This window comes from Trachypithecus francoisi, unplaced genomic scaffold, assembly GCF_009764315.1.
Source record: "Trachypithecus francoisi isolate TF-2019V2 unplaced genomic scaffold, Tfra_2.0 Lachesis_group17, whole genome shotgun sequence".
Classification (NCBI taxonomy): Eukaryota; Metazoa; Chordata; class Mammalia; order Primates; family Cercopithecidae; genus Trachypithecus; species Trachypithecus francoisi.
This window is the reverse complement of record NW_022681462.1, coordinates 85,940,448-86,012,536: the sequence shown is the minus strand read 5'-3', so window position 1 is coordinate 86,012,536 and position 72,089 is coordinate 85,940,448. Positions and strand designations below refer to the sequence as shown.

The following is a 72,089-nucleotide window of genomic DNA, read 5'->3' as shown; positions in this document are numbered from 1 at the left end:
GAAGAGGGCAAGGGCTGATAGAACTTCTGATTGTCTTATTTTCATTAGCTAATTAATTAAATAAGTATTTTTGAATGCCTACTATGTGGCAAGCCCTCTGCTGAGATCTATTTTTAAAACTTTACAATTATTTACTTTTTTGAATCTCAGTTGCCTTATCTTTAAAAATATATAGGAAAAAAAGTCCAACTTCCTTCCAGGTAGAGTCCTCTTAGGAGCAGGGGATTTGTCGCTGAAGTTATGTCCCAGATACACTAGTTGGCAGTTCTTTGTGGTCGTGTTGCTTTCCCTTTCTGTAAGAAGCCTTGCTCACTAGATTGCTTACATGTCCCTGTCCCCAAAGACCAGCAGACTGAAGTGGCTTCGGTTGTTTGGACGGAAGTGAGTACTGCAAATGAGGTTGGTTTCATATAAAAGTGAAAGAGCTGTTGGAATGCCCACCTTGTATGTTGCAGCTTAGCTTGAGAAAAGTGGCCCGACTCCTTCAGTGAGGATGAAGGACTTGAAGGTTGCCAAAGCATGTTGCGAGATTACCAACAGCATGCATTCACTTTTTGGGTAGAAACCTGGAGTTACTAGAAGTCTAATTGTCCCCTGCTTACCGATGTCAAGGCTTATGTCCTAAAGATATGTTTAGTGGGAATCTATGACAGGTGCTCATACTAAGTTAGAGTGGGTGAATCTTGGGGGCTGAGGGAGAGACCCAGTGGAGGCATGATTGGCTATGTTTCTTCTTGTTTGCCTGAATCTGTCATTGTGCCAGGTGGATGTAGAATGTAGTACAGAAAACATGTTTGGAAGAAATATCAGGAAGCTGTTTCCTGCTCAGAAAATCAGCGTGTGTGAATATCCTCCCACATCGTCGTACTGACCATGATCCACTCAGGTGCTGCTGTGGGCAGGAGGTTTTTCTTTCCTGGATGAGGGCATAATAAAGGCCAGGGGTTCCCCATATTTCTGTCAATTATTTCTGGCTTCTCCACTTGATACTTTGATCAACTAACCAGGTAATACGCACCTTGCAGGGGAGAAGAAGGAAAAGAGATCTATCAGGGGAGAAACTATTTCTGGAGGGATGCAGCCCTCTGTGTCTTGCTTTCTCTGTTCCAAAAATATTCCTTCTCCACCCTTGCTTTGCCTTGTTTGGAGCACACTGGGCACAGGGTGGGTGATTTCCCCCATTAAACACCTCTGAGAGTCAATCGTCATCTTCAGTGAGACATGAATAAAGAGGGCAAAGAAGCGAAGACTGTTTTCACGGTAGCTGCTCCTGAGTTGTGCCCAGCTCATGATGTTCAGGGTGGCCTCAGGCATGGGGCTCCAAGTGGCTGGACTGAAGGTTATCAGTGCTGATACTGAGCGTGAGTGGGTGGAAACTAGGCACAGTCTTCCAAGGCAGTGCAGTTTGTATGCCTACACAGGCATGCATTTCCCTGGCCAAAGTTTCAGCGAATTTGTATACAAATTGGTTTTAGAAAGATTATTCTTGTTGGAAAGGTATGGGCTATCTGAAAGGTGACACTCCCATGGCTGCAAAGTGCTAGAGTCAGAACAGGAAGATATCAAAACTGTAGATATGGGTAGAGATGGAATGGGATTAAGCAGTTAGCTAGGTTTAGAGAGAAAAAGTCAGAGAGAGATGGCGAGGCCTTGTCTGATTTAATAGAATCAGATTTGCCATCCTTGGCTTGTGAGGATGCTCCTTTCTCTTAGATGCAGTCCTATAATTTGGGAATATTGTGGGCTGGTAAACAGAAGTACCAGAGAAATGGCCCCAGGGTCCAAACAGCAGTTTATATACACGTGTGGGTCAGTGGAGAAGAAGATTCTTTTGCTTTTCCAGTCAATTAGAACCTTTTCCAGAGGAGACTAAAGTCACAAGCATGACTGTGATCACTGCTTTTCTCTTTTTCTGCTTTTTCCTGAGCAGGGAGGTGCAGGACAATCCGGTGAAAATGAACTAGAAAAAATGATGGGGTCACTCGTGATCTAAATTGGCCTTTGAGGAAAACAATCTGCTCATGGTGAGGCTAGACAAAGGCTGCAGACAAGCTGCGAAAACAGCTTTGGATGTGAATCTGGCTTGCAATTTGGGGGCTGCTCTGGAGGGACTGATTTTGGAATAAAGATTTAGGATAAATTAGAAGAAAGCACTCTGATTAAGACTGGAAGTAAAAACCAGGTTAAACAATGAATATAGAACCGTCCAAGATAGAGAGTGACACCAAGCACATCTTGAACTTTTATTTAATTAAAAATGTGCTTTTAAAGAACTATTTACTCCAGCTTTTCAGATTTAAACCTTGCTGTTTAAAAAGTGGCCTTTTCTTGTGGGAAATTGCAAGCAGATACGCAGGTAGACAGAATCTTTTACTGAACACTTTTGTTCTCATCACCCAGTCTCGATGGTGATTTACCTAAGACAAACCTGCCCCATCCACACACCAATGCCCTCTGCACACTTCCTTCCTTTCCTATTATTTTGTAGGAAATCCCATAAATCAAGTAATTTCACCTATAAATATTTTAGTGTGTTTTTCCAAAAGATAAAGTATTGCTCCTTTAATAAACAAGATAAACCTCTTGCTCATCCATCCCAGCCTGTGGGGAGGGGGATCGTTTGACAAGTGAGGTCATACTTCAGGTGATGCTGGCTTCCCTTGGGGACCTAGATCCACCAGCCTCTTGGGTTCCCAGTCTACAGATGTAAACTACAAACAGAATAAAAAATGATGCAATGTGTAATAGCTTCTGCGTTGCGAGGGCCACTCCTAAGTGAGCACAGGACAGTCAGCCATCTAGGCTGTATTAACTGGGTCATTTAGCTCCAAGCAGACTTAAGTTACTAAATGCAGAGGAGGCAAAGAGAAACGAAGAGGCTTAGTATAGTCAGGGGAAAAGAGATGGGCTTTCATTTAAAGCACACTTCCATTGTCTGTAATAGGGCAGGATGGGCCTAATTAGAAGTGAAACAACATAAATGTAAGCAGCACAAGCAGGCAGATCTGCTTCCTGCTTAGGAACCACTTGCAGGTTGAACAGAGCAAGGATGGAAGTTTGATGTGAGGCTGGAGAGCATCCTGAGTCCCTGATCTTTGCCTCCTCTCCCATGCTGTCACTGGGGTTCAAGGTCAGCTGTAAGGAGGAAAGAGGCAGGGGTGTGACAGTCTTCAGACTTGTATTCCCAGGACAGCGTGACTTGCACTAACAAGTGCTTGTTCATGCTTCTTTGTTCTAGCATGGGCTCACAACAAGCCTGTGCTGTGACAGTTTTCCTTCCCCACTTTACAGCGAGGAAGCCGGTGCAGCAGCAGGCGAGGAGAGCAGGGGGTCCCAGAGCTGCAGATGTGATCCAGGGATAATCCATTGGCATTGCTCCTTGTAGGTTTCATACTTTCAGAAGCGAGGTTCCCTCTCTGATACTGGAGTCCCAGCTATGAACCACCCTCTGATGTCTCCATCAGGGAGCCCCGTTCCAGACTGAACCCCTCTGTGGCTTCTAAGTAGGGCCAGCTTCACCATGAGTCCATGCCTGGGAAAAGGCGGGTGTTTCAGGTTGCTAGTTATGAGATTCAAATCCCAAGTGGATAGACGAGACCCAAGTGCCTCCATAACTCTGCTTTTCTATGTGAGCTGGGACTTCAGTCCTCTAAGCTCTTATCTAGCAGTAAGAACGTTTGCCATTTCCTAGACCTCCAGGGAATTTTCTATCAGAAAGTTATCCAGAAAGTTATCACAGAGAAGAAAATCACAGGATCAAAGTCCAAAGGCACATGTGTGAGTCCCAGATCTAATACTGGTTAATTTTTGGACCTTCAATAGTCATCTTTAGGAAGGGATAATAGTAGTGGTACTTACAGGATTGTGTGTAAGTCAAATTAGATAATGTAATCTTTAAGAACATTACATATTTTATTGTTTAGATTGTTGTCACTATTATTTAAAAAGTCATTAGATTTAGATATCAAACATGACATGGTCTGCCTGTTTCTCTAGGATGACGTTACTACACCCACTAGCTAAAAAAGGAATATTCTAATCCTGCCATTCATTGGCTGGTATAATTTCAAGGAAGCCTACCACTCCTTCCTCCCTCCATCTCATAAAAAATTTATAAAAAGAAACTTCCTGATAATTGGAATAATAGCAACACCAATGCTAAATTCATTCTAATTTTAATTTCCTGGCCTCAGCTCAATTCTTCTGGAGTAGGCTGTTTGCAGTTTTCCCCCACTGACTTTCTTTTCCCTGAGAACACAGCATATTTACAAGGTACATTTTCCTTTAAAGAGATTTTTCCTAAAATCCAAATGTTATTCATGGATTATTGGTGTCTCCTGAAAGACACTGACCCAAAGAGCAGACACAATTTAAAAATCATTCAGTTATGGTTTCTTCAAAAGTAGGGTTCATCTATTTGTTTATTCAACAACAATTCGCTGAGCATTTACCATGTGCCATGCCTTTTGCTAGGCCTTATGGAAAATGAAAAGGTGAGAAATTCAGATTCTTAGCCTCAAGGAACTTATATCTAGGAAGCAGACAGGAAAACAAGCAGATGGCTAGAAAATGTGTGAGAAGATAAAGGGAGTGGTGGGTTTTGCCTGGAAGGACAGAGACGGCTTCCTGGTATGGTTCACTTCTTACCACTCTACATCCTTCTTCGTGTCCCTGCTTTGCTCACTCCAACAGACCTCACTTCATAGTCTGCTAGCCCAGAGGCCTCTCAACTACAGGTGGATGTGGCCACCTCCTGTCTTGGATGCTATAGCTCTCGTTTACACCTTCCCGAGCACAGAGACTGTGACTTAAAGGCTTCGGGTATCTGTTCTTAGGGATTCCAAAATATTTCCAGGAAGGCCTCTGGGACGGTAGGCAGAGGGAGGCTGGATCTAACCCATTTCACTGACCCCTCCTCTCTCCAGCTGGCAAGGCTTCCTGAGCCAAGGGCTCGGGTTGCTGCTGGTGATGGAGGGATGTTTGAGACTTTCTGAATCCCGGGGCTGTTGTGAACTTGAAAAAGGAAGTGTTAGGACATAGGTCAAATGGGCCAATATACCTGGGTCTTCACTGAGCATCTAACATGTGCTCATCTTTGTACTGGCCAAGCTGAGCACGCTGGAGGTAGGGCAGCAGTGGTGGAGTGGAGGCTCCCAAGGAACCAGAAATGAGCAGAGCAAAATGCTACATGCTTAATCCTGTGCTGAGCCTTGCTGGAGTTTGTGAGTGGGGTGGGGATAGGCTGTGGCCTTCCAGGAGTGCAAGCTGCATAGGGGTAGTGTGTGGGAATATCTGGGTGAGCAGTACAAGTTAAAAATTCTCAGGCCATGTGTGGGCAAGAGCTTGGCAAGGTTAAAGGTGCCCAGAGGAGTAGAGACTCTTCAGTCTGCAGTGGCTAGAGAAGATTTTGGAAAGAGGGCAGGACAGAAGGTTAAGGTTGGGGCTCAAAGCTTCTGAGGGATGTTGAGGCTAAGAGGGGTTACATGATGTCACTTTTGTGTCTCTGGATTCCTCAAGGTTTGGAGTTGGTGCTTTGTAATATTGATTGATCAATGCATTAGTTTTGGGTTGAGTTCAAGATTGGAGAGAATCCCAAAGGTCTCTTTTGTTCATTCTACTGCTTTACTTTCTCATTGTGTTCATGTCCTTGCCCTAAATAGAGATAGTAGACTCTCCCCATGTTTAATTATATTTTATTTTTAAAAATTCTATTGGAAATCATTTTTAATGGCTCTCCATAGCATAAGGTTTATTTAGCTAAGTGTTGGGCATAGTATATTCTGAACAAATGCCTGAAGTGACTACCTTGTATGAATTACTCCCCATCTATAACTCAATCCCTATTTTTTGCGGATCTCTGGACTAGTATATCTAATTGTTTGCTGGACGTTTACCTGTGTGGCCCATTGGCACTTCAAATTTATTGTCCTAAAACTTTTCTTCATCTCTGCCACCACTGCCCCCCACCCCACCACATGCAATCAGCTTAACCCTCCTTCCTCAAAACCAGCATAGCCAAAACACTAGGGCATCTCTGGCTCTTTCTTTCACTTTGCTTACCCTTTACCTAGAGTTGGGGTCTGTTTCAGCTTCTAGCTATGAAATAACTGAATCCTGCCCTTTCTTCCCCTGCATTGCTGGAACTTTGGCGAAGCTTAGCCAGCCTGCTGCTGAGGTTATTCAGTGGAATATAAGTTGATGTGCTGGCCTGAAAGAAAAATCTGACTCGTCAGTCCCTTGCTTCAACCCCTGCCGGTGGATTTGTCCGTAGAATGAAAACCAAGCTTCTAACCCTGGCTCACGAAGTCCTCACCTTCTTGCTCCCATCTGCCTTTCCAGCCTCGCTTCCTCATGCCCCGAGCAAATTCTGGATGGTCTCGAATGTGCCGCCTATGTGTCATGTTGTCTTTGCCTGTGTCCCCAAATATGCTGTCTTACCCTTTCCTCATTTCTACATCTGGAAAATTCGGCCTCTGAGACCTAGCGTTATTTCCTCAGCAAAGCCTTCTCTGACTTCCCCAGCCAGGGTCACCCGCTCACATGGGCTTCCGTGCCACCTTGGATTACCACATTTTATCATCATTATATTTAAATGTGTATTAGGATGATCTGTCAGACTGAGAGGGAAGGGATTACTGTCTTATCCATCACGGACACTTCAGTACCACGCTGAATGCTCTGTAAGTATTTGTTAATGGTTAAAATAGAAAAGAGCTTAGATCTTTAAAAAAAAATCTCTCCTGGTTTAATTATTCTTAAATTCATGTATTTATTCATGCGTTCATTCACTCCCTGTACAAACATTTACTGAGTACCTACTATGTGGGAACTCCCCTCCCTTCCTCTAGGCAACAAAGCCTTGATTAAACAGACATAAAAGAGAAACAGCTGCCAATCCATTCTCCAGGAAGCTCTGCTCCACAGGCCTTCATTTAGGAATCCTGGAGCTTCAGTTTCCTTTCGTCAGCTTTTTTTTCTTAATGGCCAAACTCATGGTGTCAGTGACAATGGATTCTGCATTAGTATTAAAAATTTATTCAATAAATAATGGATTAGAACCTCTGTTTAATAATTATTAATGCACTGCAATTTCAGTTGCCCAAATCTCAAGATGTTTTAAACATAACTAATTGAAAACACAATTAACAGCAACTTGCTGAAATAAATTTGAAAGGCAAAACACCCTTGAAAACCTCAGACTAGGCCGGGTGTGGTGGCTCAAGCCTGTAATCCTAGCACTTTGGGAGGCCGAGGCGGGCGGATCACGAGGTCAGGAGATCGAGACCATCCTGGCTAACATGGTGAAACCCCGTCTCTACTAAAAAAAATACAAAAAACTAGCCGGGTGAGGTCGCGGGTGCCTGTAGTCCCAGCTACTCGGGCGGCTGAGGCAGGAGAATGGCGTAAACCCGGGAGGCGGAGCTTGCAGTGAGCTGAGATTCGGCCACTGCACTCCAGCCTGGGCGACAGAGCGAGACTCCGTCTCAAAAAAAAAAAATTAAAAAAAAAAAAAAAAGAAAACCTCAGACTATCTGAGAAAAAGTTCAAAAGTGGCCCTCTCCCCGCACCACCCCAACAGGAGGAGTTGATGCTGAACCCCAGCAGGGAAGGATGGTGGTCCCTGGCAGGGACCCCGTCCGGGACTTGGAAATTGGCTTAATAGCAGTTTCTCCATGGATACTGAAACTTCAGGTGACCACTTTATCATGCCTGGGGACAGAGGGGATTTGCCTCACCAGTATGCTGTGCTCACATATGTCAGATGGGCCTTTAGAGAGAGGTTGATTTGGTGACCTCATTAGGTGTAAACTCAGCAAAAGACATCCAGACCCTGGGGTCTGGGCACGTGTTGGGGCTGGATGTTGTCTCCAACCTGGTGAATGACAAATCTGTGGCTGGGCTCCCAGCATTGAACTGTGCTCGCTTACAGGTGGTGATGTCCCCATGTTCTTTCTGTAACTAGTTCTGTTTATCCTGACTCAGCAAAAACAGTACTGCTGGGTCTTTGGATCAAGGGCTTACAACAAGTGCCATTTGCATTTCTTGCTTCAACCATAGTCAGCAAAGGGAGAAAATGCATGGAGGGTTTCAGAGGATGGACCCTGGGCTGGTTGTTGGGCTCCAGGACCCTAGAGGGGCCCTGAAGAAAGGCAGTGGGCTTTTTTTTTAAAATCTTTTTACAACTGTCCCTATTCTACTTTTGATTCCAGAAAGGTCTTCCTGCTCACATTTGCTTTTGGGCTTGGGTACACTTACCTCCTTGTTTCCATCAGTCCTTCACAGGTTTTTAAAATTTTTTTCTAGGTATTCAATGAGACATTGTAAGGAAATTAATCCACTACAGAGTCAGCCAGTAGCAGGCACTCAGTACATGGCAATTCTGTTTCCACTGTTAGCCTTGTCTACTGCCTCTGCATGATGAATCCATCCTCAGGATGATCAACCCTGCCCATGGGTGTGCTTTCAATAGGATAATAATACAGTTCTTGGACACATGGATGCTATTCCTGGAGGTAGCTAAGAAGGAAGCTGTGCCACTCTGGGGTTCAGTCTAGATAGCAGCATGGCTGGGCTTGAGATATGGGTCAGGGGGCAATAAGCAATGTGACCAGAGATATAGAATGAGGATATATTGCAAAGTACATGGAGAGCTAGGCTAGTAAGTTTGAGCATCACTTTAAGGGGGATAATGAAGAATTTTCAAGCTAGAAGGTAGCATGGACTTTGGCTTAGATTGTATACTCTAGAGCAGTGGTTCTTAAGCTTTATTGAGCATCAGGATTATTTGGAAGGCAGGCCGAAACATGGGTGCTGAACTCTACCTCTAGAATTTCTGATTTAGTAGTTCTGGGATGGGGCCTGAGAATTTACATTGCTATGATGTGTCCAAGTAATGTTAATGCTGCTGGTTCAAGGACTACACTTTGCTCTTCTGTAGAGGATGTCCTGGGGGTGGGTAGGCCTGGAGGCATGGAGCCCTTTAGGAAATTGGTACAATAATCCAGTTGTGAGATGATGCCAGCTTGATTTAAAGCTGTGACTCTAGAAAGAAGGGGAGATACCACAGAAGAAGGATCAGTAACATTTGATGGTCCAACTGAATGAGTGGGAAATACTGGAGACTCTTCCAGGATTTTTCCCACTGGTAACATGAGAAGAAGCATGATAGTGCTTCTCATAGGGAAGGACATGGAGTAGAGGTATCCTGGTCAGGATGGAGGAAAGTTGTCTGACTGATGGTTCCAAATGATCCCAGGTGCAGGCACAAGAAACCTAGGGTGGGTGGCTGCATTCTAGCTGGGTCTTTTTGGTGCCACAGCAGCCTGCAGAGGGAATATTTCCAGGAAGGTATCATAGGGCTAGCACTGGGGTGAGTTAAGCAGGATGTCTAATGTATAAAATTAAGAGAGACACCCACTGTCAGGGTCATGAAAACTCTGCCTGACTCTGAATATGAGCTCCTCATTAAATTTTACCACCTAGGTGCCTCACTTGACTCACCCTAGTTGCAAGGTTTTGTGATGCTGTTGCTGTTGTTTCAAGTCTAGAAGGAGCCTAGTGAGGTCAGCATGGTGAAAGGAGGGCTGCAGAGCCCAGCATTGGTATTGAAGCCCATCATTGGCATTTCAGTCCTTATTAGAACAAACGATGAGATCATCCTTTAGCCAGAGGCTACCATACTCCTGTACACAACTTGTATTGATCCAAACCTTGTAATGCACAGGGTTGCTAAATGGAGCCGAGCACAGAGATGGCTGGAAAGTCTTGCAGGTCTAGAGCCTTCTGTGGGGAATGTGCATACATGTTCCTAAGGCATTAGCAACACCTGGTATTTCTGTACTGGCTGAGCCAATGGGAAGAGCCAGCTGTTCTTCAGAAGACCAAGGATCAAGTCTTGCAGCTTCTTTCTTGAACATACTTTTAAATATACTGTTTTGGTTGTTTGTTTTTGTTTCTGTTTTTGTTTTAAGAACTTAATCTATGGAGCTCCATCATGCAACCAAAGCAATCCAAGTTTAATCTCTGAGCATTCATCTCTCAAGTTCAGATTTTTCTTCCCGCTTCTCAGCTGGAGCATTCCCTAACTTCTGAATGTCTAAAAATACCCAGCGTGGTTCCCTCTACAAAACACCAGCACCCTGCCAGCTGTTAAATAAACAAACTCAAAAAAAAATGCTGTAGTTGTGAAATAAGATATATTTAATTAAATAAAAAAGGAAAAGCAAGTGCTATTACAAGAACATAAAACTGTAAGGCATAAGATAAAAACTAAATTACTACAAGGCAGCTCGATCCAATCTAATCCTTGAAGATAAAGATGAAACCAGAAAATTGCATGTATTGAGAAATCAACATAAGCCCTGAGCAAATATTAACTAGAGATCTATAAACTGGTTGATAATAAACAGTACTATGAACATTAGGATTAAAGAAGGAAATGGAAGCAGAGCCACATTGGGGTAAGGGGGACTTGAGTTCGTCTCTCCAGTCTGCTTGGAGACAGCATCTATGGGATGATCTTGTTTGAGTGACTTGTCTACTAGCTAATTTCAGTAAATCCAAGAGGAAAAAGTGAATGGTATAAAGGTATCTGGCAAATTTCTATCCATCATCTTTTGAAAGACACAAAGATTGATGTGATCTCATCTTACCAGGCTATAAAATGGAGCCTGTAGATAAAACGTTTGCCTTTTACCACGGGTTTCAAAGTTAGCTATTGGCACGATTTTAACAGTGTGTTTAAGCATGAAGAATGGGCCAATTACATGTTAAGTAGCCTGTTTTTATGGTTCTAATAAAGGTCCATTTAGACGTTCATACTGACAACTCAGTTTTTTGGAAGGGCATTTTTCAAGCTGCCTGCTAAAAGAGGACATTTCACGTTTTTTTTTTTTTTTTTTTTTTAAATAAAAAGGGAAAAGAAAAAAAAAAAAATAAAGCCTCCTATTAGCTGGAGAATGTTGTTTCAGCTTTCAGAAATATGGTTTGTACAGAGGCCGGCCTTCTGATGAGACGGTAGCAGCAGCAGCTGGAAAAATCAAGCTAATTCACAGGTGAAGGTGTTCTCTTTGTCACAGTTTCAGGCTCTGGGATAAAGCTGCTCCATTGAGAGCATTCAAGCATGTCACACCCCACACAGGGAGCTTCTGAATACAGTCTGAATGGGAAAGGGATTCTGCAGAGTGAGAGGGGTGGCTCCCGTGGGCGGAGAATGCAGCCCTCCATCACATCAAGGTCCAGGAACAGCCAGGGCCTCCGAGGGAATGGGAAGACCTTTTGGGGACAGAGTTAATGTTCTTAGGCCCCTGGGGATGTAGGTGACCTGGGGACTCAGAAACATGGCTCGTTCTTTTTTGCCTCTAGTGAGACTCCAACTAAAGTGTTCCTGACAGAAAGAGATACTTACGTGCTCATCGCTCTGGAAAAGAGGCTCCACAACCTCCTGGAGTCAGGAGCCAGGTTTGAGTCTTGCCATTCATTCATTGTGAGTCTTCTTGGGGCCTTACACTCTTGCTGCCAGCTCCTTGAAGATAGGAAGGAGCTTGTCGTAGTTGGCTAGAGCTTCCAAAATGAAGTACCACAGACTGGGCGGCTTAAACAATGGAAATTTATTTGCTCATGGTTCTGGGGGCCGGAAGTCCAAGATCAAGTGCGTCAGGACTGGTTTCTCCTGAGATCTTTCTCCTTGGCTGGTAGGTGGCCGTCTTACTGCTATGTCTTCACATGGTCCTCGCTTTCTGTGTGTCTGTCCTCATCTCCTCTTCTTGTAAGGATACCTGATTCTTACAAGGGTTAGGGCTCACCGTGATGACATCATTTAGTCTTAATCATCTCTTTAAAGGCCCTATCTCCAAACACAGTCCCATTCTGATGTACTTGAGGTTAGAACTTCAGCATATGAATTTTGGGGAGAGGCAATTCAGCCCATAACAGGACTGCATCTTAACCCTGTTTGTATAACTGGGAATGTAAATATACTGCATCTACTTTTTCTGCCTCCAGATATTTGCTCAATACTTGAGGGGCAAAAAGTAAGCCTCATGTTGTCCCCCATTCTGTTTTTTTTTTTTTTTTTTTTTTTTGAGGTGGAGTTTCATGCTTGTTGCCCAGACTGGAGTGCAATGGTGCGATCTTGGCTCACCGCAACCTCCAACTCCCTGGTTCAATCGATTCCCTTGCCTCAGCCTCCTGAGTAGCTGGGATTATAGGTATGTGCCACCACACCCAGTTAATTTTGTATTTTTAGTAGAGATGGGGTTTCTCCATGTTGGTCAGGCTGGTCTTGAACTCCCAACCCCTGGTGATCTGCCTGCCTCGGCCTCTCAAACTGCTGGGATTATAGGTGTGAGCCACTGCACCCAGCCGTCCCCCATTCTGTTTATGGAGAATGGGAGGGAAGGTGTCCTGCATATGAATTTCTGTTGCAAGGTAAGAAAACTTACTTTCAAAGCATCTGCAAGTGTGATTCTCAACCATGCCTGAGCTCCACCTCCAGGGCTTCTCATCTACTTAGCCAACTCATGGTTCAGACATGGATATTTTTTTAAAGCTCCTCAAGTGATTCTAATGTGCAGCCAGGACTGATAAACCACAGTTCTCAGGATTTCTGGGTGCAAAAGGGTGTCCCTCGAGGGCAGGTGACTTATTTGACAAGTCATTTCGGATGCGTTGGTAGATCCCTGGGCGTGGTCTGGAAGCAAGAGAGAAGTCCTCTAGCTGTTTTGTGTGATGATGTACAGAGGATCCTCATGGTGGTCAGGGAAGAATATTTGTAGATTTGGCCCAAGTGTCTCGTAGGAAAGGAGAGTCCCAGTGAAGGGCTTTGTAAAGTGAAGTGATCGTGGGGATCCCTGGGCTGATTCAAGGCACCACTGAGGTTATCCAGACTGAATAAGTCACATCATGCAAAGAGTGAAGTCTCAAGGACTGTCGTTGAGCAGAATGGTTGGATGAAAGGCTGAGCCCATTCTCCAGGGGTAAAGTGGGTAGCATGTTAAAAATGGAAGGACAGAAGAGGGACTCTTTCAGAAGAAGGGGTTGGCTGACCTCAGCTCTAGGAAGCAATGCTAGGAACTGGGGTGTGGTTGTGAGAATAGCTCCTGTGAAGAGCTTATTAGTTTTTTTGAATTTTTGTACAATCGTGTTGTGTCTCATTTGCATTTTACCACCTTTCTATTATCATTCTTCAGAGTTGCACACAAACCTTTTGTAGAGTCTATCCATAATTCCAGCCTTTGTAGAACAAAGGGAAGGGCCAGAGAGGGAGGGTTGTGTGGCCACTCTTGCCCTCCCCTGCCCTGACTGTGGTGGAGGTGGTGGGGGTGGCGTATGGTGCAGGAATTCTTGTGTGTCTGGACGAACTTTAGAAACAAGTGGGGGCTTTAAAAAAATACTACTGTCTGGGCCCAACCTGGACTGGTTACAACTGTCTCCAGGGGTGGGGCCCAAACAGCAAGGGCTGACAGCCTGTGATACAGACGGGTGGTAGTCCTGTAGCTCCAGGGAGGGAAGGCCTAAGACCTAGGACAACTCTGGGAGAAGCATCATTGAGAAAGAGTGGGTGAGACGGGCCTGCCTTACTGCTTTACAGGTACCAGATGAAGGTCAGCCACAATGCATTAGTGAAAGTGAGATCTGGACTACTTTTGTACTCCTATCACCTGGTAAAGAGCTTAGTATGGAGGCCAACATAATTTCTGCAGTGCTTCCCTGGATACTTGTGTTATATACTTCTCAGGAGTATGTTGGAATATCTGCCAAAATGCTGGAAAAGTATGATCAAGCAGAAGTAGTATAACTAGTAATGCATAGAATTGTTTTCTTACGTTTCATCCACATGCAGCCTATTTCAGTTCCCCCTACTGTATTCTCAATAGGGACTGACTGACCACAATCCTTCACATCAGTAAATACTTACTGAATACTATGTGCTCAGCACATGGACTTCTGGGAAGCTACACTTGAGTCATGAGGATAAAGTACGTCCACATGAAAGTATCAATTTTCACCCAAGTCCAAGTGCTTTGGGAACAGTCTGTTGCATACCCAGTGCTGGCACTTAGAGGAGGGATTGCTCCCTCAGGGCTGGAAGGAAGTTGGATCCACAGATAGTTAGAGGCTTGAGCTAGACCTGACAGGATGAGGATGTTATGTGGCTCGGGAAGGGGAAAAGGACTTGTTGGTAGAAGTGAGCACATGGGGGATAGATGTGGTGTATGGGGTGTGGGATAAGGTGGTGGTACATAAAGCCTCACTGCACTGGGGATGATGTAGGTAATGCCATAATGCTGTGTGCTTTAGGGGCATTAGGCAGAAATGGGGGTGACTGGTCGGTGGCTGTGTGGTTATTAGTTGGTTATCTGATCTTGCTCTACTGAATTCCCTACCCTTTCATTTCTACAGTGCTAAGACAATTAAGACAGGGAACCACTGAAAAGCTGCCACATACATACATCACTGAGTTGATAAACACTAAGTTGACATAGATGGGATGGGAGCCATTGAGTAGAAATCAAGGGGCAAGAGTCTGATGGGGGAAGAAGTAGTTGCCTTGTTTTAATGATGAAAGTGGGAAAAGATTAGATGTAGATGATGTCATTCTGGACTCAAAGGCCCCTTAAAGTATTCTTGTCTCTTCCACTGTCTCCTGTTATATGATCACATTCCTAACCTACCTTAAAGAGTCCTATTTTCTTTTCTTTCTTTCTTTTGTTTTAGGAGTCCTATTTTCAAGTCATTAATTGTTTTCTTGCATTTTTAGAGATTTTCAAGTTTCTCTTAATCCCTCGTAAATCCTGTGCATTTCAGAGGTAACCTGGAGAGGCTCAGAGTACCCTAGAGATGTTGATAAATCTCCAAATACTTCATTTGCTGGAGAAGCTTTTTCATCATCCACCCCTGCATTTAATTCATTTAATTCCTGTGTGTATGCGAGTGGTGATGTCCCATGCACAGGAGCCAGGTACTGACAGAACACAAAGTAAATCAAACTCCAGGCCTTACTTCATAGGAGAGAAGTGGGCTATACAGGAATTTCTATGAAGCACGTTTTAAAATCAGATATGTATTTGTAGGAAGAAAAGTAACTCTGGTTTGTGTAGGATGTAATCATACTTAACTGACAAGCTTTTAAAAAATCATCCCTTTATAGGAAAAATAACAATGCACAAAGTTAAATCAACAAGGCTTTGCTAGTCACAATAAAGCACAAAATTTAAGTGAAAAGAAAAACTTTAAAACTGAATGTCTAGGTCAAAATTATGATATGTCAAGGGCGTTTGTAGAAGCTCTTCAGCCTGATTGTTTGCATCCAAGGGAATGTTTTTCTCCTCATTGTTTGAACTTGCCAGTCAACTTCACATCCCCGAGGCCCTGAGGACCTGCAGAGGATACCAGAGGAATCCTTGGATGGGGAGGAGAAGAGCTCAAGGCGCAGGGGCCCAGTTAGTAGAAAAGGACTGGTGGGTTATGAGCTTGTGCTTGTGCAGACTGCACCATTCCTGTCCTGACTCCTTTATCTAGTGAACTGGCAGCCTTGGCATCATTTGGAGCTTTATAAGCATGTCACAGGACATCTATTTTTCTTAGTGAAGATGCCCAAACTGGAGCAGAGGGCAACAGCAAGAGAGGCAGGCACTCCCACACAGCCTCCAAATTTGGGCATGAGGACCAGGCAAAGTTGCTGTGAAAAGTAGCAGTGAATTTCTGTGACGGCAGTGGGATGTGAAGTAGTGAAAGTTTCCAGGGGAAGACAGTGCATCAGGAAATGCTCTGTTGGGCCTTTTGAGGAACACAGGGACGAGGAGCTCTGTGCCTTCCAGAGTCACCTAATAGCAAACACTCAAACCAAAGTTCCTTGCCAGGAGGTTGCGGGGAGAGATGGCCAGCCTTGGTAGCCTAGAGCAGTTTGTCTTCTTGGTGAGGTAGGTATGGGACAAGAAAGGACTCCTCAGGGTGACATGTGGGGTATGGGATAAAAAAGTATGCTGGCTCAGGAGCCTGGCTGCTGACCCCAGAGACAAAGGGAGGTGCTGATACTGGTAGGCAGAAGCCTCAAGGAGCAAGGGGGGTCTGGGCGTGGTGGCTCACACCTTAGTCTCAGCACTTTGGGAGGCCGAGGCAAGAGGATTGCTTGAGCCCAGGATTTCGAGACCAGCCTGGGCAACACGATGAAACCCTGTCCCTAGAAAAAATACAAAAATTAGATGGGTGTGATGGTGTGTGCCTGTAGTCTCAGCTACTTGGGAGGCTGAGGTGGGAAGATTGCTTGAATCCCAGAGGTTGAGGCTGCAGTGAGCCATGATCGCGTCACTGCACTCGGTCCAGGTGACAGAGTGAGATCCTGTCTCAAAACAAAAACAAAGAACAAGGAAGACTCCCCCTGACTTTCTAACTTTTACCCAATGTGCCAAGGTTGGCCCAGGCCTTCTGGTCCCATTGATCCCTGCCTCTCCATTCTAGGGGAGTGGTGTGTGTGTGTGTGTGTGTGTGTGTGTGTGTAGGGTGGGCAGGACCTGGAATAAAAGGGTATATGCAAGCCTCCCCAGAAACTGGCCCACCCTTACCTTTTTCAGTGCAAGGGAGGTCAGCTGGAGAGGTGGGTTGGAGGTCTGAGGAAAGACCTGCTGCCTTGGTATGAGCAATGAGGACAAAAAGACTGGAGTGAGTATAAGGAGGTATCTCACCTTTCCAGGGCTGCACTAACAAAATACCACAAACTGAGTGGTGGCACTACAAAAAAAAAAAAAAAAAAAAAAAAAAAAAAAAAAAAACAGAAGAAATGTCTGGTCTTAGTTCTGGAGGCCAGGAGTCCAAGATGAAGCTGTCCGTGGCCAGGGTGGCTCCCTCTGAGGGCTATGAGGAGGAATCTGTTCCAGGCCTCCCTGACACCCATGGTTTCCGGTGTTTTGCCGCTGGTCTTTGGTGTTCCTTGGCTTGTAGATGCAACCAACCTGCGTCTCCGACTTCATCTGCATGTGGCATTCTCCCTGGTGCATGTCAGCCTCTGTGTCTGAATTCTCCCACTTTGTAAAGACGCTAGTCATAATGGATTAGAGGTTCACCCCCGTGATATCTGAACTTGATCGTTCCAAATTAGGTCACATTCACAGGTACTGGGGGTTAGAACTCCAACATCATTTTGGGGGACACAATTTGCCCCATAATGAGGGACAATGATGCCACTGGATCATAGGTGAATGAGGAAGGGCGTGGGTTTTAGGAACAGGCTGGGGTGTAGCCCTGCAACATGGTTTCGGGGTTTCAGGGTGAATGCTGCTTCACAGAGTTACTGTGAGGGTGACATTTACAGGCCCCTTGATTTTTGAAGAGGATGCATGTACCATTTGTTATAGCAATAATGTGCTACATGTTCTCTCACTGAAGAGAGAAGTTATATCCTTATTCTCTTGTTTTCTCAGCTGTGAAGTGGGTTGAATAAATAGTGCATTAACCTGGCATGCAGTCCTATAGCGTGATGGCTATACAAAAAGGTAGCAATGTATCTACTGACCACAGGGCATGTCTAGATCTAGGCGCTAGGGAGTTAAGATCAACTAGAAATAGAAGACCCAGGGAGTTTCGTTAGGCTGTGAGGATAAGAGAAGTGGACCTGTCTAGATGTGCTCAGGTAGAGAGTAGAGCAGTTGCTGTGTGGGGCAACACTGAGAAAGGACACGTCCTGAATCTTTGCCTTCAGCTGTGTTCCAAAGGATGCTATTTTACAGACACTTCCTGGCCACAGTGCAGGTCACAATCCTGTCCTTGGGTCCCCTTAGCTGTGACCTCTGAGTTCCCTCCCAGAAATGGGAGTCTGTGACTTGCTTCTCGAAGGTTCCAGGACTTCAGCTGCCCCACAGTGAAGGGCCATCTGTATTAGGTTGGTGCGAAAGTAATTTCTACTACTTTGGCAAAAACCGCAATACTTTCACACCAACCTACTATCTTGTGAACCAATTCTGAATTCCTCTCTTTGGTAGCTCTAATGTTCATAAATATATACTCACCTTTGGTCTTCTAACCTAAATAAAGGGAGCCATTCATTCAAGATCAGTGACTGGCCTCTCCCCACTGACCTTGATGGTGGAACCCTGGCAGGTGTTTTGGTCAGCATCACTCTGTGCCTCACAGAGCCTGTGGGTGGTCTGGGTTTGTATGAACACATATGTTACCTTTGGGATTTCTCTCCTGCCCCCCAGTCCTATTCTTGGTTATTCCTATCCTCATCATTGTTCTTAGACTGACTTCTTATGTAAAGACAATAAACCCACACCTTCCACTGCAGCCCAGAAGGGTCAATAGAAGAAGGAATGGCAGGTGATTTTTTTTTTTTCTTCTTCTTCTTACAAGGTTCTGAAGTTGAAAAACATTGCAGCATACTTCAAACTTGAGCAGTGGCTGTGAATGTATTCACTCTTAAATTCATCTGTGAGGTTATTATATGCAGCTTTGATGTTACAGCAAGACTACCTGGGTCGTTTTGTTCCAATTACTCAGTGCAGAGGAGGAGGACTTCCATGCCGCGCAAAGGTGCCCAACTTTGATGTTTTGACGAGGCTGCCCTTCTTGGGGCTGATGCATCAGGAATGACACAGGGCAGCTGGGGCATGTCTGGGTGGCGGGGCTGTCACCTGGGTGCTCTGCACACATAGTGCTCCAGCTACCTGAGCTCTGAGTAGCTGTGGCGGGGGAGAAGCCATAAGTGAGGGCCTATCAAGCACATTTCCCGTCGCATCACAGAGGATTTGGAAATAACCTCATTTTCCTCAATTAGGAAGATGGAGATTGTAATGGCTGTACTTTGCTCTCCTCAGACATCTTTCATCTCCGCATCGCAAAGTGCTCTGAAAGCATGATTAACGAAGCTTCCCAACTCCCCAGCCCGGCAGGCGTCCCACTACCTGCTTCAGTCAAAGCTAAATGGTTGAGGCCAGCTCCCTGCGTGGGCACAGGGTCATAAGAAATCCTGCTGACCCCTGCACAGGGCCAGGACAGTGGCTGGACACTTCACAGGATGGAGGTGGGGAGGGAATGAGAGGCAGCCCAGTGCAGGGGAGATTTCTGGGCTGGGAGGTGGCGGTCTGGGAGCAGCTGTGGCTGTCCCGCTCACCTGTTGCCAAAATGTGGACCTGCCACTACCATACCCACCACTCCCAGCCAGGTCTCAGAGCGGTGTGTGAAAAATTGGAAGTGGATTTTGATGTCTCAGTTTCCTCTCACCTCTGCCATTCTGAGTTGCCTGGTAGCCTTGGAATCCCCAGGCCAGGTGGGGTCTCGTCTCTTGATGGTATCCTAACTCAGAAGCCAGGGTGCTCCTGGTGGCTGTGGGATGCTCATGCCTCCCCTCTCCCAGAAGCTCCCCACGTCACCTGCATCCTCCATCGCTACTGTATTCATGATGCATGGGCTTCCACACCCAAATTCTGCACACAACACCTTGTCAGATGGCCTCTCTGTTCAAATCACTCACTACCAGCTTGGCCTGCCTTCCAAACCTTGCCTTCCATTCTTGCTCTCCTCTGCCTTTCCTCTAAGCAGAAACGCCAGCTCATTGTGGAGTTTTGCCAGACCGGATTGCCCACTTTGGTTCATTTGAGTCAGACCCTTTCCTCCAAAATCCTCCCAGCCTCTTGCAAAATCTTGGATTGTTTGTTTAGGCATGGGCAGCCTCACATACTGTGCTTTCACAGCCTTTGTCACCTGTGGTGGTCCCTCTCCCTGTTCCAATGCACTGTCCTAGGTATGCCATGGGTTGAGAACTAAACTCACTCGTGTTTAAAATGTAGGAACAAGAAGGCTGTGAGGCTTCCTTGTGGCTGCCACTGTCTCTGGGTGGACAGGGAGACCTCTAGCCTAGGTGCTCAGCTGCCTTGCAGCACCATTTTTGTTCTCCACTCTGCTCTGAATGGTTGAGGATGCTTGAGTTCTGGATAGAGGGGATATAACAGAACTGTGCAGAAAGAGTACGCAAAGCATGAGGCTCCAAAAAGGGGGTAGGGGATGGCAGAGGTCCATTTTCTACTTGAAGGGGAATAAAAAATGAAACTAGACCTTTCCTTCTTATTGTTGTTTATTAATATATGCTTCTAAACACTGCATTTTGAAAAAAATTGTGATACTACAAAAAGTATTTTTCTATCAGTATTTGGAAATCCCAAGGGCTTCCCAGATGAGAAAGTGGACGAGGTAGAATCAAGCTTTGGAGGATGGCATATCAGCTGGGGAATTCTTATTCTTACCTAAGAGGTCGTGACCTGCCTTCCTCACATTTCCTCAGCCTCAGAGCAGTGCTCACCCTGGGCTTTTGATTGCTGTGCCAGGAGTGTGCCCCTTGTTTCCCCACTCATGGGTTGCCACGATCAGCCACAAAAGCAGTTCTGGGGAAAAGCTGCATCTTGTAGAGGTTTTCAAGTGTGAAACACAGTAAAACTTGATTCTATCCTTTTTCTGGAACAAACAAAAAGAAAACTGCTGAAGTGGAAAATTCAGAATAGAAAATATAGGAGAGCCATTAGGTTGGAGTTTTAAAATGGAAAAGAATTCCTGCGTACTCCACATGTTTGCATGGGTGGGGGCCACCCATCTGTTGGGTGGTGGTCAATGGACTCCAGTCTTCTGGGCTCTTCTGATGTAGGTGAGATGCTTCATGAGGACCACTATGTGAGTTTCTCTTTTGTTTGGCTTCATCATCAGTCCCAGTTCATCTCTGCATCTCCCCTCTCCCCAGCTCTAAACTCCTCTTGGGCACATCTGCTAATGCCGCTCAGCCTCAGGCTCAGTTCCAGGTTAACCCTTCCAAGTCTACAAGCAGCTTCTGTGCCACTCCTGGGACTCAGTAGGACCCAAAGCCCAGGGAACCAGTAGAACCAGTCATCCTGCTATACTCTCACTGGAGTCTCTGCTACTGGGTCTCCTCTGCTGCCACCAATCTCTGCTACTGGGTCTCCTCTGCTGCCACCAATCTTGGGACAAGCATCCCCAGGGACAGCCCTAAAGGTGTGGGACTTGACTGCATCCTGACTCCTGAGTTCTGCCCTCACAACTGGCCTCCTTCTCTGCTTTAATCAGGCTTAGCAGTCACCCTGCCTGTCCCTTTGATTGGTGACCAGAGTCCTTGCTGGCATCTCTCACCGTTGCTGGACATACATGACCTCCTCTCTGTGAGTGCCCCAGCAGGCTGAGCTGCAGAGAGGGACAGCCATGGCACAAATTGAGGGCAGTGAAGAGTCGACAGATCTCTAGGGAGGAGTTATAAGGGGAGAATTTTGAGGGCAGCACTGTCACACCATCTGGCAGCACACAAAAAAGCCTGGGTGGGAGTAAGAAATGGGAAGGGAGACTAAATAGTCTGCCCAGGCATCACTCAGGGATCACACTGGGATGCCACTGTGATGGGATTCTTTTTGGATGTTAAATTAATAGATGGTAATTTAACAGAGATGGTGAATTTCCTTTGTTATTTCTTTGGTTCCACAGGGCCAATTACAGGACCTAATCTCCCACTAATTATGTTATTCTCAGGGGGTCCTGGAGCCAATACTGGATTGTCCCAAGGGACAACTGTATTTGTTTTACCACTTTAATTTGTACTGCAGGGCACACAGCTTGTGATGATCTATCATTTCCCAAATGCCCTGGGATGCTCCTCTATGCCCTGTTAGTATCACACTGTTAGTGGAAGTGGCCAGGTAGCCACCACAGATGTGTGTTCTGTATCATTGCATAGAGCTGCTGCCAGGAAGTTACTTTCTGGCAAGGGCTACCTTGCATGTAGGTGGGGCCCTGGGCCAAGCTGTTGCTAATAGGAATTGATGAGTGTCATGTCTAGGTCTAGGGAGTTACCAAAGTCCTTTCCTATTTGTTAGCTGATTGGAGAAACCATTGAGGACTTAGAGTGGGCAGAGCCACAATACAGAAGGAGCTTGGGTTCCTGAATGGGCATATGACAGGTGCGTCATAAGAAGCACCTGAATTGGACTGTGGCATGAATAGGAAACAAATCTTCATTGTGGCAAGTGCCTGAGAGTCCACTGAGGTAAATGCCTTAAGTGCACTTAACGCTTGACTGTTACAGTAGTAACTGGTGTTACTGTCGCCACTGCACATTGATTTAAATCATCCAGTGAATTTTTGGTCCTAACCAAGATGAGTGGCCCCATCCTAGTCTGTGTTTCATCTCTGTCCCTTTGTCCCTTCACCGAGGAGCTCAGGAGCTGCTACTGTTGAATGGGAAAGTTTTGAGGAAAGAATGATCTGAAAAGGCAAACAGAATAAGAGGTAGTTTAGGGTAGCTATTGAAGGAATTTCTTCTCTGGGCTCTGTGAGTTTTTTTTTAAAAGTGATTTTTGGGTCTCTGGAATTATGAAAGTAATGGAGTCATGAATATAATTACCTCTATTCTGTAATTACCCGGCAAATATCATATGAATACATAGGGGGTTTGAGTCAGCAAATCTGGCAGCTGCAGAGTTTGATTATGATGATTTAGCTGCTGGGAAATGCCAGAGATTAATTTTAGTCATCAGTGTAGGAACAACAAGGAGAAATGACCCCAAATTAGGAAAGGACGAATGCAGGGCACGTGGGGAGCGCTTTTGTGACTGCAAGTCAATTAGACACAGGAGCTTACCTCTGGGGAGGACCAGTCCTCAGAGCCAGGCCTGCAGGGCAGGGGGTGAACCGGAGATATGCTTGCACATTGCTATTTCCCCCAGGTGACTGCACTTTAAGAACCTCACAGGTGAGATCTCCGAGGGCAGCAGATGTGTTTGTTTCAGCTCTTTGGCTTTCGTAGTGATCGTTCCCTTTCGTTTTTGCCCAGGTACTCCTCTGAGGTGGACTTAGCCCAGTGATTCCCGTTTTACAGATGCTGACATGAATCTTAAAGGAGTGGATCTTTCATGGTGGCACAGTCAGTGGGATTTTCTAGGTTAGAACCTAGGTCTCCTGTACCCTTTCCCTTATTTTGCACTGGCTTTGGTGAGGAACGTATCTCCAATTATAATGTTTGCCCAGTGGAATAGGGTGATTCCATTTATAATTTGGTTTTGGGTTTTGGGAGAGTTTCACAAAAAAAAAACGTGGGTACTTCTTGTGCAAATCATATCCTGTTTTCCCTCAGCAGGATAAGACCCTTTGCAAATTTTAGGTCTCCTAAGAGAGACCAAGGATTCTGTATTAAGTCCATTTTAACACGGCTATAAAGAACTACCTGAGACTGGGTAATTTATGAAGAAAAGAGGTTTAATTGACTCACAGTTCTGTAGGCTTAACTGGAAGCATGACTGGGAGGTCTCAGGAAACTTACAATCATGGCAGAAGATGAAAGGGAAGGAAGCACATCTCACCATAGTGGAGCGGGAGAGGGAGAGGGAAAGGGGGAGAGAGAGACAGAGAGAGAGAAAGGAGAGAAGAGAGGAGAGAGAATGAACTGGGAAGTGCCACCCACTTTAAACCATCAGATCTTGTGAGAACCTACTCGCTATCATGAGACCATCAAGGGGGAAATCTGCCCTTATGGTCCAATCACCCCCAACCAGTCACCTTCTCCAATTTGGCATGAGATTTGGCTTGGGACACAAATGCAAACCATATCAGATCCTTATAATCTCACCTTTGCTGAGAATTTCACTCAAGAGGTTCCCTTGCTGTTTGCTCTAGACAATGGCCACCCACCACCACTGGAGGAGTGAGAGCTATGGTATCTGGGTTGAGGCCATCACTGTCCTGAACATTTTCCATTAGCTAGAATGGTGGACGACTGGGGCTGTTTGGGGCTGGGACTGAAGTGTAGGGGAGGTGGTGTCTTGGAGCACAGAGGAGAAGGCTTACAGATTCCATCCAGGCCTGGACCTGTTCCTTGCATTTGGTTTGAAGGAATCAGAGAAATTTCTTGTTTTTATCAGTGGAATAAACAAGCCTTTCTCTAAGACTTTGACTAAGGCCTGATAAGCTGGTTTCATTAGGGGGCAGGGCATCCCCTCACTTTCTCTGAGGGATCAAGGCTGCTAATGGGAGCATAGGAAGTGTGAATAAGCCAGGGTGGAAGGGCTGGGTTCACAGGACTCCAAGGTGGTAGAGGGTGTGAAACCCTGGCATGTTCATAGCCACAGGTAGTACCAGTGCAGGGGCAAAAGCTGCTCTGGGCAATCACTGTGTCCACAGTTACTCTCTAGGTGGATGGAAGCATCTGTATTAGATGCACTCGCAGACTCCCAGCTACATCTTGCCAGCACCCTCATACCTGTGTCGTAGCTCTACCAAGACCACAGGCAGAGCACAGATCCTTACCCAGGGTTTTGTCAGCAACTGGAAAGTATTCTGTTACTCACAATCTGAATTTAGACCTAAATACTTCTTTTGATTGAATCTCCAACCCATTTTCCAGATGCTGACCTGGACTCTGATAATAGTTCTAAACCAAATCTCAACAGTTTCTAAATGTAACCTAATCCTAAGGTCTATCTAGAAGTCCAGCCCCTAACTGGAACGTAGGCACCACGCTTTATTGTAAATAAGATTCTCATTCTAACCTATAGTCTAATTCTAACACTAACCTTGACTTGACATTAAGTATTACTAAATTTTGCCAATATAGATTCAAACTCTAATGTTGACCTAGCCTTAAAACTAAGCCAACCCAGAAATGAATTTTAAGGTCTGGCTCTTCTGAGCTGGGATCTGGTACCTTGATCTATGATTCTTCCTCTACTTGTCCTTCCACTCCCATGTCTGCTGCTCTGGGCTCCTTAATGTGATGACCCATCTCCCAGGAAGGGTTCTGAGTCTTGAACTTTGAACTTATATGATTGCTTTGTGATTTCTAAGGTGGAAGACCGGTTGATTTGATGATCAGCTAATCTTGGGTAATGTATTAGTTGAGGGGAATAGATTAAGGTGTTACCCCTTAAGAATCTATTTGCGTAAAGAATTCTTAGTTTTGAAATAGTTATCTAATCCCAGGCTCTTGGGGCAGGAGAAGAAAATCTTAAAATCAGTATGTGTGCTGGTGGAAGGCATAGCTTTCTGCTTGAGATCATCATCTATCTATGCCTCACTTTTCTAAATTTTGAAGTAGGAACACTTCGCATTTAAGATTAAACGAGCTAACATATGAAAAGTGCTTAGAACACTCAATAAATGCTCATCATCTTCACCATCATCATCATTGTCTTTATATTTCTTAAACCCTGAATATATCTAAAGTCATTTAAAATTTTCCAAAAATGAAGTAAGTTAAAAATATGAACCCAATTTTTCACCATCAGTTTTCAGCAAAAGCTACCATTGTAAATGTAAACATTTTTGGTAAAAGTAGCCTTCCTGAGGGCCAAGTTAAATAAAATAATGTAGACAACTTTTCTGTTAAGTAGAGAGATCCGTGGAAGATGGTACTAGAAGGTACGCGTGTGCAGCAGAAATCATCTCTTAATAAGTTTCATTCAATGTGACACAGCAAAAGAATTAAAGCTGTGGAGTAAGACAGAAGAGTTTCTTGTAGCCTTGCTCCACTGCTTACCAGTGATGGGCAAAGTCATGTATTCACTCATTCATTGAATCATTTCCTGCACTGAACAGGGTGACCATCGTTCCAGCCCTCATGGAAGCTTTCGATCTAGTGACACAAAAAGATCCTAATCATGCAAACAAAAGCATATGTAATTACAGTTGCAGACAAATTGAGTTGTAAAAATTAGATTTGATGAGAGAGGATAACAACAGGGAAAGAGGTTCCTCACTTAATTGCAGGATTGGGGGTGGGTGTCAAAGAAGCTCTTTCTGGTGCTGGAGGATGAATAGGAGCTATTCAGGGGAAAAATGTGGGAGGAGAGTTTTCTTTGTACAAATAAGGCTCTCAACTGCAGGGGAATTCCACCTTATTTCACAGTGTAGTGTTAGTGGTGACTGTGAACTTGTCACCAATAGGGATCACAGCTGTTTTCATATCATGTTCGCCGAAATTATGATAGTTACTAGAACCATTGCAAGATCTTGTCAGCAAATGCGCTGATAAAGAAGCACATATATTGTTACTACATGGCAAATGTATTTTTAATAGACTGTTTTTAGAACAGTTTTAGGTCCACAGCAAAATTGAGTAGAAGATACAGAGATTTCCCATATACCTCCTGCCCTCTACATATGCATGGCTTCCTCTCCTATCAAAATCCTGCACTAAAGTGGTACCTCACAGATGCAGCTGTATTTTGAAGTATTTTTTTTTATAATCCCATGCATTTTATTTTACACGTTAAAAAACACTCTGAGCAGGGTTCCATAGGTTTCACCAGCCAGCCAAAGAAGTCCAGAGCATGCAAAGGGTTAAGATAGCAGGATGTAGGAAGAGCAACCTGCTGAGTGCTGAAGGAAAGGAAGGATGGCAGCCCCGGGATTGTGGGGTAGCTTCAGCCAGGAAGAAGGTGGCAAGGTGAGGCTGGAGCTGTGGGAAGGGCCGGGTGTTGAAGAGCCTTGAGGGCCACTGCAAAAATGTGATTTTCTTGTATAGACAATGGGAAGCAATGAGAGGGTTTTCAGCAGAGATTGACTTTATAATTTGACTTATCTTAAAAGCTAAAAGCACCACCATCTCTTCATGATTGCATGTGAGGAAAGGAATGGAGGGTTTAGAGATGAAATAGAGACACCTACAACCTGGACTGGCATGATGGTAATAGAAAAGTAAAAAAGAGAATGGAAGTAAGAGAGATATCCTGGAGGTGAAATGGGAAGTTTGTGGTAATGGATTCGATATGGGAGGTGAGAAAAAGAGAAGTGTGAAGGACATTCCCTGGCTTCTTACTGATGTCACCAGTGGATGATGGTGCCATTGTCTGTGATAAAGAAGACAGAGGAGAGGCCAGGGGAAGGGAGTTCTGTTTTAGACATGTCAATTGAGATGCCTGTGAGACATCCAAATGGATGCGTCAAGTAGGCGATTGGATAAATGAGTCTGGAGCTTACATGAGATCTGGGTCGGAGATATGAATTTGGAGATGTCAACGTATAGATGACATTGAAAGTCATGGAGATGAATGAGGTTGCCTTAGGCAAGAGCAAGATGAGAGGAGGATCAGAAGGCTCTGAGGAACTTCTCCACTTACTGAAAGACTAATAATAGGTTATTGTAGTAAGAGTGATAACATAAGGAGCTAGCTCTTATAGAAGGCTCACTGTGTGCTGGGCATTGTGCTAATTGTGCTGCGTGTATCCTTTTATTTTTACCACAACCCTATGAAGTAAACTGAGTCATGAGAGATTAAATATTTGCCCAAGTCACTGTTAGTAGATGGGGGAGCTCAGGGTATGAACTCAGTAATGTGGCTACAAAACTTTTTCCCTTAACCCCTGTGGAGTCTGGAGGGGAGTAGCCAGGGGTGTCAGGAGGTAGAGAGAGAGAGAGAAGCCAGAGGAAACCAGGAGTGTGATGTCAAGAAAATGAAGAGACGAATCTTCAAGATGGAGGGGGTGGTCCACATGGTCAGATATAACATAGAGGTTATATGCAACAGCAGAAAAAGCAATTTTGGTGGAGTGGTAGGAGGAAGTGGAAATCAGTTGGCGTGGCTTGGAGAGAAAATGATCAGAGTATGTAGAGATGGCATGGCCCTTAACTTTTCCCTTGAGGATACAATACTTGCTTTGCAGGGTAGTTAGAAGGGTTGGAGAAAGTGTATATAAAGCACCCAGCATTGCGCCAAGCACACAATAGGCATGCAATAAATGCTTATATTTTAAAAACATGTCTACATAAATCTAGAGGTCATAAAAGCCAGCAGTGTCGTTGACACAGGAGCAAGAATATAAATGCACAACATTTGTTTGACCAGCATATAGGTGTGCAGGCACCGTGACAGGTTCAATGAGAGATTTCAGGATGAATAAGACAAGTTCTAGCCCTGGATGAATTGACAGGCTGGAGCTAGAGGAAAGATTATTTTGCCAGGATCCCTGTTTCTGCCTAAGGAATGAGGGACTCAGGCAGGGGCAATGGCTTTGTCACTAACCTTGGTGGGTTTCAGGCAAAGCTGTCAGTCACACACACCTTCACATTTGGAAGTACTTCTCTCCACAGGGCTAAAAGCAATTTGTAAACAGAACAGAGTCTATCTCATGACTTCCCCCACCTCCAGCCTTCCATCCCACTGTGACTGATGGCTCAGGCTTGTGGGAAGGAGCCAGAGACCCCTGGTGTGACTGATGGCAGCATGGGGAAGCTCCCACAGAAGTGACTTGAAGCCCAGAGTCAGAGAACTGGGTTAAGACATGGGTTGTTCTCAGGGTTCCTCAGAGCTGCTCATTAGATCCTTCCCTAGTGGGACTGCAGTGAAAGCAGGCCTTGCTTATTCCTGGGTCCCTCCCCTGTTTCTGCTCGCTGAAGAAAGGTGAGTCTAGCCCAGCACCATAGTCGGGGGTTTCTACCTTCAGAGAGGCCACTGACATTTCCTTTGCCCGCAAGGCTGTGTGGGTGGTGGCCCAGAGAAAGGCAGAACAGCTTTATCCTCTCCAGGGATAGCCTTCCCCAGGCCCCTTCCACTTTGCTTGGACCTCTGACCTGTGGTCTTGCTTACTATTTCGTTTCTTCCTAGCCTGCCTAATCCTAGTCATCATCCGAGGCTCTGATTAAGTTCTATATCTTCTAGAAAGCCCTCCTTGATATTTTTTATTTGCAATATTTCTTTTTTTAATAAAAATAAATTTATTTTTTAATAAAAATAAATTTATTTAAAAAAAGGGCTTGCAGGCAGAAGACACGGGTGCTTGTGCACCAGGTGACCCTGCCTAGTCCCTAGAGGCACCCACAGTTCTGCCTTGCTCCCCACCATGACCTGCCTGGCCCTTCTCCTCCCCACCAAGTCACCAAGAGGGAGAGGTAGGCAAAATTCACCTACCACAAAATTAATCATTTCTTAACATTTTACTTTAAGTTCTGGATGCATGTGCAGAACGTGGTTTGTTACATCAGTATACATGTGCCATGGTGGTTTGCTGCACCTATCAATCCATCAACTAGGTTTAAGCCCCACGTGCATTAGTTATTTGTCCTAATGCTCTCCCTCCCCTTGCCCCCCACCACCCTACAGGCCCTGGTGTGTGATGTTCCCCTCCCTATGTCCATGTCTTCTTATTGTTCACCTCCCACTTATAAGTGAGAACATGCAGTGTTTGGTTTTCTGTTCTTATGTTAGTTTGCTGAGGATGATGGCTTCCAGCTTCTTCCATGTCCCTGCAAAAGACATGAACTCATTCTTTTTTATGGCTGCATAGTATTCCATGGTATATATGTGGCACATTTTCTTTATCCAGTCTATCATTGATGGGCATTTGGGTTGGTTCCAAGTCTTTGCTATTGTGAATAGTGCTGCAATAAAAATACATGTGCATGTGTCTTTATAGTAGAATGATTTATAATCCTTTGGGTATATACCCAAATTTAATCATTTTAAAGTGAAAAATTTAGTGACACTGTTGTGTAACCACCACCTTCATCCTATTCAAAAACATTTTTATCACTGCCCAGATTAAAACTCCTATCTCCTGAAGTTGCTCCCCACTCTCCCCCTTCCCCCAGCCTCTGGCAACAACAATAAAAAATCTATGTCTGCCAGTACGGATTTACTAATTCCAGATATTTCACAGAAAAAGAATAATGCAATATGTGTCTTTTTGTGCTTGGTTTCTTTCACTTAGCTTGATATTTTCAAGGTTCATCTGCCCTGTTGCATGTATCAGTATTGTACTTCATCGCTTTTTATGTCTGAATAATATTCCATTGTTTGTGTATATCAAAATATGTTTATTCATTCATCTGTTGATGGACATTTGGGCTGTTTCCACCTTTTGGCTATTGTGAATATTGCTTCTATAAACATTGTGTACAAATACATGTTTCAGTACTTTTCCTTCAATTCTGGTAGGTAGGTACCAAGGAGTGGAACTTCTGGGTAGCTTGGTTATTCTATGTTTACCTTTTTAGGAACCATCAAAATGTTTCCCACAGTGACTATACCATTGCGCATAAGCAGCAGCAAACCTTGATCATTTTCTTTCATCATAACTCTTTTACAAAGAAAATTATTGTATTTTTTCCCATGTTATATGCCTTGTGGGATTTCTGTCATTGTTTACACATCATCTTTTAGCTCAACTCTAAGCTCTGCAACCCCTAAGACAATATCTTCTTCATCATTTGTTCATTTATTAATTCATGGACTCCTTTAGTAGTTGGCAGTGTAGTTTAAGAATCCCAGCTCTGGAGTGGAACTACCTGGGCTCAAGAACTAAATCTGCTTTGCTGGGCGTGTGATTTGGGACAAGTTATTTCACCACTTTGTGCTTTAATCTCTTCATCTGTAAAATGAGGATAATGATAGTTGCATTAGTTTCTCATCTCTGTTATAACAAATTACCACAAACTTGGTATTAGTAGCTTAAAATAACACAGATTTATTCTATTCTGAAGACCCATGCACATGTATGTTCATTGCAGCACTATTCACAATAGCAAAGACATGGAACCAACCTAAGTATCCATCAGTGATAGGCTGGATAAAGAAAATGTGGTACATACACACCACAGAATACTATGCAGCCATAAAAAAGAATGAGATCATGTCCTTTGCAGGAACATGCATGGAGCTGGAGGTGTCATCCTTAGCAAACTAACACAGGAACAGAAAACCAAATACCACATGTCTTCATGTATAAGTGGGAGCTAAAATGATGGGAACACATGGACACACAAAGGGGAACAACACAACTGGGGCCTATCGGGAGGTGAAGGGTGGGAGGAAGGAGAGGATCAGGAAAAATAACTAATGAGTACTAGGCTTAATACCCTAGTGATGAAATCATCTGTACAACAAACCCCCATGACACAAACTTACATATATAACAAACCTGCACATGTACCCCTGAACTTAAAATAAAAGTTAAACAAAACCAAACAAAACACAGATTTACTTACAGTTATGGAGGCCAGAAGTCCAAAATGGATCTACTGGGTTAAAAATCTAGTGTGACAAGGCCACACTCCTTCTGGGGGCTCTAGGAAAGAATTTGTTTCCTTACCTTTTCCAGTTTCTAGAGGGTACCTGCCTTCTGTGTCTTATGGTCCTTTTCCATGTTCAAGCCAGCAACCACATCACTACGACCTTTGCTTCTGTCATCCCCTCTCCTTCTCTGACTCTGAATCTCCTGTTTCCCTCTTACAGACTCTCATAAAGACACTGGGTCCACCCATCTAATCCATTACAGCCACCCACCTTAAGGTCATTCATGTAACCACATCCGCAAAGTCCCTTTTGCCGTATAAGGTAACATTTTTAAAGGTTTCAGGGATTAGGCTGTGAACATTTTTTTTGTTAGGGGGCATTATTCTACCTCCCACAATCATATGACTACATAGGATTATTTTGAAGATAAAATGAGATCTCTCACACAAAGCACAGGTACTCAAAAATGTTAAACACTACAGCTGCTGAACCCATGGCTACTTCTTTTTAAATGCTATTAGATTCAGTAAGTCCCCTTTATCTTTCCTAATGCCTTGAATATATAGGCTGCCCTGTAGGAATATAGGGACCTCCAAAGTCTCAGTGCTGTTGCTTCTTAGGAATGAACTGCCTTTTTCTCAATAAGGACAGAGTCACTTATCAAACTTCCCATGTCAGAGTCATCTCGGGTTCTACTTAGTTAGAACTTTCTCTTTGGGGTATAATGAATCTGAACCCTGAAGCTCTGATATATCACAGAGGTCTTGCGTATTTCTTTTGTCTCTGAATTACAGAATCAGAAGTTCTGGGGCCAGCCACGGTGGCTCATAACTGTAATCCCAGCACTTTAGGAGGCTGAGGTGGGCAGATCACTTGAGGTCAGGAGTTTGAGACCAGCCTGGCCAACATGGTGAAACCCTGTCTCTACTAAAAATACAAAAATTAGCCAGACATGGTGGTGAGTGACTGTAATCCCAGCTACTTGTGAGGCTGAGGCAGGAGAATTGCTTGAACCCAGGAGGTGGAGGTTGCAGTGAGCCGGGATTGTGCCACTGCACTCCAGCCTGGGTGACACATTAAGACTCTGTTCCAAAAAAAAAAAAAAAAAAAAAAAACCAAAAAATTTCTGGGTCTTTGGGAAGACATACTGAGGCTCAAGAATGCAAGGCTGAGTAGCAAAGTCAATTTGGAAGTTGTGCTGAACTCTGAAAGTCTCTGGTTGCTGTCCCTAGTGGACTTTTAATCCTGCAGAAGATCCTGGTTACAAGAGAGGTTCTACTAGGCAGAAAAATCTGCCTGGAAGGTGTGTCCCTAGATCCCCCTCATTTTGTCTTGCTTAAGGTGATGGGTGGGAGGATGAAGAGGGAAGGGGGACAAGAGCCTTCAGACGAGCTGACACCCTTGTGTAGTCATTTAGTCACTTTGGGAGACTAGGGAGAAGATAAGATTTTGCTCTCGCTGTTGTCAGGCAGTCTTTCTAGTCGTGTTCACTGTAGCATCCCCAGTTGGGAGATGTGCAGCTGTTTCCAGACCTTGTGGCAAGAGCAGAGATTCCTTCCCTGTGTGTAACATAGAGGCGTGTGAACGGAGGCCAGATTCCTGCATGAGGAGGTGGTGGGTGGGGCTGGGGGACAGATAATCTGGCTCTAGTGAGGAAACTTGATTTAGTTAATTTTCCTTGCTTGGCCTTGGCCAGCCAATCTGAAAAAGGTGGGTGGATTAAAGATTTTGCACAAGTCCTAGCAGCAGCTTATGATTCTATAATTGTATAAAGAGTTACTCCAAAGAATTTTTAAAATAAATTTGTCTCCGATGATTCAGTTTGAGGTCCTATCAACAAAGTGCAGTTCTTAGATTTTGACTCAGTCCATGGAAACGTTTGGATCTTACCCTGCCCACTTGTGTTTACTCATCGGCAACGCTTCGAGAAACAATCAGATCTCTGGAGTTCTGCCCTTTATCCATGCCTCAGTTTTGCCAGGACCAGCTGACCCTTGGGACTTTAGGAGTCTCCAAACATCCTGGGGTGTAGAAGACAGAAGTGTACACTGATGGTCCTGAAATATTTTCCCAGAAACCAAGAAATAAAGGTGTTTTCTTGACCTTTGCGGCTGTGGGAAAAGAGGACCAGAAGTGGAATCCCCTGATGCTGAAGTAGGACTTTTAATCTCTTCCCACCTGGGACCTCCCTTGAGACCACAGAGGATGGGGTGCTGAGGCCAGGAGGCAACCCTGGAGTTTGGGACCTACAAGGAAGTGTCACCACTTTGAACACTTTCTGGGACCCCTGAACTTTGAAGGAAAGTTGAAGAGTTCTAGAATGAAACAGATCTTTTTAATACTTGTAGTTGGAATAATATTATACTGCCAGAAGAAAAATATGAAGCCACATGGACAAGGGGAAGTGGTCTCACGAGTCCCCAGTGTGGGGAGAAGGGAGAAATCAGGACTGTGGCAGGCAGGCAGCAGAGGCCACAGGGGCAGAGGTTCAGAGGCAGAGCAGGCTTGGTGTGTTTGGGTAGCTCCAAGCAGTTCATGGTCTTTGGAATGCAAGGTGAAGGGCAGGGGGCAACCAGCTGTGGCTGCAGGCTAGGCAGGGGCAGGCCAGGAATGACCTTGTGGGTAAAGTAGGGTGTTTGAACTTGACCCTGTGAGGGTGTGGGGTGGGGAGGCTCGAAGGGCACCGGGCAGGGACATGCTGAGGTTCACTGAGAGTTCACCATCCCTGCTCCTTGTCCTTAGGTGCACACTGTCTCTGTCTCCTTGTTTTCATGGCAGCCTCAGGCTCTTCACTCAAGGAGTTGTCACTTCAAGTTGAGAACAAGCAGAGCAACAAATTCTCAAGAGAAATCTGTGCTTTCCCTAAAGTGTTGTTGGCAGACTGGGAGGAAGGGAAATTTGACACAAGATATGTGGGACTTTGGGGACAAACAGTGTATTTTGCACATCACTGCAGGGCATTGGGAGGTCTTGTGGATGCTTAATTACATCCTGCATGGTTTCGTGGAAAATGCTGTGGTCATGCCTTGTTTGTGGCAAGTACATCTCCAGCAATGTCTGATGATGCTATCCTCTTTCCTCAATGTGAATCTTCAACAGAAAGTAAACCCATTGCAATCTGTGTAAGGGCTTCAGAAAAAGCAGATAGAATAAAAGGGAGAAAAGGAGTCCTCTTTCTCCTTTATTTTGGGTACAGGTAGTGGGGCTGTCACCGAATCTGTGGAGGTGGCTGGAGCCCCATGGATCAGAATGGATCCTAATGCAGTGGTTGTGTGGCTGTGAGCAAAGAGCATGGTGTTGGTATCAGGTGCCCTCCATGTCAGTTCATTTGTCCACAGACGAGCTATGTGACCTTGGGCAAGTTTCATTGTCTTTCTGGACATCCGCTTTCCCATCTGAAAAATGAGCCACTGAACTCGACATTCTCTTCTGGCTCCAAGCTTCTTCATATAGTCACTGGGAAGGTTCTTCGCCCAAGTTTGCTTCCCTCCTCCTCTTTTATCTTAAGCAATTTTTGATGGTGTTTATTATTTATAACAGACTTCCAAAGAGGCTTGGAGTCAGGTTACCATAAGATATGTGGTAACAATGGAATCATTAACAAAGCAATTAATGATCAAATGTCATTTGGTAGGTGGTGGTGGTTGTGGTGGTGGTGGGTGTACAAAATATAGCAAACCTTGGATGAAGAGGGCTTTTCCAAGTAAGCACTAAAGAAGAGCTCTGACCTTCCTGGCTGCCAGTGGGGGACGGGTCCCATCAGCTCCTCAGAGGGAGCCCTGTGTAATGGGAGAGCCGGGCATTACTGGCACCTTGGAAAGAGGTACAGAGAGCACTTGAAGACACCACTCATCAACAGTGCTTCCATAAAAATGCAAGATTTCATCATACAGCTTTTGTTTGCTTTCTCTTTTAGCAATTCCTATTTTCCTTGGCAGAAATGAGCAAATGTGTCTCAGAAACTGATGAAGGGTGATGAATTTAAGGTTTGCTTAAAGCATTTTTTAGAAAGTGGGAGAGGGCTCTTTCGGGGATGCCTGTGAGGCCTGAGCCTCCCTTCCAAGGCTCCTATCCCCAGACCCTGGTGAGCACCTGTTCTTCCCCATTGCATGTGGAAGCTGAGCCTTTCCTCTAACCCCTGCTCTCCCACCCACTGCCAAGCAGCCAGAATGGAACCCCCTCCTGTCCCCTAAGCAGCCACCTCACAGAACCCCTCTAGGGATCTGGCACCAGGCTTCTGAGTAGCTCTTCGATCCCACTGACCTAGACACCCTTTTGGGGTGTTTGGGAGTCTACCTTTCTTATTCTAAAGCATGCTAAGAAAATGCCACATGCTGAGTAGATATTCTGCACAGCAACTTGTTGAAACCAGAGAAAATAAAAACTTAGCTTGAAAATGAGCAAGTTTCATGTTATGCAGCTACCTCATCAGAAACACACGTCTGCTGCCTGAACTATGGCAGAGACAGAAAGCCGTCCTTCCAATAACTATGATTCTGACTCTGCATAAATTTGGGAGCTGCTCTGGGAACTGAGGGCTCTGAAACCTACTTTCTTTCCACGGCATGTGCTAGTAGCTCACATTAAGGATAATATAAGATACGTGGGCTCTCAGATGCTAGCAGAATTTAACTCATAGCATGGTAGAGACATTATGTGTGTGCCTGTGTTTAACTTAGGGCTGCGAAAAATGCTAAATTCAGAGCTCAGAGCACTGGCCCCTGCATTCATCCATAATAACATGTGACTTTCGAAAGTTGAAAGCATTCAGCACAACATGATCAGGCTGCACAAAGGATGGAGGCTCAACTGTGAGGCTCATATGACTCCACACTCAGCATAAATCTGGGAGGGTCTGAAGCTATTGGCATCTTATAACTAGGAAAGTTGGAGAACTCAAAACTATTAATATTTTCCTCGCTATTCCTCCTGTCTACTGAAATCTGCCACCCCCCATTGTTAATTTCCTTTTTGTCCACACCAATTCTGACTTTCATTCCTGTCTTGTTTCCTCTTTGAAATTTCCCTTGACTACTCAAACCAGCAGTAATTATAGGATCACAAACTCAGGGAAGCTCAAGGCTGGAAGGGTCTTAAAAGTCACTAAAGCCTGGGCACGGTGGCTCATGCCTGTAATCCCAGCATTTTGGGAGGCTGAGGTGTGTGGATCACCTGAGGTCAGGAGTTTGAGACCAGCCTGGCCAACATGGTGAAACACTGTCTCTATTAAAAATGCAAAAATTAGCTGAGTGTAGTGGTGGGTGCCTTTAGTCCCAGCTACTCGGGAGGCTGAGGTAGGAGAATCACTTGAACCCAGGAGGTGGAGGTTGCAGTGAGCCGAGATTGTACCGTTGCATGCCAGCCCGGGCAACAAAAGCAAAAATCCATCTCAAAAAAAAAAAAAAAAAAAAAAGTCACTCTTTTCCCTATTCTTCAAGGAAGAAATTCTTTAGAACGTATCTCTCACAGTGGGCCTCCAACTTCTGCTTGAATACTGCTAGCGATGGGTAGTTCATGACCTCTTGTGTAGTGTACTGCTTAGGAACTCCTACTCTGGAACCACACACAGTTAGGTTTGCAGTCAGCTGTGCCCCTTACTAATTGGTTTTTCTTTGGCAGATTTGCCACCTCTTTGTGTCTAAGTGTCTTTATCTCAAAAATGGAGTTAATAATAGTCTCTACTTCATAGGACTGTTGGTTTATCCTTGGTTTGGACCAAGGTTGTGTCTTTTAAAGGCTAGGCTTTATAAAATATACTTCTAGAAAAATTTTGTTCTTTCATTTTTAAGGAAGTCAAGGTTGATAGATATCTGAACTGTGGAATAAAGCCAACATGTCTATGTAGACATTTATACAGACACATATTGTACTCAGGACGGTTGATATTTGTGTATAAGTTTGCTTGGGCTGCCCTAACAGAGTACTGCAGCTGGGAGCCTTAAACAAAAGAAATTTATTATCTTGGCAGGATTGGTTCCTCCTGAGGCTGTAAAAGAAGGACTGGTTCAAGGCCTTCCTTCTTGGCTTGTAGATGGCTGTTTTCTCCCTGGCTCCTCACATTTTCCCTCTGTGTCTCTTTCTGTATCCAGAATTTCCTTTCTTAAAAGTACAGCAGTCATACTGGATTAGGGCCCACTCTAATGATCTCATTTTAACCCGATTACCTCTGTAAAAACCCCATTTCCAAATAAAGGCACATTCTGTGGTACTAGGAGTTAGTATTCCAACATATCTTTTTCTAGAGGGGATACAATTCAACCCATAGTATTGGATAATGGACAAGTTACCGGGCTTGGCATCCAGAGGCCTTGGAATGGATCCCAATGCTATTAATGACTGGTTGTGTGACCCTAGCTGAGTCTCCAGATCTGCATTTTTGCAGCTGTGCATTGGACAGATTAAGTTGGATGACAACCCGGGTCCCTTCTAGGACTACAGGTCTAAGGGTTGAGTGGTCCATTTGTTTTGAAAATGAACTGATGGAGATTCAAAGGGACGATTCTCAATGTGGAGCTTGGAGAGTGGGAACACAGATGTTTGTGAGTGGGGGGTCTTGTGCAGTTCAGTTGTCCCCAGACCACACCATCTGCATTGTAAAAATGGACAGTGGCTTTCCACTGTTCTGAAAGAGTCCTTTCTTTCTCTGCCATCCTGTTTACAATTCTGCTGCTTGGTGAATGGCCCTATTTTAGCTACAGTGTGGTATTTTTATGGACTTAAAAGCTCCATAAAGCAATGATTTGGGGTAAGGTAGCTGAGGAATTCAGTGACTTTAAGAACATATTTGTAGTATTTCACAAAAATAAACCAAGTTTTACCTTTTATGGGAATAAACATTTTCAACTGGGAGAGTTGCATTTTTTTCCTCCTCTACTCTAATTCTTAGAATAGTCTTGCAAAAAATGGCACCCAGTAGAGTCCTTTGTGCATTTTTGCCTTTTGACATACTGTTATAGTCATTGCAGGATAGTTTTATTTTTGTTAAATGACAGTTTAAATGTTGATCCATTTCAGCAGAGCACTGAAGCCATCAGCATATAATTGCATTAATATTAATTCTCATCTCAAAGAGAAAGGCATTTTGTAATCATTTGTTATTTAACCCTGACTGCAACCTTCCCAGAAAAGAAGAGGACAAGTTGACAGATCCATGCACACTCTGAGATGAGCTGTTGTGCTGTCTCTCCATTCGGGGCCAGAGTGGGTAGAGGACCCCTCCTATCACAAAGCATAGTCCTGGGCACACATCAAGATTTTCATAAAAGGAAAGGGAGATTAGTGGTTATGGCTGGATTCAGGAATCTAGACTTTAGCCTTATGCAGAGAGAAGTTCAGAGTTGTTGATGTTTGTCAGATGTAACTAGGAGATTCTCTCAAAACAGAGGTACCCTGGGTCATCTCCGATTTTGATGCACTTTCTGATACGGCGATGTGTTTGCTGAAGTTTTCTTTTGGAGAAAGTAACTCCTCTCGGGATTTGGAGTAGGATGTCTGCCAGTGGACGAAAATTTCCCTCACAGTTCCCTGAAGTGATCTAGGAAGGAATGAAGCCCAAGGTCCAAGGGCCCCCAGTTCTTTCTACCTTGGCCAGCAAACTGCTGTTTTGTCACCTCTTGTGATAGGAACAGTATGGCTGGCTGTGAAGTTTCCATTCCTTCTGAAGTGCAGAAGTGATCTACAATAGAAATCTGGGTGTAGCAGAGAGCTTGGAGGAAATAATATTTTTCATCTTTCAGAATCTCACAGCCTGGCCCGGCCCTTGGGATGGTGAAAAATTTAGGCTGGATACTTTGCATCAGTCCTTCGTGTGACCAGACTCCTTTGTGACCATCGGGGAATGGGGTGGTGCCTTCTCTCAGAGCTTCCCTGGATTTAGGCTGAGATAGCTATGTCATGTCATGTCATGTCAGGATTGGTTATTCTTCCAATGTCGTATCTTTAATATCTTTTCTTGTAGAGGACAGGGCAGGGCCCAGGTCTGAATCTCTGCCCCTCCCATCATCTCGTGAAGTCCCCATTCATCAAGCTCATTTATAGCTCTCACGTGTTCACTGAATGAATGTCCGTTTATCTTTGGAAGCAGCCAGCCTGTTGTTAGCTATCAGCGGCTGTCCTCCTCACCTCTATCACTGTCAGTGTCTCTGGCCTGGTTCTTTGGAGGCAGAGTCCCCAGACAGGAGACCTAAAGAGAGAGGATGATGTTTGGGGCTTCGATTCGTCAGAGGCTTGATCCTTAGACAAGCAAAGCTGAATTAACATCTGAGAACCTTCCTCTTGAGGGACCAGTCCTCTGCCTCCAGCTGCCCTCTGGGAAGATGGACAGTGATGCTGTCGGCAACATCCGGTCAGGGGTCAGTGTGGAAGGGCAAGCAAGGCCACTGTCCATCACGCTGAGTCCACTGTGGTCATCCTGCAGGTATTACTGAAGGTCCGATGTGTGCCAAGCATTGTGCCAGGCCTTGAGCAGCATGACTATAAACCCGTGGTGCTTCCTACTTTTGGGAACTCAGCTGCTTGAAAAAGACAAGATACCCACAGGGAAAGCTGACTTATCTAAGACCCAGGGATTAGTGTCTGCCACAATTACTTGCACAGCAAGGCATCCATATCTGTTTTGATGAATAATTAAATGAATGAAGTGCCAAATGGCTACTAGGAAGGAATGTCTAAGAGGAAAAGTGCTGAGATCTGGGAAATTCAAGGGAGAATTTTGTAGATGACTCAGGTAGCCTGGAAGGACCTGCAGTTTTTGACCAGATAGAGAAGAATGGGAGGTCCTGGCAAGAGAGTGGCCCCGAGGCTGGAAGGAACAGAGCAGAACAGAAATGGAACTCTGTGTGTGTGTGTGTGTGTGTGTAGATATAGATATCCATATAGTATGTGTATTTATATATTTAGTTTTTTGCTTCATTTACTCTTTCCAACCTTGTTTGCTACTGCCCCCCACTCTGATTTTCTCTTTGATATTGTGATCTTTTTTTTAAAACAAGCTAGAGAAGTTCTGCATTTTAAAGCCTATCTTGCCTGCCAAGTTGTGCTCCCAAGTCCTCTAAGCTCCACATGCAGCCAGAATAACTTTAGGATGAAGCTCATTAATAATGTGCATGGTAAATCACATCCTCTGCAGGAGGCCTGCAGAGGGGGGCTCTGCCCCTGTCATCAAGCTTTCAGAGATGGCAGCTCACAAATAGGACACCCTGTCCCCACAGCCTGAAGGTACAGGAGCTGTCCACATAGGTGTCCAGTGGGGAAATTTCTTTGGTGAAATTTCTCCATCCAAGGTGGGGGCTCAAGTGCAAAAGCCTGGTCTCTTTAAATATAGTTGCTTCCTGGCCCAGCATCTTTGTTGCATCTTTGTGGATATTCTCAGCTGGGGGAAGGGGATTTCCAACGGCATACCACTTAGTATGAATACGCCCATTAGTTATAATTAAACAGGCCACTGCAATGATTACAAATAAATTTAGCACCAAAAGAATTGTACAGTTATTCAGAGCCATAATAGCGGTCTTCTGATGACAAACCAACTGGCTTTCCAACAGGCTGTAGAGGAGCTCAGGGGAGGGGTTCCTCTCCCTGGTAGATGACCTCAGGGGAGGGGTTCCTCTCCCTGGTAGATGACCTCAGGGGAGGGGTTCCTCTCCCTGGTGGATGACCTCAGGGGAGGGGTTCCTCTCCCTGGTGGACGACCTCACAGTCTCAAAGGGCAATGCTTCCCTGTACAGGTGCAGGCTTGAGTTTATTTCAGGTAACATCCTCAAGGCCTGGGATGCCAGCTGCATCTTCTTACTTTTCCTAACATTTGTGAACCATTTTTTCCTGCTTCATGCTAAATGCACTTGCATCATCCATCTCCAGCTTTCTTCTAGGAGTGAAAGATGCCCATCGTTTAAAGCAGGCTCTCCCTGTGATCCTGCCACCTTTAGCAGCAGATTCCTGCAGGATCCAGAGGAGCCAGAGTCCATGCCAGCACCCTACTCCTAAGCCAGAACCTTCTGGTGGTCTCCCTGTGACAGTCATTGTCAGGTGAAGCCAAACCCCACCTTGTGAGCTTGTGGTTAATAGCTCATGGATATCAGCCTGGCTATTTTATGCTTCAGAATGCTGTGTTATTGTGCCTTTGATTTCCTCTAGACCCCACATAGACAGTGCTTTATTAGCCTTCTTGAAATTGGGACACAACATTTGAGGGGAAGGAAGGAGTGTCGAAACCAAAGCAAAAAACAAATTGAGAGAGGAGTGATGAATGACAAGCAGGTTCTTGAGCAGAACGTAGTGAATCGAAAGGAAAGAGTACTGTTTGTAACAACAAGAGTCATCACAGAGTGAGTGTGACCTCTTCTATGCCAGTTAATGTCCTTGTCCTTTATGTGAGGGCAACATGGCGTGATGGCCAAGAGCACAGACTTCAGTGCTTGATTGCCTGGGTTTGAATCTTGGCTTTCTGCTGATGACTTGAGTGTCCTTAGTCAAATAACTTCTCCAAGCCTTAGTGTTCCCATCTATAAAATGGGACTAATAGTATTATGTATCTCATAGGATTGTTGTGACAATTAAGTGACACAATTTATGTAAAGTGTACAGAACAGAATCTGTATCTTGTGAAGGTTAATTCTTTCTAACATCACTTTGATCATTATTACTCTCACAATTTTACTATAATCATGTACCCATGTGTTAATATTTAAATACTTTTTGAAATATTTTAAAAATTATGAATAGAAGAGATATATTAAAAAGCACAAAAAGCATAAATGAAGAAATCAAGAAATTATCATGAAACAAACACCCGAGTCAAGAAACAGGGCCAGGACCTTGGAAATACTTCCGAGATCCTCTTCCTGCTTCTCCAGAGGTAACTCTTCAAACTATTCTTTATGTTGTCCTGTGTTTGCTCATTGTACATATGGGATCATATAGTCTGTTTACTTTTGTGTGTGTCTGTGCTATGGTTTTAATGTTTGTATCCCTTCCAAAATTCATGTTGGAAGTTAATGCCCATTGTGGCAGTAATAAGATGTGGGGCCTGTAGGGGGTGATTAGTGCCCTTTATAAGGCACTAATCAAGGGGACTAGCTACGCATTTGGCCCTTCTGCCATGTGAAGACATAGCAAGGAGGTGAATCTTAGGAGCAGAGAGCAGCCCTCACCAGACGCCAAATCTGTTGATACCTTGGTCTTGGACTTCCCTGCCTCCAGAACTGTAAGAAATAAATTTCTCTTCTGATAAATTACCCAGTGTCTGGTATTCTGTTGTAGCAGCATTGGTGAACTAACACAGTCTGGCTCCTGTAATTCAGTAATATAGTTGAGAAATCTACCTCTGTTGTTGCATATAGCTGTGGTTCATTTATTTTCATTGCTGTGTGGTATTCCGTTGTGTGTATCAGCACATTGTTTGTTTATTCTACTGTTTATGGACATTATTTGTTTCTAGTTTTGGCTATTAGAAATAATAGTAGTATTAGCATTGTCTCCATATTTATTAAGGCACATTTATGCTGAGCATGTACTTAGGAGTATATTGGCTGGGTTATAATGTGGGTATGTTTAGGTTTAGTAGATAGTGCTAAATAGGTTTTCCAATTATTGTACCAATTTACAGTTCTATTCTATGCAAGTTTTAGGCAAGTATGCAAGCTTCCATTGCCCTCCATCCTTACCAAGACTTAGTTTTATCTTTGTTTTCATGTAGCCATCCAGGGGATGTGATACCTTGTTGTGTTCTTAATTTGCATTCCCCGATTACTACTAAGATTAGTTATATTTTCACAGTGACCATTTGGATACTTTCTTTTGTGAGTGACTGTTCAAGTCTTTTATCTGTTTTTCTTTTTTTAAAAAAATGTTTTTGTTGATTTGCAGAAATTCTTATATATTCTGAATATAAGTCTTTTCTTGGTAACGTGTGTTGCAATGAACTTTCTCACTGTATGTAAACTAAATCTAAACTTTAGATTTATCGTAAGTAATATCTGTGAAGTTATAAGTTTGATGTTTGGTTAATTTTTTGCTAAAGTATCTATTTTAAATAACAGTTTTCCCTGTGCCAACTAAAATTTTCCTGTACCACTGATGGTGTGTTTTCTCATGCTTTGGGAAACACTTCATTATCTCATGTAATCTTCACAGATAACCTATTAGGTAGGTATATTATTCCTTTTTTCCACATTTAGCATTGGAGGCACTGAGAGGTTTGATAACTTACCCAAGGACTCACAGCTGAGATGAGGACACAGGGGTAACTGCCTGCCAAGCTCAGCCTATTCCATCATATGACTGGTCAACAGGCTATTTTATCACTTGCTTTATACCCTAGATCCTTGAGAAACTCTCTGCATCCCCACAGAGCCTTTTATGTCGTGGAGCCCTCAGTGTTTGCAGGGTGGATGGATTGTTGGATAAATGAGTTGGTGAATAGATGAGTGGATAGATGAATGTATGGATTGGTGGATAGATGGATGGGTGGATTGGTGAGTGGAAAGATGAATGGAGGGAGATATGGGTGGATGGATTGATGGATGGATGGATGGAGGGAGGGAGGAAGGGAAGGAGGTGGTGGGAATGAATGACACAGGAAGGTAAGTGTTTTCACAAAGGCTCTTTGCCTGGGGAGGAGCTTGCCCTCAGGTCATGCTCTGCACCATGACCTCACAGCAAGCTTGCCATGACTCTTCTCTTTTCAGTGGCCTTACTGGAGAGAAAGATAAGAAGGGATCTGGGTGAGGAAATGACAATTCCAGTTTGCCATTGCCGGGGAGAGAGGTACCCTCTCATCTTCCTCAGTGTAACAGCTGTTTTAGGACCTCTTGCTTGCAGAGGAAATGAAAAGTAGTGGTCGGCACACTCCAGTGAGTTGTTAAAGCAGCTCTGTGTAAATGTCCAGAGCAGGGCTGAGATGCAGGCTTGCCTTTGGAATGGCTTTCAGATTCCTGGATGAAGACCCCCTTCTCTGCTCCTTCTCTGAGCAGAGAATGGGCAGACTGGAGGGTTAATCCCCACATTCTCCAGACTCACTATGTTTGACCTCACCTCATCCATGCTTTTCTTTGCCTGATAGAACTTGCCCTGTTTCACTCGAACACTGGATAGCTCTGTCTCAAGGGCCAACCTGAGTGTTTCTGTGGAAAGGATGGTAAGTGGAGCTCTGTCCGAAGAGTAACAGTGAGAATCTGCCTAGGGAGACCCCTTTTGGGATTGGGGTGGGGTGGGGTGATTGTGAAGGTCACTGTTCCTGGCTATAAATCTGTTCTTGAACTATTTGTTGAACCTTTGTTGATACTAAGTAAGTGACCACGGGCACCTGTTCTCATGCTGAGTGCTGGTGACTTGCTATTCTGGAGTATTTCTGAGCACTTGTCTAAGAAAGTGCTTGTTGTATTTAATAAATTGCATTGATTTATTGCTTTTAATGATCTGTTGAAGCCCTCTATATTATCAGAAGTGATAGTCTTCTTAGGAAAACATGGAAGGTCTCTTCATTAGCATCCATTTTTCTATGAGGCTGCAGAGGGTGAAATGCCAGGATGCACAGTGTTCATTCCAGTGATATACTGAACACTATCAGGGTGAACAATGGCTTTGGTATAAATCAGGTGGAAGGAAGAATTGAGACCATTTGCCATAGGCTCGCTGGAGTTTTTGTGATGAAATGAGCAAGCTTCTTTCCTTTATTTCCGTGATGACAAACTCCTCTCTTAGTTTTCCACAGGGAGAAGCAGTAGGCTGAAGTGGCTCTTTAGGGAGACGCATACCTCCACAGGCAGAGCACTCTAGATTGTTTTAGCACATTCCACTTAAGAATTGCAGTGTGACAGCAGGTAAATCACTTGCCACTTTTGTGCCCATGCCTCTAGACTGTCAGTTTGTGCCTGACCCTCACCTGTGACATGCTCTGTTTCTCTCTCTGCTTCCTTCCCCAGACCCAATTGGGTCTGGAACTAGCTCTCAGATTTGCTGCATGTTGCTAACCCTGAGTTTTGGAGAGAAGCCCTGATGAGACTAAGAGGGATGCTGATAACCTGGAGGAGGGACATTGATGACGGACACCTCTGCCTCCTTCCACTTTATTTGGCTGGCTGCCTCCTGACGTCCTGGCTTAGGTTTTTCCTTTTTCTCCTGGAGAAGACGAGTGGAGTCTGGCCCCTGCTTTTACCTCCTTACAGAGGATCCTGCAGGCTTAGGAGCCCCATTTCTGGGAGCTTTCCATTTTGACAGCTGTAAATCCTGCCTTCCATGTCTTTCATTGCCAGTCTCATCCATTGAATAACAAGCTCCTTGCAGGCAGAAGGGGTCTTCATCCAGGGGTCTGAAAGCCATTCCAAAGGCAGGCCTGCATCTCAGCCCTGCTCTGGACATTTACACAGAGCTGCTTTAACAACTCACTGGAGTGTGCCGACCACTACTTTTCACTTCCTCTGCAAGCAAGAGGTCCTAAAACAGCTGCTACACTGAGGAAGATGAGAGGGTACCTCTCTCCCCGGCAATGGCAAACTGGAAGGCAGGATTTACTGTTGAATTTGTTGAGAGCTCAAAGCTCCTTGGATTCATTCTGCATCTGGTGAGAAGGAATTTTCTCACCTTGTGCATCTGTAGATTATGCTCTCATTCCAGAAGACCTCACACTAGCACCTGTGGGGTCCACGGACGGTTCTGAGTTTGAATCTAGTCTCACGCTGTGTGACCTTGGGCAGATTACTTAGTTTCTCTGAACTTCGGGGCATCCCTTAATTGCTTGATAGGGATAATAATGCCAGACTCAAAAGACTATTGCAAAGGCTAAATGAGCCAATATTTGCCAAGCACTTAGCAGCATGTGACACACAATGCCTATTCAAACACTGGCAGCTATCATTATTAGTGAAGTTTTTCTAAACATGCATTCAGCAGGCAGCACTTGAAATCGTGGCTAGCAGAGTCTCATATTCTCTGTTGGTTCTGGAGGTAAAATTTGAATGAGATTGACATACCTCTGCCTGCAAGGAGCTTGTTTTTCAATGGATGAGACTGGCAATGAAACAATTAAAATATAGCATAAGAAGTTCTATGGAAGGGTGGTGCTGGTGGGGGACATCACAGATCACGAAAGGAACATGTAGGAGGCATATCTAATCCAGTCTAAGATCTGCCACTATCCCTCCCCAGGCTGGACTGAGGCTCTGAAAGCCCACCGGGAGCAGGGAGGGATAAGGAGCAAAGGCAGTGCTGGGAGCCTCCTGTTTGTAGAGAAGCAAGCATTCCTGCAATTCCCTCCACATCCTCAGCAAGGACAAGCCAGCTGCTCCCATGATGTCACTATGCCCTTTAAAAATTGTGTTCAGGCTGGGCCTGGTGGCTCACGCCTGTAATCCCAGCACTTTGGGAGGCTGAGTCAGAAGGATGATTTGAGCCCAGGGGGTTGAGACCGCAGTGAGCTGTGACTGCGCCACTGCACTCCAGTCTGAGCAACAAAGTGAGACCCTGTCTCAAAAAGCAAAATGCAAGACACAAAAAAAGTACAAGACACAAAAAACAAAGTTGTGTGTGGTTCAACCTGATTTATCTTGGCAAGTATGTGTAGTATAGGTTGAGTATACCTAATCCAAAAATCTGAAATCTGACATATTCCAAAATTTGAATTTTCTGAGTGCCAACATGACATTATAAGTGGAGAAGTCCACATATAAATACTTCACACAAACTTTCATGCACAGTTATTAAAAACATTGTATAAAATTGCCTTCAGCCTCTGTGTCCAAGGCATATATGAAACATAAATGAATTTTGAGAGTTAAGTTGATCTGATATTGCAGGTATTTCACTAGGTGTATGCACATATTTCAAAATCTGAAAAAATTTGAAATCCAAAACACTTCTGGTCCCAAGCATTTTGGATAAGGGATTCTCAACCTGGACTTGCCCAGTGTTTTTCTTCCCTGCTATAGAGTGCACCCCTACAGGCATGATCCTGGGCTGTCTGCTATTTATACAGCATTTAGCACAGGGCATGTAACACGTTTTCATGCTCAACAATATTAATAATTAATTGAGAATACAGCTAACATTGAGATTTGCCATACTCTGTCATTCAGAAATGCCCCTAGTCTTTGTGGATCTCCCTCCTCTCCCACTCTTTCCTGCAAGCTAGTGACTGGCTCCCAGTGGGCTGGCTCTAGGCCCTCCTGCCTGTCAGGGGTTGGAGTTTGCACTGGGAGTTGTACTCATCCTGGTAAAGCGGCCAGTGCCCCCCTCTTGAAACTGGCTTTGGCCCTTTGCTCTGGCGCAGACCCCTTGCTCCTCAGGGCTCCCTGTCTGATAATCAATGCTGTCCTCATCTTCAGATGAAATGCTGCCCGGTGATATTACACACTGAATCGATTAAAAGCAGAACTTCGAACTCATTTGCTTGGACAGGTCTCCATGGAGTGACTCACTCAGTCCTCCCTTAATGTTGTCCCCATGTCTGCCGGAAACGCCATCTGCAGTTCTGAGGTGACTCCCATTGCAGGGCCAGAGAATAACTTGCATTTTCACAATTAGCTTGAATGGGAGCTATTTAATGTATTTATCTACAATGAACTCACCTTCTTTAACAGACCTCTCTTCAACTTTTGTTTATAGCTCAATTCAATCAGAACAACCTCTAAGTTTTCATGACTTTCCCTTTTTCTGTTTTGATTTTGTTCATTTGTTTTTTAATCCAACATTTACCATCATTATGCTTTCTTTGCAGAGAAAATCCTCTTCAGTCAGGTGATTGCATCCATTTCGTCTTCCCAGCCCTCCTCTAGATGGGAGGTGGAGGTGTGTGTACCAATCTCTTAATTCAGAAATGAGACAAAAGGAGGAAAAAGGAGAAGTTCAGGAGGTGTGTGATCCAAGTCTGGCTACTGGCTATGGACATTCCAGGAGGGAGACTCCATCAGAGAAGTGGAGCTGGAGTTGGGTGTTAGAGGGTGAAGGGAGGGTTTGAACAGGTGAGGGAGTGGGGAGGAGTGCCATCCGGTGCGAGAGGGAGAGGCAGCTTGAGAAAGCACAGAACTGCGAGTGAGCATACGTGCCCAAGGAGAGGGAGCCAGGCACTGCCGGGGTGCAGGTGGGGCAGAGCGGCTAGGTGTGTGGCCAGGGTGTGGAAGGAACGTGCTAAGTGTGATGGTTAATTTACGTGTCATCCTGGCTAGGCTATGGTGCTCAGTCATTTGGTCAAACATCAGCCTAGATGTTGCTTCAAAGGTATTTGTTAAATGTGTAATTTAAATCATAGACTTTGAATAAAGCCAATCACCCTACATAATGTGAGTGGGTCTCATCCAATCAGTTGAAGGCTTTAAGAACAAAGACAAAGTTTTTTCAAAGAGAAAGAGAAGACTCTCCTCGAGACTGTGACATAGACACTCTGCCTGAATTTCTAGCCTGCTGCCCTGCAGAATTTAGAGTCAAGCCTGCAACATAACTCTTACCTGAATTATCAGCCTGCTGACTTACCCTGCAGATTTTGGACTTGCCAGCCCCTCACAATCCCATGAGCCAATTCCTTAAAATAAATCTCTCTTTTTCTCTCTGTGTATATTTATATCCTATTGATTCTGTTTCTCTGGAGAGCCCTGACTACTACACCGAGTGAAGGGAGGGCTTTGCTAAGTGATCATGGTCCCAAGGGCAGCCTCTGAGAGCCCGCTCCTTTTGCAGGGTATTTGAAGACCAGACCTTGAGTCAAATTCTGCAGCCAAATTCAATGCCCATAAGACTTTCTGCTCAGAAGATCTCATGCAAAGGGAATCCCCAGGGCTCTTTAAATTAGATCTTCCATTTGTGTAGACACGTGATAAATGTGTTGGCTAGAGCCTGGCTCACACCACTTTTTCCACTTTTTGGGTGGAGTCAGTTTTAATTGACAAGAAGTGCCTCTACTGGTGGACGTTTTTTTTGGGGGTAGCTGTGATGGATATTAAAACCAATGCTCTGCATTCTGTTGGGCAGCAGAAAGATTGCTTTTTCGATAAGCAAGCCTTGGGTTTTTCTGAGCCAGTGGTATGAGAAATGCCTCTCCTGAAGGCCACTGTGCAAGCGAGTCCCCACAGAAGCATGCCGGAGCTGTCAGGTGCAGGGAGAAATATCTTTAGTAAGAGCAGGTCATGGAATGAGACTTCCCCACCACAGCATAGATGGGCAGAGGGGTTTCCACAAGGACAATTCTTAAGAATATCTGTAAAAATGCATGACTCCATCTGTCTCCTCTCTCTTCTTTGGCTTCAGATGAGATGAGCCATTTAAAAATTCCCCAACAAGGGACCCCAGGCACCAGAAGAAGTGATGAACAGATTTTCAATTTGGCCCTGATTTGCATATATTTTTTTTTTCTGGCAGTTGAAATCATTGAGACTAGAGGCCGGGATGGGTAGTAGTGGGTTTTCCCCATCTGAAGCAGATTCTTGATTGGTCTGGACAGACTGCTGGTACTCCTGGGTGCAAGACACTGACCTCAGCTTCTCCAGAGAAGGAAGAGATGGCAAAGGGGAAGGCCTGGGGCTCAGGGAAGGACTTTGCAACCCCAGTGGGGAGTCAGATCCTCAGGCCTCCTCCCCACAGAACTTAATGCTGAGCTTTACTCCCCAGTCTGAAGGTGTTTCTCTGGGTTTTGGCAGAGCCATGGTCTCCTGTTTCACTGTATTGCACATATGGCAACTTTCCAGGATGGGGACAGGAGGTCTGATTGCTTAGGGACACTCTACAGATGTCAAATGTCATGCTACGACTGCTGGATGCCACTCAATCTCTCCTCCCACAATCTTCCTTCCCTAAATCTGGCCTGGACTTGGCCAGCCAAAATCACACAGACTCTGGGAGATGGTTGGCATGAGATGTTGGGGTCAGCCCAGGGCTAAAGGAGATGCACATGATCTGTTCCTAAAAGACCTAGCAGGAAGGAGCTTTGAAGGTATTAGGTGTCCTGAGTCTGGTTACAGTGTGGTGAAGAAGCCCCAGGGCACGTCTTGGTGCTTGAAATCAGCAGAGACAGCCTTGGGAGGTTGGTCACCAGGGACCTCTTTAAGGGTCTGCAATAAGGGTTCTTCAGCTTGTTGCAGCCTGGCAGAGGACCTTGGGTTTTCTGGGTGGACAAGACTGAATCAACACAGTACCTAGTATCCCTGAAAAGAGTCATAGATTCCAGCCTGGGCTAGGACCAGGTCTGGGAGAGGAATCATGCTGTGATTCCAGGCCCTACTGAATGCCCCTGCTGGGATCTACAAAGCAACCTCTGGACAGACCTGGGTGGGGCTGTCATGGGGCTCTGGGGACTGCTGGAGCCCTAAGGGTCCAATGTCAGAGCAACACAGGGGCAGCAACCATGAATAACCCGGGCTCATGAGTAGAGAGAGTAGACAGGTGGGTAGACCAGATGAACAAATGGAGATCCCAAGATGAGAAAAAGGGTGCCATTTAGTGACAGAACAGAGGCTGGAGTCCTGGCACCACTCCTCCTGGCCCAGTGCCCCTCCCCAACTCCCTGGGGTCTTGAATGGAACTTAACTGAGAGTTCTCAGAGGCCATCATGAGACAGATGAGTTTGAGAGCCAGCAGTCTGATGTAGAAACTTTGCATTGATTCAGTGAGTCAGCTTTGCTGTGCCAGGGTTGGCTTCCCCACCCTCTCTGTGCAGACTGAGGTGGGTGTGTACTATGTGCTTAATTATAGTGCACATAACCAGAGAGGAACTACTCAGAAGCACATGTCATTTTGTTTGGGGATAATAGACATGAAGGCTGGAAAATATCTATTAGATCAACCCGTCCTGCCTCTGCCAGAGCTGGTATGATGGGTGTCAAATCACCTGGGCTTTCTTCAGCCTGTGACTCAGCGGGAGCTGGGATAGGCCTCCAGGGAGATGGCAACTCCATGTATTTCTCAAACTCTGTTCTGGTTTTCCTTGTCTGTCTACTCACTTTTTAAATCCATGGATCTTGTTCTGCCGGCCTTGCCCTCTTGTGTCCTCCCAGTGAGCCTTGACTCCTCCAGCTTCATCTACTGAGCCCCCGCTCTGTAGCAGGGCTGCCCACGCTCAGTTCTAGGGGCTCAGGCAATGATATCCATCAATCCACAGTCAAGAGCAATGTGAGACATGCCCATGAATAATTTCAATTCATGACCAAATATGGAAACCGCCATGCAAGAAATACCAATGTAGGTTAGGGAAGGGAGAGGTGGCTCTGTCTCTGCTTGTTGGAAAGGCTTCTTGGAAGAGATGGCAGCTCCCTTATCAGAGCTGAGTGAGATTCGTTAAGTGCAGGAAAGGGGTTGAGGCTTTCCTCCATTTAGTGGGGAGCTACAGCTTCCTTCTCTTCCTCCTACTGCCTGAACTGGGCCTGGTTAATATCCTTTGTCTTCACCTCATCTTTTTGGCTGCGACTGACTCCCTCTAAATCAAACCTTTGCCACCTCATCCTTCTTATCTCCCCTTTCTCTTCCTTCCCTTGTCCTATTTTAGATACAGTGGGGCAACAGGTCAGGTCTGAGACCAGGGAGGGAGTCAGGGACCAGAAACCTAGGGCCAGAGCTGCCACCAGTCTTCAGCTCCTGCATCTGTAAAATGAGGGCTGAAGGCTAATCTCGATGGACTCTTTAAAGCCCGATGTTCTAGGAATTTCCAGAGCAGTGAGCTCCCCAGCTGAGTCAGAGTCCAGAGGTGCGATCTCACAGCTGTTTCTTCCTCATTGTGATTTCCACTACCACCATCAGTCTGGCAGCCTCCAAATCTGCATCCCCAGCACAGATTCCCTTCCTGAGCCGTGGGGCCACATATCCCACTGCTCCCTCCATGTCCCTAGGAGGTGCTTTAAAATCAGCATGTCCGAAAAGAAAATCATTACATTGCATATCATTCTGATTCTGTTGCCAGCATGTGTGTGCATAGCACACTCACATCCATACACTTCTGATCATGTGACTTTCTGTTTAAAACCACTCCACCAGGATAAAATCCCAAGCCTTGGTGTGGCACAGGCTTTTACTGACCTGATCCCAGACTCATCTCTCTTGTCTTCCCACCTCCCCAGACATCATACTCTAATCAGCCCTAACTGCCTGACTCCAGACTCATCTCTCTTGTCTTCCCACCTCCCCGGACATCATACTCTAGTCAACCCTAACTGCTGAACACAGCATGATGGTTCGCACCTCTGTGTGTTAGCATGGGTTCTTCCTCTTGTATGGAGGATCATTTCCCCTGTGTTTTGCTGAGGAACTCCTTTTCATTCATCAAAACTCAGCATATCATCTCTACCATGAAGTCATCCTGGACATCACTTGTCCCAGTTAATCACTCACTCATCTTTGCCATCCTTGACCTGGTGAATACAGTCTTTATACCATTTATCAATTAGTTATAATATATTTATAAATTAGTTATAATTCTTTATACCATTTATCAATTAGTTATAATATATTTATCAATTAGTTATAATTGGGTAGTTATAGAGGATATTAACCAGGCCCGGTTCAGGTAGTTTACAGCTGTGTGGGCACCCCATCTGCTATAGATCTTTTAGTCCTAGATTTCTATAGTACAACGCCTGTCACTTAGTAAGTGCTAAAGTTTCTGATTTTCATAAACTGAACTGAAATGAACCCCAAATGCTGACCTGTGGGACTCCCAGCCCTTTGACATCTTGACCCTGCCCAAAGTCAGGAGTACATTTCCAGAGGGCTCTGCAGTGGGAAGTGGCAGTGGGAGTCTGCGTGTATTCAGCTCAAGGCATGCCCTGTGTTAGGTGTTTTCCCTTTTGCAGGCTGGAGTGAGCCCTTGAGCTGACCCAGAAGTTCTGAGCATCTATCACCCAGTATTGATGACCGTGAATTTTGCCTCCTCTCTTTATGCCTAAAGATGAAGGAAGAAATACAAGCTCATGTTACAAAGAGTATTTCCCTGGTTTATCAGCTCTCCCCCTCTCAGCTTGAGCTCAGAATGATTTCTTAGTTCTTAGCTTTTCTTCCTCTGATCAAAGTGCCTGAGGCAGTGAGCACCGGGAGGGCAGGAGCATTTCTGGCTGAGCCCAATGCTCCCCTCTTCTCGGCTGTTTTAGGAAGCTGTGGCCCAGTGTTCTCTGGTCAGGTGAGCATGGCCTGGCTGTGGGAGGGTCTCCAAAGGCTCGTGGGTCCCAGGTGCCCTGGATTGTGGAGGCAGCTGCCCTGCCTCCACTGGGAGAAGATTAAAGCCCCCTTTGCCTTTCTTCGTCCCTCCCTTTCCCACTCTGTTCACTCAATCACTCTTTTCTCTCCAATGAATTAAATGCAGAAAATCCATGAGCAGGATTTCTCTCTTCAAAGGACCAAATAACCTTTCTTTCTATTCCTCCTAAATTTTTTTCCAAACTGCAAAAAGAAAACATGCAAACAGACTTCAAGTTAAAGGTGAGAGAAAGAAAGAAAAGTTGAAGCAAAGTAATTTTAACTTGAGAAGTAGAGCAGTTTAAACCCAGAAAAAAAAATGTACACTCAGCAATATAGTCCTTTCCTACAAATTAATTAACCCAAAGTGCTTGTTTAATTAGTGTGAGGGGTAGGGAATTGAGTAGCTAACAATATCTCTCACCCAGTTTAGAATTATGTTCACAAAAGAATTTCTTCTTCTTTTCCTGAAAGGGATGAGAACGTTGCCCTCATTGGTCTGGAATCAGTAGGTACCTCATGACTGGAGGTGTATTTTCAGGTGGGCTGGGCCTTTGAAGAGGTGGCTTTTCTGATGGACCCCTCTGACTCCCTGCCTGTGGGCATGACACAGGTGGCCTGGCTGCCACCGGGTCAGGGCAGAGGCTGCCTAGCCCTGCTCCAGAGAAACAGAGCTCTGAAGACCTCCAGAAACTAGGGGTCCTGGCGCCTCAGTCCTTCCCACTCCTCTCTTCCCACTCCTGTGCTGCATATAAAGTTTTTAATTTTTTTAGATGGAGTCTCACTCTGTTGCTCAGGCTGGGGAGCAGTGGTGCGATCTCAGCTTACTGCAACCTCCACCTCCTGGGTTCAAGCGATTCTCCTGCCTCAGCTTCCCCAGTAGCTGGGACTACAGGACTACAGGTGCATGCCATTATGCTTGGCTAATTTTTGTATTTTTCATAGAGATGGGGTCTCACCATGTTGGCCAGGCTGGTTTTGAGCTCCTGACCTCAGGTGATCACCCACCTTGGCCTCCCAAAATGCTGGGATTACAGGTGTGAACCACTGCACCCGGCCTGCATATAAACTTTTTGAGTTTCCAGCTTTTGACACGAGCATGGATATTTATCACTTCTAGAGGCATTAGGATAACTCAAGTCCAAGTGTTCAGAGACCTACAGTGCAGCTTAAGACCCTGTCACAGGAATCTTTGGGGTAGGGGCATGCACAGGAGTTATAGAGGGTGGGGAGAGGGATGAGTTCTCAACCAGTGTTTTCCTTTTTTCCATAGACTCCTTTGGCATCTGATGAGGTCCGTGGACTCATTCTCAGAATCACATTTTTAAATGCACATAATATAAAATACATAGAGTTGCAAAGGAAGTTAATTATATTGAAATACATTTATCAAAATATAAATAAAACAAGTATGTGGTACAGTCATACGTGTGCTTCTTTATTAAGTCATTACAAAGCAAGATCTCTTTGGAGGCCTAATAACTGTCATATGCTTGAAAAAAATCTTTAACAATCATAATATATTAAAAATCTGATTTCTACTTTGGCAAATCATAGATATTGCTAAAACTGTGGTTTATTGCCCGCATTCATAATTGAAGGAAATGCTAGAGTTCAGTGAGAAGGTTGTGAAAATAAAGAGAGCCTTTTTTTCCTATCTAGGTTCATTGGACCTCTGAATTCTTTTCACGGATCTTTTGGTGAGTCTTTGCTGATGAATAAATGGGTTCCTTATGAATGTAACTGAATCTTTGTGTCTTCTACTACATTCTTCTATAATTTACTTGGGGAGTCTTTGCCACTCTTTGTTGGCTTCTTGAAGTCATTGAGGGCTGTGTTGTTAAGGGATTGAAAGAGGATGAAGAGGATAGAAATGGAGTGAGAACCCCCAGTATACCAGGTGCAAGACAAAAAGTACTAGGTTGTTGGGCTGTGCTGTGAGGAAAGAAGGCTGAGAGCTTGAGTATGGGGCCAAGGAATGATACATGAGCACGGAATCTCCCGTGCCTCCCAGAAGGGAAATTGTAGCTGCTTAAGATGTAAATTGGCCAAGTCACATGGCAAGAGGGAGGAGCCTTAGGGGACAGGCAGGGTGCAGGTGTGTGGGGAGGGGCATACTGGAAGGTAAAGGAGGTGGTGGAAGGTGGGCTACTGGAACAGAAAATCCACCAGACCTGAACTTGAGCCCTTTTGGGCTGTAGGGACAGGGTAGGGCCTCTTTCAAGCTCACCAGGATGCTACACCATGATTGGTGTTGCAAGTATATGGATTGTCAGGTACACCTGGCCAGACACTGTGAGTTCTTGCTCTTTCATATGTTCTCCATGGGCAAGGTGTCAGTGTCGTCATGTGTACTTAGAATATTTTCACCCCCTGACCATTTCCTTCCCATACAGCCCCTCCCAGCTTCTCCTAAGCAGCAGATTCAAGCATCATAAACAAATATCTGTTAGCCAGCTGCTCATATGCCCCCTCTTTAGTGCCCTTGATCACTAATAATCTCAGAACAGAAAAATGTTTTTTTCTTTCTTAGTTGCTATTCAGAGGGCTGGGGGTGGGTGATTGAACTTCTCTGCTTGAGAAAGAAAAGTTGCTCCAGGTAAGATTTAATTTTACTAAAGAAAATTCTGAAAATGACATTTTCCCCTTAAGTTAATATTTTTTGTCCTTGAAAACAGAACCCACACAATACAGACAGTTCCCTAAAGTCTTTGTTCTCTAACAAAGACTTAAAGCTGAATGCAGGTAGAGTCATGGAATCCTCACTTTCCCCCTTTTAACATGAAGCTCAGGCTTTTCCAAGATGTCAGGACAAATCCTAATGACCAAGCGCCCATCAGAAGCTTTGTGGTGAGAGGTTAGATACAATTCCAGGTAAACTGGAGCCCAAAGGCCCTGTTCTTCCTAATGAAGTGTGTGTGTGTAGGTGTGTAAGAGCTGACCTTGCACTTTTTAAACCATACCCAACGATGCAGAAGAGCTTATTTTTTCTTTGGAGACTGTATTGCTCTTTTCTACAGGAAATATTTGTTGGTGTTTTCTGTTCATAGCACTGTGCTAGGCACTGTTGGTCAGGAGGGAAGGCAAATGTCAGAGTAAATCAGAACAGGTGCTGCCACCAGGAAGCAAAGTGTGATGTGGGAGGTAAGATGAGAGTGTCTGGGTTACTGCAAGAGGAGGGGGCTGAGAAAATTCCCTATGAGAGGTGCCAGAAGAAGGCCACCAAGGTGACCTTGAGAACTGTGGCCCAGCTGACAATTTAAAATTACTAACGATGAAGAGAGTATTGCAGTGCCTCACTGGGAGAAGTGGAAAAGCAGGTCAGGCAGGGTTTTCTTAAATGCTAATTATGCAGAGTCTCAAAACATAAGGGACACATGTGGGTTTAGTCTTTGTCCTTTGAACCTCATTGATGTCAAAGCACTATGTCAAAGCACTTTCATGCATGTTGTTTTATTAGCACTTTGTGATAAAACTATGACATAGCATGAATTATTATTCCCATCTGAGAGCAAAAGGAGTACAAGGCCAGAGACACGAATGCCTTTGTACTCTGCCTGAGGATCATCATTGCCAAGCGATAACTTGGGCAGGGAGAGGGAAAAAGTATCACACGTAGGTGCCTGGGGATCTTGATATAAGAGTTTAGATCCCGATTTCTCAGGCTGTAAGCTCTTGTCTGCCTTTGTTCTGTAGGAGTGGGGAGAGAGCCTGCTTCAGATGGACTGGAGTGTGTGCATCTCTAGCACAACATGCTTACTGAGTGTCTGGGGAAGAGGTCAAGGTGGAGCTGAAGGCAGTGGGGGAAACCTGTGAAGACCTTCTCCTAAGAAGGAGGATAAATGCAAAATGATCTTTGGTGCCTGTTGGTATCTGGCCCTTCCTCTCTAATTCTAGTCTTTTTAATTCCTACCCAGGTGTTAGGTGATCATGTCTAAAGCAGTGACTTCTGGGGATTATTTATCTTTCACTTTGGATATCTGATCAGAATAAAGCACCATCTTAAAGCCAAGAAGTGATAATGATGGAAAATGGGCCGTGGCATGATGGAGGCAGCAACCTTTCCACCTGTTTGTAAAACACTGAAAAAATTGTGATCTCAGATAAGGAAGTGTCCTCCAGTGAGAAAGGAATTATTTCCCACCGACCACATGATAAATGTACAGGTGAGTAAAACTTGGGCAGTTGAGGGAAAGTTTATTGAGACAAATGGCTGGTCATTCAGGCCCGAGAGACAGAACTAGAAGGAACTCAAATGAGGCCCGTGGTCAGCTCAGCCAAGGGCAGGGTGAGGGCTGTGGGGCCATAGCATTCAGGGGCAAGTTTCCACAGGCGACTTCTTCCTTGGTCAACTCTGGTAACTTTCCCCACTCACAACTTCCACCGCACTGGCACTTGGTCTTGACCTGCCTCTTCTCCTTGTTAATTAATTTCCTGCTTCTGATTGGAATTGCCATGGGTGATCACTTCTGCATCTAAAGGTAATCAATCCAGGGATGAGTGTACTTTTATTTTCACAATTCTGTTTCCTGTCTTCTCGGCCCACAGAGGCACTTTCTCCTAGATGTACTCAGCACCCACACAAGGATGAGAGGGCATCTCAGGCCCTGGAATGCCCCAGGGAGGGGGTCCTGAAAGGACACTTCCTAATTTGTATTTTGTTTGACACTAATCTAGCATTTAATGTGCACTAGTCATTGTTCCAATTGTTTTACAAAATTAATTATTTAATCCTCACAACCACTATACTCCCCATTTTAAAAAAGGAGAAATGAAGAAACTAAGACCCAGAGAGGTTACATAACATGGCCAAAGTCACACAGCTATCAAGTAGCTGAGGTAAGATTCAGATCCAGTTAGTCTGGCTCTAGAACAACACCGCACAATACAAATAAGATGGGAGGTACCAATGACAAGTTCACTACATAATTAAAAATTCTGTAGTAGCTACATTAAACACATTTTAAAAATAAACAGGGAAATTAACTGTAATAACTTTTTTCTCTACCAATCTAAAATGTTATCATTTTGACATGTAATCAATATTGAAAAGTATTAATGTGATATATTCTTTCCTACTAACTCTTCAAAATTAGTGTGTATTTCACACTTAACAGCACATGTCAGTTCAGACTAGTTTCATTTCTAGTGCTTAGTAGCCACCATGCTGAGCAATGCTTCTTTAAGTCTTGTTCTTCACCAGTGGGCTATGCTGCCCCTTGGCTAATCTGCCCATGAGCTCAGAAGGACCTCGAAGGTAGGGCTTTAGAACAACTGCTGGGTAGCAGAGGTGTGCCCGTGATGCGCAGACACAGGGAGAAACATGGTGGGAGACATACCAGTGACACTACCACCCCCGTACATCAAGGAGAAACCCAAAGATTCCCATCCCCTTGAGAAATTGGAGAAGGCTTTTCCTCGAGTTTGTGGGCATTTGGAGAGCTGAGAAAGTGTCTTCTTGAAGACTGCCCAACGCTGTGTGTGCAGCAGATGCCTGGAGCCCAAGGAAGAGCCTTGCTCACTAAGAGCGACCACAATGAAGAAGCCACACCCATAAGGCCAACACCGTGGCAAGAAGAGAAGGAAAATGGAAAGTGTTTCCAATTTTCTCTAGCAGTTCCTGCATCATAACTACCCCTGTATTCTGTCTGTCAGTCTGTTGTTATTTATTTATTTGGTTGTATTCCATTTTATTCCTTGAATGGATGGGATGTAGTTTACAAAGATAGTTGGATGATGGCAAGATGACATAAAAGATTCCAAAACATGAGGCAGAGGAGAAGTAAGAATAGGAAAGATGAATGGAATCAGGTATGAAGTGGGTTCAAAAAGTGCATCCCTTAGGGTTTTGCATAATTGCTAGAGATGGGCTGTATTGATTGGAATCTAAGCTTCCCAACAGCCTAGGTCAAGAGGGAAGCACAGTGGTTACAGGAATCACAGTGTAATTAAACAAAAACAAGCAGGAGCTAGAAGCAGGGTGGGAGACATTACTGTACCATTCAGAGGCCTGAGAGAAGCTCATCTTCTTGAAAAGAGACATCATCCGGTCTCAATGCTATCCTCAGCAGGACTCTGGTGTAAAATCCTCCCTACCCATGCACCCAGAGTTTCCTTTCCTGCCTCTGTTTAGACTGAGGGCTTATCTCCAGCTATTCTATAGCTATTGTGCAGCATACAATGCTTCCCATATACTCAGCACTCAGATAAACTGGCATAATCTGGGGTCAGTTTAAATGATTTAGATCAATGCATTTTTGTGCGGAACTACTGTGAGTTCACCAAAGCCTGTCTCCCTCCCTCCTCAACACTTACCATGAGTGCTTTTCCCAGCCTTCATTGCAACTGGGTGTGGCCTCGAGACTGAATGTGGGCAGAAGTGGTTGGAAAGTAAATGTGTTTGGTCTAAAACCCCTTTCCCTATCTGTTGTCTGGAAGGAAAAGGATATTAGGACCCACAGGAGGGTAGAGTCACAGGAAAGAAGAAGCCTGGGCTCCTGGAGGCCTGGAGGAAGGACATGGAACCGGAAAACCTTAACTGGACTGTGATGTACATGAGAAACTAACTTCTATTGTGTTAAGCAACTGGGAATTCAGTATTTATCTGTTAGAACCGCTAGCATTACCTTAGCGAATACAATTCACTGCTGGGAAATACTCCCTAAACACAATTCCTCTCAATCAAGAGGAATTGAAAGGTTTGAGTAGCACTAAGTTCAAGGTTACATTCCCTGACAACTAGCAGGAGTGCAAATATTCTCTGTTGCAGGGAAGTAGGGAGGTGTAGAGCCTTATGTTTTAACAGTCACCCAAGGTGGGAGTAAGATTAACATACTCTTGTCAAAATTGTGTCACCTTACAAGAACTCCTGCCTGAATAGAAAGCTCTTATATCTCCTTTTGGAGATAAGCCAGGATGTACCTGTAGGTAAGGCCAAGATTCTCTTCAGAAAGTCATTTTGGATCTACCTGAACACATGGGACAATGATAACCAAGGCTACACAGCTTTATATGGTGAAATATGCTCTAATAATTTTTGCTTGAAAGAAAATGTAAAACAGCTGTAACCCTATGACTGTTGTGCCCTTAAGAACAAAACAAAACTTGCACAGTTTACCTGTCCAAGTCCCCTTCTTTTTTATTTTAAAACTACTTTATTGGCGGGGCATGGTGGCTCACACCTGTAATCCCAGCACTTTGGGAGGCTGAGGTGGGCAGCTCACGAGGTCAGGAGATCGAGACCATCCCGGCTAACACGGCAAAACCCTGTCTCTACTACAAATACAAAAAGTTAGCCAGGTGTGGTGGCGGGCGCCTGTAGTCCCAGCTACTTTGGAGGCTGAGGCAGGAGAATGGCATGAACCCGGGAGGTGGAGCTTGAAGTGAGCCTAGATCGTCCCACTGCATTCCAGCCTGGGCAAAACAGCGAGGCTCCGTCTGTCTCAAACAACAACAACAACAACAACAAAACTACTTTATTGAGGCATGGTTGACATGTAAGGAACTATATGTATATTTAATATATACAACTTAATGAGTTTGGGAATAAGTGTCCATCCATAAAACCATCACCCTCTTCAAGGCCGCAGACATATCCATCACCTCCCAAGGCTTCCATGCCCCTTTTGTTTCTATTATTATTATTTGTGGTAAGAACACTTAACATAAGATCTACCCTCTTAGCAAATTTTAAGAATACAATACATTGTCGTGAGCTATAAGCTGTATATGGTATAGTAGATCTCCAGAAACTGTACCCTTTGACCATCCTATCCCCATTTCCCATTTCCTCTCCCCCAACCCCCGACAACTACCCTTCTACTACTTATATATGTTTGACTAATTTAGATTCCATAGATAAGTGAGATCATGCAGTATTTGTCTTTCTGTGCATGGCTTTTTTCACTTCACATGATGTACTACAGGTCCCTCCATGTTATTACACATGGCAGGATTTTCCTCTTTTTTAAGGCTGAATAATATTTTATTGCATACATATACTACATTTTATGTATCCATTTATCCATCAATGGACACTCAGGTTGTGTCCATTTCTTGACTATTGTGAATAATGCTGCAATGAACATGGGAGTGTAGTTAGTCTTTGAGATTCTAATGCTGATTTAAATTCCTTTGAATAAATATGAAGAAAAAAGCTGAGGCCTCATATTTCCAGATTTCAAATTACATTACAAAGCTATAGTAATCAAAACTGTATAGTGCTAGTATAAATATAGACATACAGACCAATGGGACAAAATAAAGAGCCAAGAAATAAATCTATGCATGTAAGGTTAACTGATTTTCAACAAGAGCACCAAGAATACAAACTGGGGAAAGAATAGTTTCTTCAATAAATGGAGTTGGGAAAACCAGATCTCTACATGCAAAAGAGTGAAATTGGATCCTTATACCATACACAAAAATTAACTCAAAATGGACTCAAGACTTAAATGTAACACCTGAAAACATAAAACCTCTAGAAGAAAACACAGGAGAAAAGCTCTGTGACAGTGGTCTTGTAAATACATTTTTGGATATAACACCATGAACACAGGCAACAAAAGCCAAAATAAATAAGCAGAATTGTGTCAAGCTAGGAAGCTTCTGTACAGCAAAGGAAACAATTGGCAAAATGAAAAAAAAAAACCTACAGAATGGCAGAAAATATTTGCAAACTATACATCTGATCAGGGGTTAATATTCAAAATGTATAAGGAACACAGACAACTCAACAGCAAAAAACCAAACAAACAAAATGAGTCATTAAAAAATGAGCAAAGAACCTCAACAGACATTTCTCCAAAAAAGACATGCATCAGTGATCAGGGAAATATAAATAAAAACCACAACGGATATCTCCTCATGCCTATGAGAATGGCTATTATTTAAAAACAAAAACAAACAAACAAAAAAAAACCAAGAAGATAAGCATTGGCAAGGATGTATAGAAAAGAGAACCTGGTACACTGTTGATGGGAATGCAAGTTGGTATGGCCATTATGGAAAGCAGTACAGAGGTTCCTCAACATTAAAAATAGAATCACCATATGATCCAGCAATACCATTTCTGGATATTTATTCAAGTCCAATTCTCATCCTGGGCTTTAGTTTCTAAGCATAATGAATGTTAAATGCATGCGATGGGCCAGAATTGCAATTCTACAATCTATGTGTATGATGCCAAACAAACTCTCTAAAATACTTATATGTCATATCTATAGTAAACATAATTCTGTTCCCATTGCTCTTGCAAGGTTATAAGCACAAGAGAACCAGGTAAAATCACAGAACAGGCATTTCCAGTTGCCACGCCCACTATACAAAGTGAGATGGCTGTAATAGTTACGGCCGAGGTCCTGTTGGGGAGCCTGTGGAGAAATGCTTCTCCCAGAATAACACTGTGGGCACACAGTTGTGCTTGATGACCATTGATGGGTTGTGATGGGCCCTTCTGTCATCATCACAATAAGCGTTAAGGGAGGCTTCAGGTTTGTGAGCCTTGCTAGTGTGCAAGGCTACTTTGCTTCTGATGAGCGCTTGTCACTGAGTCATCTGCAGAGCTTGGTGATCTGCCCAGGAATGAGCTCATACATTCTGCAGATTCCAGGGAACAGACAAGAGCAACAGCGTTGAAAGAACCAAGCGAAGGTACCAACTAGAATCTCTGATGCTGGGCCAGCCCTCCTGCGGTGTGGCCTGGGCAGTGGATGTCCCCCCGCAATGGACACAGCCATCTTTAATTTCAAACTTCACCCTGACTGCACAGGACCTGAACTTTTGTCCTTAGAGGAGGTAAAGCCAAACTCTGGCTAAAGATTGAGAAATTCCCAATAAATAATCCCAGATCTGATTATTTTTTTTTCCCCCTCATTTGAACTTTCAAGTATGGTCATAAATCATTCTGGATTTTTGTTCCACAGTCTGCCTTCTTCTGGGAAGGTTTTAAGATGGGGCAGGATTGTGAGTGGATGCTTCCTTACCATAAAGATTGGATGACTGGGATAACTGGGATGCTGGGTTCATGGGGTCTATATTCCAAAGTACCTTTAACCTAAGCTCAGGGCTGTGACCTGGGGCGGGGGGACTTTCTTGTTTCATGCCTTGCTGGTTATCCATTCTCCTCAGGTTCAGGACCCTGAAGAAGGCATCCATGTCCAATTATGAGCATGTCCTATTATCTCATTAGTAAGCACACAAGTCACCTGGGCATCTTGTGAACCAGCAGTTCCTTCCTGAGTCAACAGCTCTGGGGCGGGGCCTGAGACCGCATGTCTAACCAACTGTCAAGGGATGCTGATATTGCTCCAAGGACCACAAACTGCATAAGAAGGGCCCAGGGGATCGTGTATAGAGTGATGTTTGGACAAGGTGTAAGTCCCCACAGCTCACCAGCACCTGCAGTGGCGGGAGGAGGGGTCTGTGACGAGAAGGGGCTGCTATTGGTCTAAGTGAGAAGAGAGCATCCAGGAGAATGGTTGTCTGGGGCCTGTGGAGCACATCCCTGGTGGGCTTCTTTCCACTGACCTTGGCTTTGTGCTTTTGTGCCTTTGCTTTTACAAATTTGGAAGGGCCTTATCGTGCCCTGTGATTGAGCTAGGTATTTAAGTGTTGAGCTAGGTATTTAAGCAATCTGAGAATATAAGCAAGCTGGCAAAAGGCACCTAATGGAAAAGCCTGCCCTGGTGCAGAGGGGCTGCTATGCATTCTCTGCTCCCTGACGGGCATCCCAGGTCAAAGCCCAGCTCTTTCTTGTCCTCTTCTCCTCCAGGGATGCTAAAGAGGGGGACACCTCCACTCTTGGAGAGGTTTGGCTCTTTGCATCCTGACATGTGCATGTTTTCCATTTTATAGGAAGAAATGCGTCTTGGCTGAAGGCCCATGTTTTGTCCCAGTACATCCTTTTTACCAAAAGTGCCATCCCCGGAGCTGCCAAGAGTGTTTACGAGAAAGCCATCCAACAGTACGTTGGCTGTGGGAGCATGGCCTGACCGTAGACGTGCCCTTCCCCGTGCCATGAACCATCCATCAGACAGCCTGGCACATACTGTTGGTGTCTTTATTTTTACCCCCAAATGTAAAGCTGGATTCTTTCATCCTTTTTTTCTCCTTTTTTTCTTTTTTCCAGCTGGGAAAACTCCTGTCAGTGGATGCGGTGTCCTTTCCAGATTCAATATTATGCAAACTGCATATCGGCAAATGGAGTAAACAAATATGTCCATGAAGTTTCTGGATGCACAGAGAGAGGGCCTTTACCAATACACAGGCACAGACCTGCCGATCTGCATGGGAATGACTGAGCGCCCTTGGCCAGCCCGTGGCCATCTCCACTGCCATCTCTCTCCTCTGCAACGTGTCTGAGCACTTGAGATAATGGGCCATTCTGCTGCCCAGCAGCAGAGGACAAGAGGTGGCACACAGATCTAGGGGTGACTGTAGGTTAAATTGGAGCTGTCAATGGCTGGGTCCAGGGGGGTCCTTTCAGGGAATGAGAGTGAAGTTGCCCCAGCCAGTCCTGCACCTGCTCTAGGCCTGGCCCTCTCCCCTTCAGCCCCACCCACCACTATCAGGCTCCTCAATCACAGGCAAGACTGTGGGCATGTGTGCTTTTCAGCTCTGTCTTCCCTGCCTGTCAGGTATGGACAGGAGGCATTACCCATACTGAGTCTTCCTGGTAGAGAGAGTTTGGCCCAGTCCCCTTCTCATCACAGACTTCAATTTCCAGGCATAGGGAGAGTGAAAGTGTGTGTGTGATGGACCAAGGCTGGCTTTAGTCCTGCAATTCTGCAAAGTGTAGGACACTTCTGCACTGTGCTGATCCTATTGCAATAACCCTGGGAGAATAAGTACTTTAAAAATTTTCACTTCTAAGCAGATGAGAAAACAGATTTAAAAGGATAAGAGTGGATTTTTTTGAAAGGTGGGCAGCAAATGATTGGCAAAGCTAGCGTTTAGACCTGGGGCTGTCTTTTAACAAAAATCTCCTACTTACTGTTTTTCAAAATGGTACCATGCTTCCCCAAACACCCCTGCATTCAGAAAACCAACCAACCAACCAACCAACCAACCAACCAACCAACCAAAAAGGGACAAGGACATCTAAAGGTCCATCTTCAAAGCCTGAAATGAAATGTTTATCTATCTGTCCTCCACATTCCACCTCTTCTACCTTGGCTGGCTTGACAGATTTTTCTTGCAGCTTCTGTCCCCTTTGTTTGTTGACAGGGAATCTGCCTGCTTTCTTACATGCTTGTTTCTTTGGACAGATAGAAATCAGCATGTCCTCTGCTGGTTTATGGTGGGGTAACAGGGCCTTCTCACCATCACCTACCTTGTGGGATCTGGCTTTGCAGAAGCTGTTCACCCAAGTAGACTAGCTTCAGTCACTATCAAACATATTTGAAGTCTCAGAATTACCGAAACAAATATTTGCAGCCATGCTAGCAGGGCTCCTGATAAACAGGCATGTTTGTCTTTATTGTTTTGGATGTATGATGAATTCTGAGATGTCAAGAGAAAATGTCCCCAGACTCAATTTCACATCCCAACCAGTGTCCTGTCCCTGGTGCCCAAGGTGTGTGTTGCGGAGCAGATGGTTGTGTCGTGGGGAGACAAGATTGAGATGAAAATGCATAACCCCCTTGCATGGGCAGCTCTGAAAAGCCTCCAGCAGCTCTTGCAGGGGAAATGCTGGGATGGGAGGTTAGTTAGGCCACAGGAGGAACAACTGAGGCCAAAGCTTTATGTGTTTAGTGGTTAGACATCTTGTTGTGGAGGCTATTAATGAATTGGATATCTGTGATCTGATTTTTAGCACCTAGCATGTATTTGATATTTCATATAGGTCTTTGATTATTAAATTGTAAATAGTTTTAGATCTTTCCAGAATTTTCCAGAATTTCACCAACTCCATTCTTTTCGAAAGTGGGGACATCAATCAACTAAAATATTCTTTGGCCAATCACTGTGCCCACTCGATGTTCAGCTCCAAAGCCAATAAAATCTTTCAAGAATACCCTAGATAATACCTGTTGAGGATTATTGTCAGGCTGGCTTATTTGAGTCTCCCTCTTTCACCCTAAGACGTCTAAAATAGATGATGGAGACTATCGCAACAGAATTTTACCGATGAAATTATTTACCAAGGAGCAACACTAGGGAAGTGATTAATGGGTACACTGGAAAACTTATTTTCCCCACGTCATTGCCAAAACTCCTAATCTTTTGCATGTCTTATCTGACTTTCCATGCCAGAATATATGTTGAATATACTTGTATCTCATATTGCCATGCTTATCCCTTAGAGATGGCTTTTCAATTATTTTTCCATGTGTCTCCCATCCATGGACAATGTGGCAAACAATGAAGTGACCCTCCATGATCTCCAGCTCCTGTTCACATCCTGTACAGTCCCTTCCCTTGAGTGTGGGCAGGACCTGTGACTTGCCTCTAACCAACAGAATATGGCAAAAGGATGAGCTGTCACTTACAGGATTACATTGCATTTTATGAGACTCCCTCTTGTTAGCAGATTTAACTAGAAACTCTCCTTGCTGGCTTGATGGAATAAGTGGCCATGTTGGAAAAGCCCACAAGGGGCTCTATGAATGGTGAGGACTTCTAGTTACTGAGGGTAGCCTCAAACTATTAGCCAACAAGAATCTGGGGCCCTCGGTCCAAAAACACAAGGGAAAATGATTCTACCATCAACCAGAACAAGCTTGGAGGCAGAATCTTCCCCAGTTAAGCTTCCAGATGAGATCTCAGCCTGACAGATACCTCAACTGCACCTTATGAGACTCTGAGAAGAGAACCCAGCTGAGCAGACACTGTGAGATGATAAATATGTGCTTTGTAAAGCCACTGAATTTAAGATAATTTGTTGTGCAATAACAGAAAAGATACATACCACTCAGGAGTTCCTGGTCACGTGCATTGTATGAAGGCCTCAGTGTTGTTATTTTGAAATCCTCCTGTGTGTCATCTGAAACTTACTCTCTGTGTGCTCTTGAAAATGAAAACTAGGTAACCTGCTAGAGGAAAACAACAAATACTGCTGGATTTGAGGTTTATAGTTGTTAATGCCTGTGTCTATAGGCTGCCATGTCCTTTTAGAATTCCAGGTCTGAATGCCTGTGAATGCATCTTTACTTGGTAGTTCCACATCAAATGAAAAAGATCCCAAACAGAACTTCTCATCATTCAGATCTACTGCTGCTTCATCACTTTAAGCTTTAGGAAACGACACCCCTCCTCTCTGAACCTGCATCCCCATATCTCCCCGACTTCCCACAGCCAACTGTTCCCTGGGCCCTTGCCCAGAAAAAAAAATGGTTCTGGGGGATTCCTGTCCTTATGTCTAGAGTAGAAAAACACCACAAAGTTCCCATGAGTTGGGGCCTTTGTAAATTGTCTCTCTGGGTTTCTATGGGGTCTTTGTTTTTTTCCAAGGACCAAAGGCACTCTTTCATCTGAGAGAGAAGAAAGTCCCAAGCCTCAGACCAGAATAACAGACAAGAAAAAAATCACAAAGGCACTGGGTCCTGGAAGCGCCCCCAAGTCTCTCAGGTTTGCTCTAAACACAAGAGAAAGGAGGTGGACTTCTGCTATGGACCCAGGTCTCCCTGCCTTGCCTTTCCAGTCTCTTAAAACTACACTATTAAGGATTCAGAGAAACCATATACAAACACCCTCCTATATTAAATGACATTGTGTTAGCATCCAGATAAAGCTAGCCAAGGTTTATTGACTAAGGAATGTCTTCACATCCTTACTGAACTTCAGCATAGGCAAGACTGCCCTTGATAAATCATAGGGCAAAATATTTCTCAGTATCTGCATTATTGGCCAAAATTAAAAGTCATAAGAGTTGCATTTTTCAAGTAAGCATAATACAAAGGAAGTGGTGTCTGTTCAGATGACAAAGCAGAAGTGTAGGAGCAGAGACTTGTACAGAGTCTCTGAAAAAGTGTTAAAGCTCACTAAGAAATGTCATCTGGGAAAAGAGGAGGAACTAGCCCCACATACAAAAATTAAAGGGATAGGGCAAAAGACAAACCATGAAGTCAGTGCATAATATAATGGCTGTATCATGCTTTACAATGCAGTGCTCAGATAAGTAAGTAAAGATTAAAATGAAAGAAATATAAGGATACGAAATGTAAGATGGGGCCAGAAACAAGGTCTTTACTCAACTTGTGTGCCATAAATTCTACTATATTTGGCAGAAATATAAGGCATATTTGGTCCTAAGTTTTCTAGCCGCCAATGATGAAGGAAAGAGACTCAATTGCATGAATTGCACTGCCCCCAAACCAACAAAAGCAAAAGTTACTCAGAAGAACCAACGAAGTTCTGCTTTTGAGTCCAGAGACAAAAGTTCTTCATGAAGGCAAGTGAAAAGAAGACAGGGTGGGTGCGGTGGCTCACACCTGTAATCCCAGCACTTTGGGAGGCCGAGGTGGGCAGATCACCTGAGGTCAGGAGTTCGAGACCAGCCTGCCTGACCAACACGGAGAAACCCTTTCTCTACTAAAAATACAAAATTAGCTGGGTGTAGTGGTGCATGCCTGTAATCCCAGCTACTCAGGAGGCTGAGGCAGGAGAATCGCTTGAACCTGGGAGGTGGAGGTTGTGGTGAGCCGAGATCACGCCCCTGCACTCCAGCCTGGGCAACAAGAGTGAAACTCCATTTCAAAAAAATAATAATAATAATAGACAAAGTGATACAGTGAACGGTGTGTGCTATGACATTAAATGGTACACGCAGCTGCAAGTATAAAGTCATTCCTTATAATGTTCCTCAGCATAGGCCACTGCAGCACCAAAGTGAAGCCCCTTCAAGCAATCCCCAAGGAGGAATAGATGATGCAATGCAGCCTCGTGATTATCTGACTGTCTGATTTGGTCCAAAGGAAGATTTTAGTCTCTGGAGGAAAGATGCTGTTCTATTCCCCTCATCAGTAGTGTTATTTTCAACACTGAGCAACAGTGAATTTGATGTTCTTTTATTATAGGTTACATGTTACTTTTGGAAAATGGCCACTCAGGCTGGATAATAGAGCAACAGTCACTAAAAACTGAAAACTGTTAGTCTGATGAGAATAGTGACCTGCCCAGTCGTGGGTGAAAGATGTACCTGAGTGCAGGTCAGTGTTCATCACAGAGAACATCTTAGGTTCTTTTCTAAATTGTGGGCAAAGGCACAGCTGAAGCCACTTAAAATTATTTGTTTGTATTGGTGTCTTACATTTTATGTGCAATTCATTCTTACGTATATTACATATTTTGTTAACATGTAAATGGCATATATTTTGCCCATTACAACTTTCTAACTGGCTAACATTAGCGTAGAAAGAAGTTGTTAATTTCTAAATAATTATTTTAATTATTTTAAAAATATTATATTTCTAATCATTTATCAATTGATTCTTTTATCTAGAGTTATCTCATCCTTAAGTGGTAATAATTGAACCTTCTTATTTCTTGTGGTAGAAGATCCTTTTCTTCATATTTTTTTAACCTTATTACACTGTCTCCTTTGACTTAGTGATATAAGATTGAGGTTTTAAGTTTTCCCCTAATATTGAACTTTCTTTGCATTCCTAGAACAATCCTTACTTAGCTATGGAGCAATAAATACTCTTTTTGCTTTGCATGATTCTATGTGGTAAGGTTTTACTTGGCTACTGCAAGGTCAAATTTCCCCTGAAGGCCGGGCGCGGTGGCTCACGCCTGTAATCCCAGCACTTTGGGAGGCCGAGGCGGGCGGATCATGAGGTCAGGAGATCGAGACCATCCTGGCTAACACGGTGAAACCCCGCCTCTACTAAAAATACAAAAAATTAGCCAGGCGAGGTGGCGGGCGACTGTAGTCCCAGCTACTCGGCAGGCTGAGGCAGGAGAATGGCATGACCCCGGGAGGCAGAGCTTGCAGTGAGCCGGGATTGTGCCACTGCACTCCAGCCTGGGTGACAGGGCGAGACTCGTCTCAAAAAAAAAAAATTCCCCCTGAAAATAATACAAATAATTCTAGACAGAATAGGCAGGCTTTGGGCTGAGTGAAGGAAGAACTTGTTTCTTCTGGGAGCCAGGAAATAGATAATGGGACAAGGTATCAGGTCAGAGTGTGTGCCTGAGGCCGGAACCTCCTGGGCTCAGTGACTTTGGCACAATGCAAGTGTTTTAAGGAAAATGCCTCGGTGTGTGGAGAAAGGGGTGAATAGTCAAATAGCAGCACTGGGAGCTCAGATATTGAATAATGTGTCCTGAGAACTTCTATAGCACTGGCCTCAAGCACTCCATGCTTGCACACTGGACTACCTGGTGCTGTTGTCTGGGCCAATGAGGTTTGATCCATGGACAAGGATGACCCCTGCTACTGGGTCACATGCTTTCAGTGGAGACACTGTGTATGTACCATGAATAACAGCAGCAGTACACTTGGCCCTCTGGTGGACTGATCAGATTTTCTAGCTTTTTTCTTCTTGTAAAACTAGTAATCAGCACTATTTGTACTCAGTGAGTGTCCTTGGGATTTTTGGAGTTTTCATGAAGATGGTGCCCAGAGAGAAGGAAAAGAGGTGTTTTTATGATAGTGGGATGGGTACTAATAGTTTTTTTTTTTAATTTTGCAGGTTAAAGTGTGATTGTATTAGTTTTCTAGGGGCTGCCATAACAAAGTGGCAGACCAGGTGGCTTAAACAACAGAAATGCATTTTCTCACAGCTTTGGAGACTGGAAGTCTGAGATCAAAATGTTGGCAGGATTGGCTTCTTCCAAGCCCTCTCTCTTTGGTTTATAGATAACTACTAATATGGTTAGGCTGTTTCCCTACCCTGAGCTCATCTTGAATTGTAATCCCCACAATCCCCAGGTGTGAAGGGAGAGACCAGGTGGCGGTCATTGAATCATAAGGGCGGTTCTCGTGATAGTGAGTGAGTTCTCATGAGATCTATGGTTTTATAAGGGGCTTTTCCTCTTTTGCTCGCCATTTCTTCCTGCTGCCTTATGAAGCTGGTGTCTTGCTTCCCCTTCGCCTTCCACCATGATTGTAAGTTTCCTGAGGCCTCCCCAGCCATGCTGAACTGTGAGTCAAGGAAACCTCTTTCATTTGTAAATTTCCCCGTCTTGGGCAGTTCTTCACAGCAGTGTGAAAATGGACCAATACAACTGCCTTCTCATTATGTCCTCACATGGCGTTTTCTCTGTGCTTAGGTCCACATTTCCTTTTGCTATAAGGACACACTGTTCATATTGCATTAGGACTCACCCTAATGACCTCATTATGACTGAATTACTTCTTTAAAGACTCAGTCTCCAAATACACTCATGTTCTGAGGTACTGGGCATTAGCACTGTTGAAATTTTAAGGAGAAACAAGCCCATACAGTGATCATATTTTTTGTCACCAGGATGGGAAGTGTAAAGTACCATTTATTTAAGCATTTTGCTTCTACAGTCAAATGAAATCACACTGCAGTTTTCATTTTGGAATAAACCCTTTTGCCAAATTTTAGATCAGGGTCATGCTAACTTCTGAAAAGTAGTTGACAAACTTTTCATTTTTGTCTATGCTCTGTAACAGTTTATGCAGGCTGACAAGGCCTGTCCTGCAACCATTGGGTTGAGATATGTTTCCAAAATCAGAACATTTGGGTTTTTAGGAAGGTAATAGCATGTACTAAACATATACTACACACACACACACACACACACACACATATACACATATACTATAGAACACATATCTTGCCCAGTGCGGTCTGTGACAAGAGTGCATAATAAAGCACATTAATATTTCAAAGTATAGTATGTAACAATAATAGAAAAAAGACCATATACATAGCTTCATATAAATTCAGGTCAAATTTTACTGTTAAATGAGTTCTAGTCAGATTTTGCCTTTAAATGTTTTATGAAAAAAGAATGTTTGAAATTTTAGAATTGTAAATAAGG

At 44.4% G+C, this 72,089-nt stretch overlaps 1 long non-coding RNA gene across 6 annotated transcripts; it reads left to right on the top strand.

Annotated features, from left to right (window-relative positions):
* Nucleotides 1–43,748: 43,748 nt before the first annotated feature.
* LOC117062636 lies at nucleotides 43,749–68,617 on the top strand. 6 transcript variants are annotated; one of them, XR_004428477.1, is made up of 7 exons: nucleotides 43,749–43,840; nucleotides 44,050–44,124; nucleotides 44,912–45,549; nucleotides 47,701–47,923; nucleotides 54,795–54,832; nucleotides 57,050–57,298; nucleotides 64,261–68,617. It is a non-coding gene; the product is annotated as an uncharacterized LOC117062636 (long non-coding RNA). The 6 variants fall into 6 exon arrangements; XR_004428476.1 differs by adding an exon at nucleotides 44,691–44,809 and having other exon boundaries at nucleotides 43,772–44,124; XR_004428478.1 differs by adding an exon at nucleotides 53,607–53,673 and having other exon boundaries at nucleotides 43,773–44,124; nucleotides 47,701–47,835.
* Nucleotides 68,618–72,089: the final 3,472 nt, after the last annotated feature.